Source organism: Anarhichas minor, unplaced genomic scaffold, assembly GCF_050575085.1.
Source record: "Anarhichas minor isolate MPS153535 unplaced genomic scaffold, ASM5057508v1 ptg000012l, whole genome shotgun sequence".
NCBI lineage: Eukaryota > Metazoa > Chordata > Actinopteri > Perciformes > Anarhichadidae > Anarhichas > Anarhichas minor.
This window is the reverse complement of record NW_027466458.1, coordinates 776,434-848,522: the sequence shown is the minus strand read 5'-3', so window position 1 is coordinate 848,522 and position 72,089 is coordinate 776,434. Positions and strand designations below refer to the sequence as shown.

At 44.2% G+C, this 72,089-nt stretch overlaps 2 protein-coding genes across 2 annotated transcripts; one reads left to right on the top strand and one right to left on the bottom strand.

Moving 5' to 3' along the window:
* The first annotated feature begins 16,799 nt into the window (after nt 1-16,799).
* tyrp1b (tyrosinase-related protein 1b) lies at nt 16,800-22,938 on the top strand. Its single transcript, XM_076090078.1, has 8 exons — nt 16,800-17,158; nt 17,367-17,475; nt 18,218-18,431; nt 18,864-19,068; nt 21,509-21,676; nt 21,824-22,003; nt 22,081-22,227; nt 22,304-22,938. The coding sequence occupies exons 1-8, from the start codon at nt 16,801-16,803 to the stop codon at nt 22,507-22,509; spliced, it is 1,587 nt and encodes a 528-aa protein (XP_075946193.1). The 5' UTR covers nt 16,800; the 3' UTR covers nt 22,510-22,938.
* A 4,652-nt stretch (nt 22,939-27,590) lies between these two features.
* LOC142948211 (multiple PDZ domain protein) lies at nt 27,591-63,504 on the bottom strand. The gene is made up of 43 exons (XM_076090077.1): nt 63,492-63,504; nt 62,524-62,690; nt 60,026-60,244; nt 59,635-59,703; nt 59,354-59,476; nt 58,911-58,994; nt 58,074-58,181; nt 57,857-57,959; nt 57,620-57,711; nt 57,011-57,224; nt 56,715-56,789; nt 56,037-56,116; nt 55,726-55,872; nt 53,906-54,091; nt 53,574-53,735; nt 53,000-53,209; nt 52,136-52,297; nt 49,847-49,970; nt 47,718-47,916; nt 43,858-44,190; nt 41,809-41,994; nt 41,044-41,221; nt 39,921-40,031; nt 39,461-39,526; nt 39,005-39,073; nt 38,398-38,494; nt 37,436-37,644; nt 37,071-37,162; nt 36,855-36,978; nt 36,655-36,747; nt 35,718-35,792; nt 35,301-35,612; nt 34,961-35,044; nt 34,028-34,221; nt 32,295-32,442; nt 32,119-32,190; nt 31,816-31,939; nt 31,639-31,682; nt 31,157-31,279; nt 30,578-30,682; nt 29,974-30,077; nt 28,488-28,611; nt 27,591-27,737 (listed from the first exon to the last, which is right to left on the bottom strand). Exons 1-43 carry the CDS (start codon nt 63,502-63,504, stop codon nt 27,591-27,593), a joined length of 5,751 nt encoding a protein of 1,916 aa, XP_075946192.1.
* Between the last annotated feature and the right edge of the window lie 8,585 nt (nt 63,505-72,089).

The window sequence follows — 72,089 nt, the reverse complement described above, 5'->3', positions numbered from 1 at the left end:
AGAGAGACAGAGAGAGAGAAAGAAGGAGGACAGACAGAGAAAAGAGAGTAGAGGGAGAGATGATATGGAATGGAAGTTTATTGTGACTGACATATCATTTCAAACATCTCTCTGCTCTATCAAGCATGAACACAGTTCTCGTATGACTACGAAGAACTCTTATCTATTTTCAAGTGTTTAAGTTATATTTAAGATTATGGACATGCCGTCATTATCAATGCCCATTTAAAGCTGATAGCCCCACCTGCTGGCCTCTGGCAATGACAACCACAAGAGCCTCCCACCCTCAGCCGGTTCCAACAGTGGTTGAACAAGCCCTTCCTCTGGGAATCCCCACTGACCCTGCAGCGTCCAATGTAAAGTCAAAAGACAAATCTTACCCAGAATCCAACGTGAGCTTTTACCATTGCATTATTTTAGCATTGCACCACTGAGATCAAGTGAGAGAGGTATGAGTATACAAATTGCTTATTCATCTTACCAACCTGCAATGTTCATATTTCATAATTGATATTCTTCATTGTGAGGGCAAGTGTGCTCCACTTTAAAGTCATCGCTCCCCACTCTGAGAAAGGGCTCTGTATAGTGCTATGTGTAACCAACAGGAATGGAAAGACTACTAGGTTATCATACTCAATTCAAGCATTGCCTCACCCAGACAAGAGACAAAACTCAGACAAGTACACAAAAATGGGCGACAAAGTCAAAAAAATTAAGAAAAAGGACAGTGTGGCAGGTGCAATAAGCAATATTAAACTACATACATGTATTTAACTTGTGACTTCTTGTAGAATCAATAGCAAAATGAAACGTCACCAAGGCAAACAACATGGAGGTGAATAAAAAATATAAAATCCCCAGCCGCTGCAGCCACAAATGTATTAAAGCAAAAAGAGAGCTGCACACAGAACTACATTGCTAGGCAACGCTGTGATTGCTGACGTTCTCATCTGGAGAATGTGTTGTTGTTGTGCTCACCTGTTGAAACCTGTCTCGAGCACTGCAAAGTCCTCCTCAATTTGCTCTTGGCTCAACTTCTCTGCTCATTTATTCTCAAAGCACACTATGACCAGTCCGTTCGGCCCTCACATAGAAGTCCCTGCTGGAGGATCCACCATGAGCATTTTAGCATTAAGCACTTTTTCAGGCCCAGCAGTGCAACTGTTAGTGATGCAACATTGTGGGTGTTTGATTTGGGTCAGTTAGAGTGATTGCCGGGTGGTGCATTAAATCAGTGATTGACTAAGGTAGCTCCAACCTTTTTTTCTTTATGCAGAAGAACAACAATTGCAATCAGAGCCCACAATGGTGCAATCCTTAATTTGATTTCATCATTGTGCATTTTTGTACTGTTCACTACAGTTAATGGCCCTTGTGCGACAGTCGTCACCCAGGACGTGAATGTACGCATTCAACATGTATCTTTTCCACAGCAGCAGCTTCTTCTCTGCTGCAGCTCCTGATCTGGCTCCTCTCTTTTTTCTCACAGAGTTTATCATGACTTTTTTATGTAACTTTTGTTTGTTCTTACTAACAAATGCTAATTCAAAATGTTGCAAAGTACGACACAGATTTATAAAAAATACTTAAAGTAGACCAAAAACAACTTTGCAGGTGGCTCGTGTCAGAACTGCAGAGGCGAGAGCTTTCCTTGCCTGTAGATGGCGCACATTGGCATCTACATCTGCACATCATTACTGCTGATGCTGCTGTTAAATTGCTCAATGCTAAAAATGTTGCCATGGATAAAATGACAGATCCTCCTGTAGATGACAAACGCTTTTGAACTGCATCAGACAGCAATATGACAAATGGGGGCATAACGTTTACTAGGGGTGTAAGTAACAATACACGTATTTGTATTGAACCGTTCGGTACGAGGCTTACGGTTCGGTACGCATTACGACCCGAACAATACGTTTGAATAATACTATTGCATTTAAGCTAAAGCTTAAATTGTGGGAAATATAATGTTCTCTCGGTGGAGCCATTGCGCTCAACATGGCAACCCACTCAACGTAACAGACAACAACTGACCCTCCTTCCACGGAAGAACAACATTCTACACGCTATGCTAAACTAGCTTACCAGGAAAACCAACAGCAGCACCCACGCTACAAACTATCATTTAGGTAGCTATTCCCAATCGATTCAAACAGGGCTAAAGGTATATTTATAGCCGCGGATATGAGACGCTACTCTGGAGTTGAAAACGTAGGCTGTACTAACATGCTTAATGCTATTGAGCCCTGTGACACTACTCCTTCACGAGCCCATTTCACCAGAGCATAATTACTGCTTTGTAAAAGAAAACAAAAGCCCAAACAGAGAATCAAATGTCCAAAGCTTCCGCTGCTGCTCTGACAACAGACGTCACGGGCAAACCAAAGCTAGCTGACTAACGACACAAATAGGCCGATGTCATTAATCTAGCATCTCAGAAAGCAACGTCAAAGATCGCCTCCTCCAAAGATCAGAGAGATTGTGACCTTCTTTCACTGAAGCACCACAGCAGCCCACGTGTTAAAGACAAAACAGGAGTTGCTGCAGCTTCCTGTACACAAATTAATCCATCATTGTTCAAAGTAAAAAAAGAACATACTTTATGATGGCATTTCTGCTTTTTTGCTGTATTAAACCATGCCGAACCGAACTGAACCGTGGCACCACTGTATTGTATTGAACCAAACCGAGAATTTTGTGAACCGTTACACCCCTAACGTTTACATTTGCAAATTTTGAAGACAATAGTGTTCCACTGTCATATCATATTATGTCTTGTCCACTTGTTCCTCATAATAAATTGAAAGTCGATAGAACGAAAGAATCTTTTATGTCCAAATCACTAATGGAGCGTCCCCATAAACTGTGTGTAATGGATGTAAATAGTGTGTTCAAAAGCGACTAGATGTGCGATATTTTTCAGTAGTTAGTGTCAGTGAGTTTGGACCGTGGACCAGGCTGGGGTGGAGGTTAGTGTTGGTTACTCTCCCCCCCCCCCCCCCACCGCCCTCTTTTCATGGAGAGCACATCTGAAATACCAACAGTGAGATGTGAAATACAGACAGCAACTCCTATGGCCTCACAGCACAGCGCAGGGTCTTGCTCTTCCCCACCCTAAACATAGACCGGCTTCAGAAGCTACACAAACCATGCACCATGCTTTACCGTCGCCACTATTATTTTGGTTTATCAAATTACATGTTGCCCCAACACTTAGGGGGCTTTGGGGAAACCCATTACTTAGAGAGAGAGAGAGAGAGAGAGACAGAGAGAGAGAGAGAGAGTTGCGTTTAAGGGTCGCTGATGGTTTCTGTAGAGAAATATGCAATTTAACTTTTGAGTTTGTTCATACGTATTCCAAAAAAAGGGAAATCATGCAATTCAATACATTTGTTTTCCCCCATATTTGTTTCAAAGTTTACAAGCTAACACGCAATTTGGCCTCAGAAATATTTGTGTGAAACTCACTCTAATTCGGTTTTCCATTACTATACAGTTTTTATGCTAGTTAGTGTTTGTGTGTGATTGTACACAGTACATATGTGTATGTTTGTGTGTGTGTGTGTGCGTGTTTGAATGTGTTGAGATATTGAGGGTGAAGTGGCTGCAGGTACTATGTGTATGTAGACAATATACAGTATGCATCATTGTAATAATCCCCCTCTCCAGCCCAGTCACAAGCCAAGTAGTGCTTTGTGCTAACTGCCTGGTAGCACAAAGCACAATGTGAAGCTCATGTGACTGTATTAACCTTTCAGACCTAATCTCCTGCAGTCACGAATGAGAGAAAGCAAGAGAGAGAGAGAGAGAGAGAGATCAGAAAATATAAAAGTTAGAGCGATTTCCAGAGAAAACAACAATGTAAGCAGAGAAAAAAACAATTGGCATACGTTTTGTTGCTTCTCTGAAGCCCCCCAGACTCTGTTTCTATCTATGGTTTGTTTTGAGACAGAGACTCTTGATATACAGAAGCGCAGATTTGCCGCTGAATTGTCAAATAAATCGAATTGAAGCAGAGATCACTGTGCAACACCCCCCGTGGCTTCAAAAGCAACAAAGGTACCACAGAGAATAACACTGTCATGTTCTCATACCAACACTGAGAGCATAAAATGTCTCTATTATTTCCGTAGTTAGTTTTATAGCTCGGAGCAGACTGTCAGTTTTCCTGCTGAGGGGCCAGCCAGATAATAAGCTGGTGGGTCTGGAAATGTCATTGGCTCCGTGACACAGGTTTATAGCTTTGTCACGCTGGTCTTTTGGCATGAGAGTCAATGGAGCCTTAGGTCAGGATCAGCTGATTTCATTGAAAGGGAAGTTACATGTTAGCTTCTCAGAGGGGCGACTATTATTACGCATTATTAAGCCTCCATCATTGTTTCCCACTGACCTAGCAATCAATGAATAGAGCTGTCTGGGTAAAAAAGCTTGGGACAGTATCATTCCCATACAGTACAAATGCTGTTTAAATAATTTGCATACATTAACTAAGTCGTCTGCTTTCACAGTTGTGTCAAATGACACTAAACAAGACTTAACAGCCATGCTAGAAGCTCTGTGAGGCACAGTGATTCACAGTGCATTCAGTAATGTCAGCATGCTAACATGCTCACAATGACAATGCTAGCTTGCTGACGATTGACAGGTGCAATGCTTGCCATGTTCACCTTCTTAGTTAAGCGTTTTTTTGCTAACATGCTAACATTTGCTAAATTAGCGCTGACCACAAAGAGCAGCTGAGGCTCATGGGAATGTCAGTTTTGCCAGTATGTGGTCATAAACAAAAGTAAAATACAAATTAAGTTTTGAGCTGGTGATGAAAAGTTGAAGAGTTCACAAAGTGGTAACAATTCATCCTGAGGGTACATGGATTTGGGTACCAAATTGAATGGCAATCCATCCAGTATGAGTTGAGACCACACATGTCAATCTCACGGTTGCAATAAAGGACCAAAATCAGTGCAGTGACCAAAATCAATTTGGATTCATAGTCTTTCTTTCATAGAGTTTTACGGCAATCCATCCAAAAGTTGTTGAGATAGTTCAGTTGGGACCATTGTGGTGGACCAAGAGCCACAAAACTAGCGTGGCATAACACTAGGCCCTATATTACCTCCACTGTATTTAGCACTAAGTTTGTTTGGCCAATTCACCCCTTTATTACTGAACTCTCAGCTTACAGCATGGACCTGCGTGTTTGCTTGCATTCAAGCAAATATAAATTTCATAATTTTTTCCAATGGAGAAATTTGGGATTGCAAAAACACAGATGGTCAATCTCATACCTGGCTGCGTCCACAGAGACAATTTAAACATTTCAGTCCAAGTAATTTTTTGTGTACGCTTGGGATGTGTCAATGATGCCAACCTGGATATGAATATAAATAAACTGCCTGCACATAAACTCAGCTGGGGATTTCTCATTGCCTCCGGCAATACACTGTGGCTGCCACTGTACATTTACAGATAGATCCCAATTTATGTAACACCTACTTCCAATTTCCGTGAATCCCTACACTAACCTTGCTATCGTGAGACAAAACAGGCAGACGCTAGACATCCATATAAAATAAACATTCTTTGTATTACATAACATGATAGACATGGATGTCTTCATTAGATAACCTAACAGTTGGAAACCACGTGGCATCATCGGGCCATTCTAACCCTTACTCTGCACTGGTGGCGTAGAAGTGTGGTGTATAGTGTAGTAGAAAGAAAGGCCATATGAAGCGATTCATAAAAACACTTGTTAAACACGCACACATAAGGGACACCATTTCACTAACCCTTACTCAAAACAATGCTACTTTATTGTCAGGCGCATTGCGATATTATGAACTTTTGCATTTGCTCTACTTTCTCTAACTCTATGTCAAGCCCTAATGGTAGCATCAGTCATGCCCCAAACTCGCAGCTCATCTATAATTGCTCTTCTAGGGTTCACTATGTGTGTGACATGCCGCCCAAGCTTCACCACAGCCCTTGTAAGGGTCTCGGTAGCATTTAGCACTGAAGTGCTACTTTACCCCCTCCCCCTCCCAACTCCCATAGAGACACCTGGTGGCACGGAGACACCTCGGGGTGGCAACATTTAACATGGCGATGTTCGTTTTTTCACCCTCCCTCCTTTCAGCGTCACCCACTAACTTTGCCCTCCCTGCCCCGGGCCCAATTTACTCTACACACTCAGTGTACGGTCTTGTGGCGGTGTACATGCTCACACTTGACGTTTGAGCAAGATTGAAGGAATTGAAAGGAAGTAAAGAGTGTTCTCCTGGCAGAGACCGTGGATTGTTTTTGGAGTATCGTTTTTTTAATGTTTTCTCTGACAACATGGAGTACTGCTTTTTGACAGGATTCCTAGTGGTTTTGTTGATACAACACTGCACGTCTGAAGGTAGGGTGGCATTATACAAATAGTCTTGATTATCTATGTGATGATATGTAACGTGTTTTGTTGAAAAGAAATCCAAACCGCAAATTTACTTGATCATTTCCAATAGACTTGCGCCTACAAGTAGTGATGACTTTTAACTGACCCTTCTGTCTTCAGTGAATAATTGCATTATCAGCCAATGGTAAGGACACAGAATGTTAAATGAAGGGATTTGCAGTTGGTATGGTGCCACATATGGCATTATAATCAATAATATAATCGTAACTATAATCTTTGGTCCAGTTCCTTGAGTGGTCAACATTCCCTCATCATCGGTATCAATATAACACACACCCTTGATCACATATTCCAGGTTTGTCTGACGATTACAGCTGCTACAAAACACCATCAATTTTTGATACTATCTCCTCAGATCCGTCTACTTCCATCCAATCCTCCACAGCGGTCACCTTGCAAGATGGTCCAGCCATACCCCAGGAACCAGAGCTGCCCCCTGCTGAGGTGGTACCCGTGGTGGCCCCCCCTAGCCTGAAGGAGGTGCAGCAGGCCGTGCAGGAGGCCTCAGAGCAGGTGGAGAGCCGCGGGGCAGAGGAAGTGCTGAAGGAGCTGCTGGAGAGGGTGGTGGAGGCAGCTTGGGGGCAAGTGGAAGTAGGAGGTGAAGCAAAAGCAGATGAGGAAGCAGTGCAGGAGGCGGCTGAGGAGGATGCCCTTGAGGCTGATAAAGGAGAGGTGGAAACTGACACAAAGGCAGAGGTGTTGGAGCAGGCAGTGGAGGAGGCGGAGGGCAAAGATATGGGCGCCGAGGGGGGATATAATGGTGCGGAAGAAGAGCAGGAGGTAGCGGTGGTGGATGCATTAGAAGTTGTAGCTGAGGAGAGCAAAGGGGTTGTCGAGGGGGAAGGGGAGGCCAAGACTGGATCTGTGGAGGAGACCACAGCAGGCGTAGAGGCAGAGAGAGTGGAGGTTATCGACGAGTCTCTAGGCACCGAAGTCAGTCAGGGGATTGTAGAAGACACTGTGGCTGCGTTAGAAGAGACAGGAGGGTATTTGGAGGTCGGGGAGGCAGGGGCGGAGGACGGCGAGGAGCAAGCTGTATTGTCGGAAGAAAAAGTAGCAGCTGAAACAGAAACGCAGGAGGTAGAGGAGGTGGCAGTAGATGGAGAGCCAGAGACCGTGGTAGAGTCCGACCCCAGCCTGGCGGTGGCTGGCGTGGAGCAGATAGAGGACGTGTGGGTAAATGAAGGAACTCAGGTTGATAAAATGGAAGGCGACGCCATAGTCCCGCATATTGATAATTTGGAGATAGAGACCACACAGACGGTAGTAGGGGAGCCAGTAGAGGAGATAAACATAGTGAATAATGCCGAAGGACCGGAGGTAGAGGACGAACAAGGCCATTTAGTGGTGGGGGGAGGCGCTCCTGAAGACTTTGGGGCAGAAGGTACGGAAGTGGGGGAAGAGAGTGTAATCAAGGGAGAATCAGTGGCCCTGGCGAATGAGGGGGGTGACCAACAAGCGGGAGAAGAGAAGCAGATTGCTTTGGAGACCTCACATGGCAGTGAAAAAGAGGATCAAGGTGAGAAATTAGGTCTTGGTGAGGTGGTCTGAGGCTGGCACCATGCCCCGGCTGAATCCACAAATAACATCCGAAACCTCAAAACTCCCAACAAATCCAAATCTTCTCGTCGATATTTCTTCCCATTTTATTAATGAGCTCCATATTTCAGCTCACTTTACTTTCAGCAAATCCTTATCTAATGATAATATAACATCTGAAATGTTGAATATGTAAAAACCCGTTCATTATTTGGGTCACAAAAACCTAAAACTGCAATGGTATTTGTCTTTAAACATTCAGTTGCATTAGACTCAGCAGCTTTGGTTGAGCCTGCATTGTTTGCATATTAACCTACTTTAAGAGAGGAAAGCTCCTAAATGAAGATTATAAGCCCCTTTTATACACTTTACAATAATATTATTTACCAGCCCGTGTCCTGAAAAATCGAGGCAAAACATTCAACATTAGCTGCTCTGGTTGGATTGGGAAACGACTGAGGTTTTGACATGTTTTCAACAAGCTTTTGGTAGAAAGCGCTTGAGAAAATGTTTACTCAGAATATCCTGACACAAACATTAATCATTGATCAGTCGAAACTTCCAAAAAAAATCTCTGAAAGCCCAATGGTTGTTGTGACGCATGCAAAAAGACTGGTATTCTAAATACACATTCAGCACTGTGAAGACATTGCAATACTTTGAGTAAGCATACAAGTCATGAACCACCTTCCAATCTCGGCTGGAGCACATCTATGCATTATTCTACATTTCATAGGTCCACTCGACAAACCCTAAACCTTGACCTCTCGGCTTCATTTTCATCTGTGTGTCACATACCAAACCCTTCTTATAGAAGTGCCGGTGATCTCTGCCCCAGAGCCGGAGGACGGTGATGAGGCCTCCATGGAGCTGAGCCCCGAGAACCAGGCTCCCACCCCCAGACCATCCCTAGGTGGGGTGGAGCCTGGAGAAAATGCCCTTGGTGAGGAAACACCCAACAATGGCAATGAGATCATCGCCCCAACAGTTGACCTTTCGCCACATGACCCTGTTGAGGCCCAACCTACACTGGATCATTTTGTGAAGGATGTTTTAGCTGAACCCCCTCAGGCAGAAGGGGAGGAACCAGGGGAGGCCAATGAGCTGGTGGAAGATGCCGCCGGAAACAAAGGTAAAATGGAACATGAAAACATATATCACAGTTGACTCCCGTATTTACTCTTCATTCATTCATATATCATTATGTCTCAATAAAGGGGAGACTCTCCAGGTCCCCTATGGGGTGAATATTGGAACTATTATATATCACCATGAAACTTACTTACATTAAGATATGCAAATATAGAATGAGGCATTATCTTATGCTACCTTTTGTTGAATTCAGGAGAAATCTAGAGAAGCAAATAGACAAAGTAGTGAATTCAGCTCTTAAATGTGTATTTTGGATGTTTTCTTTCCACTAGTCAGAAGAAAGATGTGTTATGGAAGCAAAATAGCCTAAAATCTCAAAATTATTCAATTGATGTTTTTGCCTGCCGACGCTCATCTTAAGAAAAATTTGAGTGGAGTTAGTAAAAAACAATACACACTGTTCTCTAGTGCAGTTTCAGGACTTGCATATCTGGCTAAAATGGGTTTGGGTATATATTACAGCAGATTTTCTGCAGCTTAAAACTTGGGTAGAGTGGAGAAGATGAAAACAGATCATCATCGAGATTCTGCCAGCGCAATATGCAGATGGCCAAGTTGTTGTTTTTCCACTTCAATAAACAGTGGAGCAGGCTGACTACACACTGGCTGGTGGGGAAGACCAGAAAGTTGGGACACTCCCGTCACAATATGTGCTATTTTCTGCCTCACCGAAATGGACGAGAAGTATTTACTTCATACGGTTTCTATGCCCTCTATGCATCAAACAAATGCCCCTTTGAACTGATTTGAAAACAGCTCGTAAAATGACATGACAATAAAAAGCAGTTTTTTTTTCTTTTCTTTTTTCCTGGAAAACTTTAATGTGATAGTCTAAAACAGATGGAATGTCAGAGTACAGCCTCCTTTATCTGCAAAGTGTAGTGTGCATCAGATGTCAAGTTTCCTCCTCGTCTGCCCTCCCTTTTATTGCTCTCCCTTTCTCTCTCTCTCTGCCTTAATGCAGAGACAAGTGAGCAGGGCCTGGAGGCATGGAAGATTGGGGCTATTTCTGCTGCAGCCTTCCTTGTTTTGGAGACCGTTATCATCATTATCTATATCCTCAAATGTCGTAACAAAAACAGGTAGGCATCACCGGTTTCGGGGCATTCAATCTCAAGGAACACAGACTCAAAAAAGGGTTATTTCATAACCTATCATTTTTATTGCTCAACTTCTAGACAGTATTATTTCCTGTAGCTTTCCATCCATTGACATAATGAGCTACTTTATACATCCAAGTGCCTCGTAGAAAATTAGATTTTCATTACAACCCTAATCTTACCGTACTCGATAATGATTTTTTTGTTCTGGCTTAGTCTTTGTAAAACAGACTCTTTTTTTCTCTCTTTACTTTTTATGAATGGTTATCAAAATAATACTTAGTCTGCATTTCCACAACTACCGACCATATCCCAGAGCTTCTTCTCTAATGGCCGAAAATAAGCCATCTGATTGCTAGCTGTAGCACCAGCAGAGCTACAATCACAGATGGGACTTACAGCAGGGCTGGTACATGATTGCTTCTGATGTTGCACAAGCTGCAGCTAACATTTTCCACGCTGATAGATGGTGACATGAGGAGACTGTGTCCAGTACTGGTTCAGTATTTGTCTCGCAAAATAAAAAAAGGGAGAATGGCCTTCCAGTAATATGCTGTACTGGTTTTTTGATTATTTTTCCACATGGCCAAACACAGCATGCAGTTAATTTGTAGATGCGCAACAGTCAGCAACAGCAGTAATATCTGAGATTTTTGTTTGTTTGTTTGTGTATGTGTGTGCGTGCAGCACCCCGGCCTTTCAGCGTGCGTGTGAGGAAGGGTGTGTTGAACCGGAGGCAGCTACGGGAGGTGACTGCAGTGACGACACACTTCCTGCAGGCAATGGGGATGCTCAACAGTATGTTAACATCTAACATCTGTATTGGTTACATAGATAGAGACATACAGATGGATTATAGATCAAAAGTTCTATACGGCATTCAGAAACACTTACACAGAGAAAGACGCCACTGAAACACTTTTGTCCATGAAAGTTGTGAATGTAGCAAATACGAATCTCACTGGTCCGAATTCAACACAAAAATATCAACAAGCTTTTCATAACTTTTGATGATATAGATCCTATAATGATTCACAGCTAATTTGGTACCAATCAGACCCAGGGTCTAGGAGAAGTGAAGTTTTTTTTTTTTTTTACAAAATGAAAAACTGCGGACATTTTTTGTAGGCGGAGCTTAGGGTCCCAAAAGGATTTTTTGTAGATCTCATTCAGTTGCTCATGTCCGTAAAATGTTAAGTCATTTGAACATACAGGCTGTCGGGGCTTGTCTTTCCAACTTCTAGGGGGCGCTAGCGATCAATTTTGTCATACTCGAGCATGGGACCCATAAAATATCAAGTTCTCCCGCAGTCCTGATATGCTCGCCAAATATGGGGAGTTTTGGGATGTGATAAAGCCCTCAAAAAGGCGATTCATTTGAGAGAAAAAGAATAATAATAATTCCTACAGTTTCAATAGGGAGCTCGCGGCCCGACGTTGTCGGTGCTCGGGCCCTAATAAAAGTTCCTTAGTGGCTTTAATAAAGCAAAGAAAGGACTCATTGTTGGCCTTCACGAGTCTTGATCTAATAATCTCCAAACATTGCTCTGCTAGATTTATTGGGAGCTATAAGTACGCCATGCAGGTCTTTTGTCTGATTTAAGCTATTTCAAGGTTTCATTTCAAGGGCTACATGGTTTACATCTCACTGAGCTCAGAGAGTAGGCCCACGTATTTGCTTGATTCCCCCCTAGAGTCACATTTTCTGCGACCACCAAACTGACTTCTACAGGATCAGTAGTCACCAACACTAGCCGGATGTCAGGCCTGCCCGTTGCAATCCGACTGAATGCTGTGCACTGACCTGCAATCTTGTGGTTCATAGGAACCACCAGCTGTGTGCTTCTCAGCTGATTCCCTCCTGGCTAAGCTATGCGCTCAGAAGGCTGCTAGCTGGGTCACATGAGAGTGTGAGTCCTGTGAACTGGTTAATACCACTATTATTCCTAATAAGACTAGCAAGGCTCGGATCAATAATAAACTAAAGGTGTGCGTGCGTGAGGCGCGACCATGTGGAAGTATGAGGGCAAGGATGAAATCTAAAATCTGAAGAGAAATATTAAGTGTGCATAGCACAGGCGATAACAAAGCAACACTGAATTATTAAACAGTCAACAGGCTCATCTTGAAATGTGTCCTTGTTAAGAGTTTTTATAGTAGCAGTGACAATCCAGTTGCCATTGAAAGAGGGAATCACTGAAAACACTGCCAACAAACCACAAAAGTCACTTTTAGAAAACTATCCGTTACATATTCAGCAGCAGTCTCAAAAATGATGGCACAAAAGTGCAGCTCCTTGTGCACACCAGAAGCCAGGGTGCAGATCACGCAAATTCAGTGAGTGTAGATAAACTGTGGACGCCAGTTTTGTATATTGGCTTGATGTTTTTCTGACAATGTACAAGACGCATTTCGAAAAATGAGGGCGACCGTGGTTCGTATAGCAGAGAAATGCTTCAAATTGCAACCAAAGATATCAGTATTCACACTCTGTCAGATTGTATAGAAATCTATGAGAAAATGATTCTACTTCTCACTTGATTTATTACCTCATTAAATATTGTAAAGAGTTTTTGGTCTCAAATGCTAGTTTCAAGTGTTCTTCAATACAACATGATGTTCATTTAGTAAATTATGGTCCATTTAGAGTAAAATAGACGATAACGATAAAAATTATTTTGGATGAGCTACCTTGTGATTGACAGGTAGCTGCCACTACCAGAGTTGTATACGGCATCTCTACGTCACTCCTTCACAGTCCAAACATGGTCTGACGTAAAACGTGGAATTCGAGGCTTCAAAACGGCAGTCCACAAACCAACGGGTGACGTGACGAAAACTTCATCCACTTCTTATATACAGTCGATGGTTTGCACCATGCATCCAGCGACTAAGAAAACAGAATGGTAGGGATGAGGTATTTGAAATGGAAAATATTGCTTATCAAGCATGATTAATAATTTGAAATAAAGAAATGTGAGCTACACAACTTAATTGGATTAAAAAGTGTAAATCTCCTAAAATAACTTGTTGGTTGTATTCATCTATTAGAGTTATGCACAGGCCGAAAACTAAGACCCAAAACTGGTAGATCTTTTAGAGCAGACCTGTCTAAAACTGACTGAACAGACACTTTCAAATTCGATAGTCAATCCCGACCCAGGAACGGAAGCTACCGTTTGTTTTCTCCATTACTGACCATTAACTTACCAGGCTAACTTAGCCTAACTTTCCCTAACTTTGGGTGCATATGGGTAACATCATCATACTGGTTCAAAAGCAAAAAGCCATCGTGATTTGTTCATTGGATTTCGGATCTTTGCAGTAAATAAGCAAAAACACGATAGTTACACGTTTTGATCAGCAAGATTATCTTCACAAATGAATGCCACTTTTGTGATTTTTAACTGTGAATGCCATCAGCAGAAGTAAAAAGCTAACATTAGGCTAAAATAGAACTACACCACGGTTGCATGAGCGCGAGAAAACACAGTGAGGCTGAGAAGGCGGACTGATCGGCGTGATGGCGGTTTGGAGTTTCATTTAGCCACTTGTTTGCAACCACATTTTTAAAAGCGTTAAAATTCTTGAGGGGGTGTATTTACTGGCATATTTCATATCGTAGAACAAAACGTCAAAACCTCTTCAGCTTGTGTTAACCACAGACCGCAGAGTTGCAGGCAACTAACCAAAAACCCATTCAGGTCATTCCTGCAGCATTCTATTGTGCACCATGCCAGATTAGAGCAGAGGTAGTAATGAATGACCAAAATGCATTCTGGGTAAGATGCAGCCCTTCAGCATACATACTCTGTACATAAAGAATGATACTTAATATGGCAGTTTGGGTACCCTTGAGGGTAAATCCACTGGGGCATTTTTAAAACACATGCAGCACATTTAGAACTTCTCGTGTCCAGGACGCTGTCACCTGCAATTAGTCAATAATGTCAACTGATCTATTTATATCTGGGTGTGTCATTACCTCCCAGCGTATCTCCTTCCACCACAGTTTGCAAGCTTCTCCATCTGGTGCGTCATTAAATAAACAGACCCTGCGGTTACAATATTAGCATTTGCTTGCAACATGTTCAACAGCAGTTCGATGGCCATTACATAAACACCAAATTAAGTTGTGCTTGTATTTTACTGGTACCCTAAGTACACCATCAGAACGAGCCTGTCTTTGTTCTCGTGTAAAAGCGAAACAGATGTTGTCCTCATTTGCATCAAGTCGCTTCTATTGCGTGCACTGCGTCGGTGATTATTCCTGCTATCAAACAGAACTCTCTGCAGTTCACCCAACTGTTAAATGGCTGACATCTGCCCTTCTGTCCTCTCCTCCAGGATAGCAGCACTTGACACATCTGACGCTGCTTCAACCCGGGCCCGAAACAAAGAGCAGAACGAAGAGGAGCGGGCTATAGCCATGTCCAACCTCCCGCCCAGCTCAGCAGAGGAGTCGGCCAGCATTGGACCGGGACCGGACTCCTCGCAAGACCTCAGGACTTCCATTCTCTAGGGGATCCAACCGTTCTATCTGTTCCTACTGTATCTAAATATACAAAATAAAAAAGCCACTCCGCTAACCCTGCACCCAATCCACCCAATGAATCACCCTGAATTCTCAAACTGTAACCAACCCAACACAGACGGCCTTAGACTCTAACTGTGATAGCGACTGTATATGTAACACATTTGCATTTGGTGTTCATGACTGCGTGTCTGCCTGTGCGAGTGTAAATTGAAAGAAAGAGATACTGTCACACATTTGGCAAGTGTGATCGAGCGTAAGTAGGAGTGCGCATTAAGCGGGTGAGCACGCCTGTGGGAATGAGTGAACAGTAAGAGCATGTTTAAAATACTCCGTGTGCATGCATGTGTGTGTGTGTGTGTGCGTGTGTGTAAATGGGATCAAAAGTGTTATGACTTTATTTTGATTTGAATAAAATTGTTAGGAAATGCTTTTCATACTGACCACATCAGTCAAGCTGTTCAAAAGCTGTTGGAAATGATGTAAAAAGGGGGCAGAGGGTATGAGCAATTTCCCTGATTGATCAGTAATTCACAAAGTGCATTGGCGGTAGCATAGCGTGCTGTATCCGCACGGTCTCATTAAAACACCAGCCAACAAGAAAAAAAGAAAAGAAAATGTCATTATTGACACGATAATTAAAACTTGATGTTTATTCTTCACAACTCCTGAACTTTGTATCACCGTTTGTGATTTGAACAGTACCAAATAAAAAAATGAGAATGTTGAATGTGTGCGTGGCTTTTTCTGTAATGTCGGTAAATCAAGCACACTAATTGTGTTATCAGAGGGAACAAGTGACTGATTTGTGTGCGCAAATGATCAAGATCCCCCCCCCCCCCCCCCCCCCCCCCCCCCCCCCCAGACACCTAACTGCCTCCACAGATAACAAACCATCATGTTGTTGTTGAAAGGGACTCGTTAAAAAGTATGACGGCAGTCTCACAGTCGATTCTTTTATTGCACTAGCGTCATTCGGGTTGTGATCATAAGGCCTATGAAAGAATGTTCGAAAAAGCAAGCGAAGCCTCAAGTGTGTTCACGTGTACTATGTGTGTGTGCTTTATTTGTGTGTGTGTGTATGGGAGTTCTTACACAAGCTCCAGAGAGGTCTGGTCATGCGCTCAGTAGCTATTTAAGCCAAGAGGGGGGAATGGGCCGACTCTTGGGGGGGCAACAGTTCTGCAGAAAGAGAGGAGCAGCATGCACAGTCAGAGGTAGGGGAAGCACACGACACTGATGCTTTTGTTTATATGTAGAATGCAATACGTTTTAAAACCTAACAGTGTGAACGATTGCTTCTGCAACATTTACAAACTGGAAGTAAATATGAGACTAATTTACAATTAAGCTGGTGGCAAAGGTTTTAAGGATCTCTGCAAAAGAGCAACATGTAAAACACTTTTTTTAATTGGTAACTTAACTTCAGTCGTTGTTCTCACTGTTTTGTTGAGAAAAAAAATCATTGCACCCGCCAAAGCTACTACTCCCTCCATTCATTCATTCCTCATCAACAAGCTTCAAAAGACAAGCAAATCTAACTGCAAAAAAAAAAAAAAAGGTTGAAGCAAATTGTCGCTTGCCGTCTGTTGTTGAAAGCATTTCTGAACTTGTAAGAGTTGAAAGCTAATGGCTTTGTGAATTATGAATAATGACTCGAACTGCCTGCAGGGGCGTGTAAGAAGTGAAGTTTCGGAATAATGTTAAGACAATTGGCTTTAACAAGAGAACACAGAGCAGGCGCGTTGTTCTTGAGCTTAATTGAAGTGCATGTCTGCAGTGGATTGACTTTTTCTGTGTGATGGGATAGGCTCCGGCCCCCTTACAACCCTAGATAAGTGGTTTAGAAAAAGATGGATGGATGTAAAACAACAATTCTCAACATGTAAAAAAGTGGCTACTCCATCTTTGTGTTTCTGAAATTCCTAACCTACTTTATCTTTACTTCATTCTCCCTATCTAACTTACCTCGTGCACCTAAAATACATCCTCCTTTCCTCTGTATTTTGGGCAGCATGTGGAGAGCGGTTCTCCTGCTGGCGACCCTGTGCTTCACCCTAACGCTGGCCCAGTTCCCCCGGGAGTGCGTCACCCCCGCGGGGCTGCAGAGCGGCCAGTGCTGCCCGTCCCCCTCGGGGGCGGCGGGGGACGAGTGTGGCTCCAGCACCGGGAGAGGGCAGTGTGTGGCCATCGCGGCAGACAACCGGCGCCACGGGCCCCAGTACCCTTACGCTGGGCGCGATGACCGAGAGAGGTGGCCCCTGAGATTTTTCAACCGCACCTGCCAGTGCAACGGGAATTTCAGTGGCTACAACTGCGGGCAGTGTCGACATGGGTTGACTGGACCAAACTGTGATCAGAGGATCTCTGTGGGTAAGAGAATGCATGTCTGGGCCTTTACATATAGGGAAATACGGTCAAGAGAACGTGGGCAGCATTTATTGTTATAAGAAAAGCAGTGTGTTTATTTTTAATAACAATTTTCTCTCCTCCTCTCTTCCCTCGTTCCTCCCACACCTCGACAACCCCTTATTCTCTCTTTCTCTCTTCCTGCCCTCCTGTCTCCCTCCACCCCCTCCAGTCAGGAGGAATATCATGCAGATGAGCACAGCCGAGAAGCAGGCCTTTGTGAACGCTTTGGACAGAGCTAAGAGGACGGTCCATCCTGACCTGGTCATCTGCACACGGCGGTACAACACAGAAGCATATATATATATATATATATATTGCGTTATTACAATCATTCTGTGTGGACTTGGGAGTATTTTCAAATAGTTTTTATGGTAATTGAAAGGGATATTGATCGCTATTCAGCCAGTCTTTGTATCACCACTGTGGAACAGACAGCCGAGCTTCGCCCAAAGACCTGCAGGCTCAGTGTAGCTGAGTTTGGCAGTTGAAAGCCCCAGTAATACAGCTATGGGTGACCCCATGCTGTGTTTTTGAAAGTTATCAGTGAAATCATGAAATTTCTTGTGGCGGCTTTCTGCCCAAGCAGCAGGTGGAAGTGCAAATAATCAGTTTAGGCTGGACTAAAGGGGTTTAGTAGCAGTGCATAATTCTGTGAATGACCTCCTTCCAAGTCAGTTGAGGATTATAGTAGATACATTTTTTTAAGCAATTCTCAGCTGCAGGTAAAATAACCCTTTTAACCTCCTAATAAAAAAGATTACATTTTTCCTGTATTAACGGGCACGTCCAGTATCTCAGCCTCCCCCTCAAGGTGGCTACACAGACATAAAATGTACATGCAATGTCTACTAATTTTTATAGTTCAACTAAAAGCATATATTCTTACACACCAACTTAACAAACATGAGTTTGGAGACTTTTTCTGCTGTGAAAAACAAGAAGATAAACAGGCTATTTTAAAGCAGTGTGTCGTGAAAAAACACAAGGTTACATCTTTCCTGCTGCTCCTCTCATCTGTAGGTACCAGGAGGTGTTTGGACCCGATGGCAACACCCCGCAGTTTGAGAACATCACCATTTACAACTACTTTGTTTGGAGTCACTACTACTCTGTCAGTAAAACCTACCTGGGGCCGGGCCAGAGCAGCTTCGGAGGCGTAGACTTCTCCCACGAGGGCCCGGGTTTTGTCACCTGGCACCGATTTCATCTGATGCAACTGGAGAGAGACATGCAGGTGAGAAGAGGGAAGGGAGGGGAAGGAGATAAAGGGGGGAGGGTGAAAAAGAAAAGGAGTAAAGAGAGGTGGCTTTTGGGCTGATGGAGTGATGAAGGAAGTGAGGATGGGAGAAAGGATGGTGAGGGGAGGAAGGAAAGAGTGTGGGGATTTGAAGAGCTGGAGACGGAGCGGAAAGCTATCCTGGAGGAGAAAGGGGGAGAAGGCCAGATAGAGGTAAAAGAGATGTTTATCAACGGTGGAAAATGGTAAGAAAATGAGGGAAGTGGTGGAAAATAATGCAGGATTGAAAGAACGTCAGTGGAATACAAGAAAGGAAGGAGGACATTAAACAGCATTGCTTAATTTAACAATAATTTGGAGAAAAAGCTTTCTCTACCACATTTATCTATTGATCCCTCCATGAACACTTCTTTCATTCCATCTATGCAGGACATGCTGGGCGACCCAACATTTGCCCTGCCCTACTGGAACTTTGCCATTGGAGGCAGCGATTGCGACATCTGCACAGACGAACTGCTCGGAGCTCGGAGCTCCTTTGACATGAGCTCCATCAGCTCCAACTCCGTGTTCTCCCAGTGGAGGGTCATCTGTGAGAGCGTGGAAGACTACGACACTTTGGGCACCGTCTGCAATGGTAAGGACAGCTGCAGTAACGCACACTATACCCAACACGTTCTCATCCCTCGACTTGTCACATACTGACAATTTGTCAGATGTAAACTAAGTAAAATGTAAACTAAGTAAAACGTAAATCAAGTAAAGTGTAAACTAAGTAGGTAAAATAAGTAAAACGTAAACTCATTAAAGCGTAAACTAAGTAAAACATAACTTAAGCAAAATGTAAACGATGTAAACAAAGTAAAATGTAAACTAAGTATGTAAACAAGTAAAACGTAAACTCATTACAGCGTAAACTAAGTAAAACGTAACTTAAGTAAAATGTAAACGATGTAAACAAAGTAAAATGTAAACTAACTATGTAAACAAGTAAAACGTAAACTCATTACAGCGTAAACTAAGTAAAACATAAATTAAGTACGTAAACTAAGTAAAACGTAAACTAAGTACGTATATGTAAAATGTAAACTAACGCCGTAAACTAAGTACTTAAACTAAATATGTAAACTGAGTAAACCGTAAACTAAGTAAAACCAGTAACCTGGTTAAAAGTTCTTTGTTTGTTTTGCCCATCCACTTCCTCCTGCCCTGTGGCGTTTTTCAGTCTTTACACTACGTCATCACACTCTCGGACGCAGATGGGTTTACAATGTATTTCCATGAAAGCCGATTGCATCTCCTATGGACGCTCAAGGGTGCCTTGTGTGTCGGTATCAGACAGCCAGGGCTGTGACAAAGTGTCGTTATTCGGCGCCCTGGGCTTCTGTACCACACTGTGCAGGAGAGCGGTGTTGATATACAACATAGTCACAGCTGCATCAGAAAAGAGGGCAACGAGCTCATAAAGAGAGCATGTAGAACACAAGCTGCTATAAATAATACCTCACTGCTGTTGTGCCACATTCTATATGCTCTCTACTACTACGGTGTGTCTGAAACTACTCGATTTGTTAAACAACTTCTTCTGAGTTGCTGTGTGCATCCATAGCACTGCATTTTAAGACACTTGGACTTTGAGCCATTTCTTCACTGGGCCTAATTTCTCTATTGCAGATATCACAGCGTGCAGTTTTTCCAAGTGTTAATTCCCAATGGGTCGAGCGGTTTAGACTAGAATAAGGCAACCCTGTGTAACACTGTAAGCTAGACTTTACGTGATCAGATTTGCGGGGATTGGATCTCATTCCACACTGGCACCAAAATCACTAAATCACTACTTTTCGCACACCTAATCCATACAATATTTCTTTTTCTTGTGGTGTTGAGAAATAATGGAAGAATGTCAATCCTCTTTTAGCGAAGAGCTCTACTACAAACACATTGAGGGGGGTTCCTTTTGAACAAATGCATATGTATCAGAAGGGAATTTGGTAACAGGTAGAACATGTGAGTGGCCAACGTGTGAGCGATCTGTCTCATTAATCCCCTTAGAGAGTCATGACAGGCCTGGTATTTCCTGCGTCAACAAGCAACATCTCCCTAAATGGGTTAAGGGGTTGGGGGGTTGCCTCATTTGTGCATGTGCTTGTTGAAGACAGGAATCTAGCAGTCTACTGGTTCCTTTGATCTGAGGGAATAATCTTCAAACAGACAGACAGTCTCAGTTATGTAGCCTTCTGTTTATGTGCTTGTGTGTGTGTGTGTGTGTGTGTGTGTGTGTGTGTGTGTGTGTGTGTGTATGTGTGGGAAAGAAAGTACAACAAAAAAAAAAAGGAAGAAAGAGATCATGCATGCGAGAAAGAAAAAAGAAATTTGTTCTGTTCAGTCACAGGACTCCCACTCTCTACTGTTGACTTTGAGTGAATAATTTAAGCAAGAAAACTGCCGTCCTGTCATGTTTAGGACTGATCAAACTAGTCTAGTCTAGAATTAGAGAGCAGTTAAAAAATACAACATTTCTAATCATCTTTTCTTTCCATATCTGTTGGGACCAATGGCCCGAATCTTAACTACAATGCTCCACAAACCACCATCGCCTCACGGTTGTATCCCTCCACCAGTCGTGTTGCAGTTTACATCCGCGTTTCATCATTTTGTCCTATTAGACAACATATGTTTTGTGAGGTCACAGTGGCCTTTGACCAACAAACCCTAATCTGATCCAACTTGAGTGCAAGTGGAAGTTTTTGCCAAATTTGGAGAAATTCCCTTCAGGCATCCCTGAGATATGGCGAAAATGGGATGGATGTGAGGTCACAGTGACCTTTGACTACCAAAATCTAATCAGGTCATCCTTGAGTCCAGGTAGACGTTTGTGCCAGATTTGAAGTAATTCCCTCTAGGCGTCCATGAGATATCGAGTTCACAAGAACGGCCCGAACGGATGACCTGAAAACATAAAAAAGACCATAACTGTCATTGTCCAAATTATCTTTAGTCTGAGTGTGGAGGTAACTCTCCTGCACTAGAGTGAGATAACATTACCTCTGACCTTGGATTCTGTCCTCATCCACCAGGCACAGAGACCAGCCCCATCAGGAGGAACCCAGCGGGCAACGTGGCACGTCCCATGGTGCAGCGGCTGCCGGAGCCCCAGGACGTGTTGGACTGTCTGGAGCTCAACGCCTTCGACACGCCGCCATACTATTCCACCTCCTCCGAGAGCTTCAGGAACACCATTGAAGGTGCACAGTTACGCATCGGGTTACGGATTAGAACATCCTCCCATTAACCTGTGGAGGATAATCAGGCACACACTTGACCTTAAAATCGCATGCACATACTTTGTTTTCGAAGTTTGGTAAATCGGGCGTGAATTTGTTTTTTTCTAGGCTACAGCGCCCCCCAGGGGACGTACGACCCGGTGATCCGCAGCCTCCACAACTTGGCCCACCTCTTCCTCAACGGGACGGGCGGACAGACTCACCTCTCGCCCAACGATCCCATCTTCGTCCTGCTGCACACGTTCACCGATGCGATCTTCGACGAGTGGCTCGGCAGGCACCAACCAGGTACGCTCAGACTGAGCTGGATGCGGGAACAAACTCAGAAGAATATATAGATGAGCCCATTTGTTCTATTCCTGCAGGTGAAGTGGTGTACCCCGAGGAGAACGCTCCTATCGGGCACAACCGCAGATTCAACATGGTTCCATTTTGGCCCCCCGTCACCAACGCTGAGATGTTTGTCTCTGCCCCGCAAAACCTGGGATACTCCTATGAGGTCCAGTGGCCAGGTGAGTAACGGCACATTGGTGCACAAATCCCAATGACCCCTCATGACCCCCCTCCTCTCCTCTCCTCACCCCGCAGTTCGTGCTTACACCCTGTCTGAGATCATCACCATAGCCATCGTTGCGGCCGTGCTGGTGGTGGCGGTGGTGGGCGGCGTCATCGCCTGCGCCGTGCGCGCCCGCTCCTACCGCTCGGCCGAGGCCCTAGAGCCGCTGCTGGGAGAGACGTTCCGGCGCTACTCGGAGGACGACCGGAGGCTGGACAAATCGCAGTCTGTCGTCTAAATCCACGCCTTTTCCAGAGAGGCCTTAACATTTTCACGCGTTCTTTTTTGTTTTTTTTTTCTTACTTCTTCTAATAAAGTCGAGCTGGTTTTGAACCCAGAGTCTGTGTGTCTGTGTCATTGTATTTGGTATAAATTGTTGGCAGAGTCTGCTGTTGGTAAATACACACTATATGGGACTATTTCTCCCCTAGTGTCCATTTATCAGCTCCCAATTACGTGTATTCATGCAGACAACGTTCATCTATCTGTAAAATGAATGGCAACAGTCCTAATGGGTTTGATGTTCCATTCATTGTGCATTTAATCTGGGCCCATTGCGTGTGAATAATATGCCCTGGTGTACGATATGAACAGACTACAGACGGGTCTTAATATAGAGGCCTTTACTGCAGGCGCAAATGTGCTTGTCTGAGGCCTGGAGGCTCACCAGCAAACCACTTGGATGTAATGTTGCGTCTCAGCGATGAGTCAGATCAATGTCCTCATGTCTTCATAGGAGCACACACACCGCCCTCATGTGGATGTAACACATTACTGCCGCAGTATGAGTCATGTGCTTGTAACCCTCTAAAAACCCAAGCATTGATTTTATTGATGCAGAATTTTTTTTGACTTTAGCACATATAAGTACCACCACTTTCATCTTAATAAAGTCCATATATTTTTTAGGCATGTGTGTAAAAATGTTAAAGACATGAAACTGTGGGATGCAACACAATTAAAAACAAATACAAATGTAATCGAAGCCAATCAGTTATTTCTTAAATACTTAAACCAGCCCGGCACTTCAATGAGCACCACGTTCAAAGTCACCTCCATCGCCTTTCTTCAGCCATTCTGACGCTTGTCTGCCAATGCTATACAGTATCTAGGGTTAACCGTTGACCTTAACCCTATAGCGCACTTATGAATCTACTGTATTTAAACACTGTTGCCGTAGATGGCTCAATAGATGAATTCAGTGTTCCGTGAGAGATCGTCAGGTGTGCCGTAGGAAATGTCCAATTTCACTTAATCGGTCCAAAGAAATATTATTTAGTTGCTGCAAATAATTTGCGCGTCTGAACCTGCAAGAGAGTGGCTGGCTAAGTAATTAAATACTCTTCCATGCCAGTGGGTGGCAGTAGGTAGCGCAATAATGACCTTAATTTAAGACAGTAGAATTAAATGATGTGCGGGAGAGGTTGCGGTGACAAGACGAACAGCGATGGAGAAATATGTAGAATCTGAACTGGGCCCTGGACAAAAGTCTAACCCAGATGAAAAGCCGAGTATGAGTGGTGGTCAAAAGAAAGAAAAAACTGTGAGCTCGAGGCAATACAGCGAAAGTTATCTTTCATTTGGATTTACTTTCACCGGGGATCCGACTGCACCGACTCCGTTATGCTTGGTGCAGTCCATCAGTGCCATGGTCCCCAAGCAAGCTTAAACGTCATCTCCAAACGAAACACCCGTCACTTCAAAAACAAGAACACGGACTATTTGTCATTTGGTAACTTTTTTGGTTGTCGGTGTGCCGCTGGATCTTTTTAATGTAAAAAATGTACCGCGGCTCAGAAAAGGTTGAAACACACTGTCTTAGTGTATGGTTATTATCCCGCCCAAAAATGCTGCGATGACAGCTGGTCTGGGGGTGTTGGGATATGTAGTGTTTGTCTACATTCAGATAGGGACAGGTACTACTGGACAGTTTTAAATAGATGCTGCAGATGGTTTTAAGGGCTGTAGGCTGCAGCTACCATTGATCATTTAGGGGGCTGAGGTTTACCTTTCACTATCTAAAGTTGCACTCTCAGTTTTGAAATGGGAGATTTTTTAAATCAGTATCTTAAATTTGACCAGTAAAAAAACAACAATGACTTACATTAACAAATAGAACAATTTAACAGCAGGCTAGTGAACAATCTTAGAAAACAGCGTTTAGATGCGGAGAATAGTTTGTGACAAACAACTGAATTAAGAATTATTGAATCAAACTGAATGAATAGCAGTTTTAAAGCTCGTAACCCGATGATGCGGCATCTCATGTCGTGCTTCTCTGCTATAAGTGCAGGACGGCGTCTCATTATCTCTTGCTTCGGGCTACGCCGCTGAATAAAACGGCGTGACACAAGCGCCGCGTGCTTCTCTGCACCAAATCTCCCACCAGTGCAGCTCATTTGCTTGTGACATCTCTAGACTTATATTGGGAAATGACGTGGAACCGGTGGCACCTTCTAACTGCAATGTACTGTAAGTACTGTAGACCTGCAGTAAGTACAGTGCCGACTGTAAGATTAGTTTTTTTGAGACTCAGCACTGGGATGAACTGCTTAGGAATGGCATTTTTTTGCAGTGCATGCTGGTATCTTGAAATAGAATCTCATCGGAATGGATGGGAAAAGAAGAAGAGACTTTCTTTTTTTGTTGTTGTTGGGGGAGATCCACCATCAGTTGGCTATCCTCTCTGCACCAGCAGGTTACACTGACAAAAAAGACAATGCTGTGGATTTATCAATATGGGGAGATATGACAGTCACACACACGGAACAATCATTTGGCCGCTGCTACCCTCCCGAGAAGGAGAGAGAGAGAAAGGATCATTAGCGCCTTTCATGACAAGTGTGCTCTCTCGTGGAAGTCCTCTCATTGTCAGCTGCAGGAAGAAAAACATGCATTACAGCTTTGCAGCTTCAGTGGAGAGGCCCAGTGGAGGGTTTTATACACGATGGAGAAGAGAGTGAGAAGGGGCCAAGCGGTGGGGTAAAAAGAAGGTCCCGTTGCCAGTGGCCTGCTGGCATACTCCTCATAGACGTTTGAGGAAAAGGGAAATTTGTAAAACAAACAAACAGCAGATCAGTTTTCACAAAAGAAGAAACCATAATATTGTTGCCAACATTCTGGTTAAATGCACCAAAAAGCATTTCTCCATCTTAAAAACCTCTTCCCACCAGCCTTCGGGCGACGCAATTGTTCATCTGGAGGAGGATAAACCAGACTGCGGTGGCTGGGTTTCAATAAAGCTTGCAATGTGAACAGATGGCTTTGATTAATGCGCAGGCTCCAGACAGGAGCTCCCTAGATGCCTCCTATCTCCTAAATGAGACATTTGTGTGCAAATGTATTATTTGTCAGGTTGTCGACAGTAAGTCCGGTAGTTAAAGTGGAAGGTCTGTGCATTTATAAAGAAATGGAACAGGTCTCCATTGGTGTAACTCAGGTCTGGAAGGTCTGCGTCCTAACTTTAGTCTCAAACTAACTCTCCTCAGCGGTGGAAATTAACTCACATTTACTCAAATACTGTGCTTTAGTGCAATTTTGAGGTACTTGTACTTTACTTAAATATTACCATTTCCTGCTGGTTTCTTCAGAGGCAAATATTGGATGATTTCTTCCCCCACTGCATTTATTTTTGATACCTTTAGTAGTTTTGCAGATTGAGATTAATGACACAAAATATAATCAACAATTAGATTATGATGAATTCACAAGCTACCCAGCAGTATGTATAGAGTCAGTACAATCAGCCCCACCTGTATCAGCTGCAATAATACAGTGATGAACACATTAATGCATCAATAACTATAGTCCAATCATGTAAAATACAGTATTCTGAAATTCTTCATGAGTACTTTAGGTATATTCTGTGTTGTTTCTACTGTCACACATCTAACTGCCTCTCCTGTTGTCACCCACTTTGTGATTTAGTGCTGCCCTGTCACTCCATGATGTACTGCGTGACACACTTTTCACTAAACCTGAGTGATCGTGAAAATGCGCTCATGTTTGAAAAAGACAGAGAGAGAGAGAGAGAGAGAAAAAAAAAAGCACAACCACGACAATAAAACACACCCCATGGCAAAAAATCAGCTCGCCTGTTTAGAAATAAAAAAATATGCAAAAAGGATTCCTGCATCTCTCCCTAAAGAAACGTAACCGCGGGCACAGACGTCGTCATTAGACAGTTCAGGAATCTCAGATTATCGGGTGACTTCTTCTGTGGGATTTGGAAGTCAAACAACGTGTGATATCCACGAGCTTATCTTACTCAGTGTTATTCCAGAGAGGCGTCGCAAAGCACCATGGAGCTGCTTGTGTCACTGCAACATCAGTGAGCCGATCAACAGAAATCCTGAGCTATAAATAAAGTTCTGCGTACCAAACTCTAAACAAACGACCATTTAATAAGATCACTCGCAGTACATTCAGGTAACACAACGTGACACAATCCCAAACCCTGCCCCCCGCCCACACATAAATATCACAGTACAAATTAAGTCATATAAAACAGGGGCGAAGCTTTCTAAATCGAGATCGCACATTGCGCTAAAACTCCCTAAAAGATGCCCGAGCACGGATTACGGATTATGAAAACGGTAATAAATCTGTGAATAAAATCCCACGGATATCTTGAGCATTAAAGACGTGGAAAGAACATTGATTATTCAAGCAATCGTGACACACCTTGAACGATCAGAAGATGAAGCATGAAGGAAATTAAAAGTGAAACGGTCTTCCCGGAGCAAACGTGACAGCTTATTGCCATGCAAAAAGTTTGGCAGAAGCACTTGGCATGTAACGAACAGAAGTATAGCAAATACGCGTCACACTGTGTCTCGATGCACAGGTCAGCAGAGTCAGAGGTTTTCGGGGGATGGTTATTTTTTCGCGAGCGTGTTTACGTGGGCAATGATGCTTATATTATAGAGACCTTGAACTGGGACAACTAGGACACAATATATAAACCAGCAGTTGGCTTATTTAATAGTTGCCTCTGGTGTTTTTAGCATTCTATGGTTACTATAAATACATCCTGCTTGTATTAATACAGAGATATATTCATGATTGGGATATGAGATCCATATAACATAAACACATTAGTTCTAAATAACACCTTCACGGTGCTTGTTAACACACCCAGTTAGAGGTAGCGTCCCCTCCCCAGCTAAATTCAGATGAACACTATCTACTCTTCTCATGATTTTGCAAACTATCACTTCATCACCGGTTCGTGACAGCGGCAGTGACATTATTTCTCCGAGGCTACTTCGCAGGAAACGTGGTTGTCGAGCGGACGCGCAAACAGGGGCCCTGTTCTCTTCAAGAGAGCACCGTCAGCACCACGGTCCCCCTGGTCTTCTTGAGGATGTCCACGGCCTCGGCGTGAGTCACGCCCTCCAGGCAGTGTCCGTTCACGGCGATGATCTGGTCCCCGCGCTTCAGCGTGCCGTCCTCCACGGCCGCCCCCTGCCGGGCACACAAAGAACCAGTCCGTCAGCGAGCGCAAAGATCAGACATCAGAAGCTGTTTCCTCCGTTACATACACACGAAAGACAAAAAAACCGACTGTACATACTGAGAGGAAACACAACAACTGAGATAAAATGTCTCTCCAAATCTAATTCTGTTAAATATATCACATATAAACTAGATATTTAAAATGGATGATTGCTGGATGATTTAATAACAACAGCATTAATTTCTCTTACCTTTTATTTCATTTATCGATCTAGCTTGTTTCGGTGTGAGTGGCTGAAGAGATGTCGGCCTTCTCTACAGTATAATGGGACTATATGGCACCCGGCTTGTGGTGCTCCAAGCGCCAAGAAAATTAATTTGGATAACTCAACGGCAACTTTTTAGAAATCATTACCAGGTTACTCAAAAAGAATCCACAGACTGTTTTTGTGAGCAGTTTCATGTAGGAACTATTTTCTTTCAACCATAGATGAGTGCCATGCTGTCCCGTTATATTGGAGAGAAGGCAGATAACTCCAAAACTAGTAAACTGATAGATAGCACTACAGGTAAGAGGAAAAATATGTATTTGTCCCTTTAAGCCTTATGCTGTTTAGAATTGTGGATTCCAATTGTCTCTTACTGCACACGAACACGGACGCTTCTCCAGTATAACTGAACGCCACGCTGTGCCGAGATTAGATTTCCGTACCAGGAACCCCCATGAAAAGATTTCACCCACGGAGGACGTCCTCTCACCTTGTTGAAGACCGTTTTGATGTAGATCGGCAGGTCTCCGTGAGGGCTGCTGAACCCTCCCACGATGCTGAAGCCCAGGCCCGAGGAGCCTCTCTCCAGAGTGACGGTCTTATACATGCGAGCACTGCGGGGAATTGAAAGGATTGAAACAATGGAGGTGTGTGAAGCGCTGAGCTGGCTGTGCAGTGAAATACACTGTGTGTAAAAGTAGGAGTATCTAATCTCACCAGGACAGACAATAGGTGAGCAAAGAGAGGCAGATTTCTAATGTACTGTTTGGAAAAATGTGATGAATCCCTGAATTATTACATTTAAAAATGGAAGTGTAATATTCAATAACACAGTTGCTAAACTTCCTTAAAAACTAAATGAATTAGGGTCATAAATAATTACATTTGGGTCACTTACTAATATTTTCCCGATTAAAATGTCAGTTACCAGGTTGTGAAGTATAAATAGATTATCTGGTTTGCTGCCAAAAACAAACCCAGAAGCAAGAATTTGTTTCTTTTATGTGAAACTTCTTATGTTGTTTTTAACCTTTTGTCGTTTGTTTTAAGTCTGTTTTTTTGTGCTTTTATGAGGAACTTTTATGCTGCCTGTTTGGCCAGGACTTCCAGGCAAAAGAGATTTTAAATATCAATGGAAACACCCTGGAAAAAGAGTAACAAATAATAAATTAAACTAAAGCTGCAAGAAGCAATGGACAGGCCCTCGCGTCTCCACGCACGTTCGGGGGTACTGGCGGGCTGCATTTATGTGAGCGTCAGACACTGCACGCATGAGTGCTGGTTGCTGGAAATTAGATACTGAAACATTTGTACAACCTCGTGTCTCGAATGTCTGGTGCTTGAGAACACACAATAATTATATGACAAAGTTACAACAGCTTACTGCGTAGTGGCGAAACATGCAAATTGTCCGCCTCAACACCGTTCCATGAGAAAAACAACAACACAAAAGCTTTGAAATTTGGCATTGTGAAGATCTTGAGATTCTTCTCACCAAATGTGAGATGGATCTGTTGGATCCTCTAGCAGGACTTTCAAAGAGGTCCACTCTGTCACGTGACCAATGACGGAACGCTGTTTGAGGTGTCGACTATTCTTTCACATTTTCGCGTCACATTAGTCGGAGGGACATACCAACCAAATTTGAAACAAATCCGACCAACCCTCTCGGAGGAGTTTGAAGAAGTATGTTTAAAATACAGGAGAAACACACACAATGACCGCCTTCCGGTTGGGCGGAGCTTATGAAAGCCAATGTCAAGCATGTCTGAAACGATGAGTGCAAAGTTCGTCAATATCTGAGCAACTAAGGCTGGAAATGACTCAATGCAAATTTTGTACCACTTCATGTTTCAAGGTGATGTTGCTGTAATTCATGTCCAGATCACACCAAGACCCACGTCAGATGCTAAGTTTGGCGACCTGTGATGCATGTGCAAAGTTTCATTTCAGGCTGTCAGGAGACTGACTCTCACCAGAGGTTGTTGTGAAAGCGGGGCAGGCTGCTGGGTTGGCCTGACCGCGGCGCGTGTACATCGTTGTGGTCTTCTGTGCTGCACCCACCGGAACCGGCAGCCACCTAGACACACACACACATACACACACACACACACACACAGTCTGACACTATCACTATCTGATATCTGAGGCCTGTCCTAATGTTAATAAAATGGAGTAAAAAATAAATAAAAACCCCTTTGATGTTTTATTTTTACACACAATGTACTTGTCAAAAACAGCTGAAATCCAGCTCCTTACCAACACCTCTTATTCTCTCTTGCAACAAAAATCTTCCCCGAGGCTCATTAACATGAAAATAAAATCAGTGTCAGGTTTACAGACGACTGTATTGTGCTCACATGCAAAACACTGATAATGAGTGGACGACTGAAACCATTTTCATTGCTGTTTCCATGCAGGTATAATTGTGTCTGAGTGAGTTTTATAAAAAGTAATAATGACCTAGAGGGAGCACGACATGGTTCACTGAGGGGAAAAAACACTCGCTGACATTATGGCGGCGTAGTGCCTCGCACTGGCTTTGTAGATCTACTACCGTACGTCCCGGCGTGACGTTACCTGCAGACGGATGGTTCCGGTGGCGTTCTGCAGCAGGACTCCAGCTTGGATGCGAGTCATTCCCTCCATGGACACATCATTGATACAGAGGAGCCTGTCTCCTGCCTGACTGACACACACACACACTCACTCACTTGTACTTCTACCTTATATTTACGAGGATATTGCCGAAGACAACCTTAAGTTGTTAAGGTTGTCTCTGGCAATATCCTCGTAAATATAAGGTGTGTTTTTATGATTTAATAAAGCCCTATTTTCTGTCTGTCTCTATTGGTATAGTCTGTACCACACATTTTGTGTTAGTACAGTATGTTTTGGAAGTACTTCAACCCCTACATACTGTATAAGCTATGGTATGCAATTTTCAAATCCTTACAGAGACACCGTTAGTGAAACACTGGTCTTTATCCTCATCAACCTTGATCTGTAAATAAGATAATAGATATGCCGTAACAGTCACGATTCAAATCCTTACCCTCAAATCAAGTCGTTACGCTTTAAACGAATTGTTTACCCAACAGTGAGGACGGACTTTTTTTTGTCCACACAGGCACACACACACACGTCGCCACTCCCCACCTGTAATTGCTGTGTTTTGGCAGCCAGTCCATCGGTATCCATGGTAGCAATAAAAAGAGGCACGTTGTCATGGGGACTGCCCGCTCCTCCTGCTACACTGATGCCCAGGGAGTCACATGCACCCTGTGGTGATATCACACACACACACACACGCACACACGCACACACACAGACAGATGGACAGTAGACCCTGTTAGACAATACCGGTGAATCACATGTCAGAGTCTGCACAAGAGATAAACACCCAATGTTATGCAAGTCTGGGGTCCAGCCAGGTTTGTGTGTATATATACACACAAATATATATATATATACAGTATATATATACATACAGTACACACATATATATATATATATAGATAGATATACATATATACTCAAAATGAAATACAGATATAGGAAGATATACATACAAATATTGAAGTAATAAATACTATATCAAAATAAATAACAAGTGAACACATTACTTTTTCATGCCTTACCTTTTGTATTATTACTTGTTTGGCGTCAGGGTACTCTTGAAATGCTGTGGGAGGAGAACGAGATATAGATTTGAGTAATTAGCTTGAAGATGTTATCAGCATTATTTCCACATCAATATATATATATATACAGTATGTGTTCATTGTATTTGCATTGAGGACAGGAGGGCGACTCACAGTAGCTCCCCGTCTTGTTATCTGTCTCCCTCTGGTGGCCGAGCGAAGCGTCGCAGCCGCTTGAGTGGGTCAGGGTGGAGCAGTCGGAGTCTTCGCTCTGGATAAAACACAACTTAAAGTAGTCCTAGATTCACAAAGTGCCGTTGTTAAAATCGTGCAAAGGAGTAATAGTTGACAACAATGAGTTTACTGAGCTGGACTCTTAATTCAAATCATAGCGTGATAAAAAAAAAAACATAAATTCACCACACATCTTTCCATTTTCTTTGATGGCCTGTGATGGATGAGACACAGACAGCTTACCTGGCTCTGGTGTGAGTACTGCAGCCCAGCTTTAAAACGAGCCACCTCCAGGTGGACCGCTCCACTGCAGCGCTGAGAGCAAAGTCACAGATTAGATCTCACATAAGACGATGAATCTGATAAAAAAAAACTCGTTTATGGTCTTGGGTTTTGTGTGAGCGTGACAGCCGTCTGACCTGCAGAAGCTCGTGCACGTGTTCCTGCGAGGCCGCGCGGACATCCTCCCCGTTGATTGACAGAATCTGGTCGCCAAGCAACAACCTGCCATCCAAATCCGCTACGCCTCCTCTGATGAGATCTGACACAAAGATGCCCGTGTCATTACTGTTGAGAGAAAACTGAGGTCAAAAACCGTGTCTGTTCCACCCCCGCGGACCGAATTACGTGACCTGTGCGCCTGCTGTTCTGCATAACGTCACACTTGATTGTGCAAATTATGTGTCCTTCACCTTATTTTATTTATTTTCACAATAACGTAAGAGTCCCACGACCTCTAACTGGGTAAAGGCCTCAGAAGTCTCCTCATCTGAAACGCAACTTCAGACCCTAGGACCTTCAACGTGAGAAAACACTTGACAAGACTCTAATTTATGGTTGATAATTATTTTTCAATTATACCATGTCAATTAATAAAAGAGTAAACATCGCTGTTTCAAAAAAGACATTGAAAAGAGTAAATAATATCATCCGATACGACAGCAAAATGAAAAATAAATTGCAAATATGAATTTTGGTATGTAGAAATGAAGAACTCTCTCTCTTCATTCTCCTGTCTGTGAGAATGATGTTCTTCCTGATTGTTTGTGTCGCTTGTCCTCTCGTCCTCTGTCCTCCAGGTTACTTGGTGTAGAGGAGGTTGTGTGGCTCAGATCCAGTTTCTTCATATATGTCAACATTCTATGTATCATTTCTGTCATATGGATTATCCATACAGTTTATAGTAATTCTATTATTATAATAATATATATTATTCTTTCACTGTTTGTGCACGCATTGTAAAGGGTCAATATTGTATAACCTTGTAAATTTAATCTTATATTCTGTTTTTAGGTTTACTTTGTAACATCTGCCTCTCGGGACTAGATGAAAAATAGCCTCTTGGCTAACTCTGGCATATTTACACCAATAAATAAATGATGCTGGTTACACACGACATCTATTGCACATCTGTCTGTCCTCCTCAGTTGGTGTCCCTGAGGTTTCTTCCATTTTATTTTTGTGAGGGGCAAAAACAAACGACGGAGGGTGTTGTATGTGATATAGATTGAAAAGCTCCTAGAGGCAAATTTGTGATATTGGGCTATATGAATAAAATAGACTTGACATAAATTACTTTTACATTAGGAAGATAATGCATTAAACTCACATATACAGCCTGCAAAAATGTGGTTAGCTTTAAAGCAAGTGTTCTTTTTCACTGACACATCAATATGAACCCTTCCTGTTTAAGTCTAACTGTTTAGAGTTTGCTGACTATTCAAAATGCATTGCAACATTCTAGCAATACAACTAAGGGACCAACTAACTTAACCTAACTTGAAAGTGGATTCTGGTTCAATTTGAGGTGAGAAAAAAAGCCATTCATGTGATTAATCACTTCCTTTTTTTAATATAGTGGCATAATTCTGCAACTGCGTGGCCTACTTTATTTCTCACCTATTACTCATTTTCACAAGGTGCAAGATTACACTGCTTGTAGATGTCGTCATCAACCCCCTTTCATTGGTTTGGCTTACGGTTGCCAGGCAAATTCTCTGGGACTGCTTTCGTCTGGCTTTAGGAGGCTACGTCTAGAATCAAATCCACAATTTGACCTACAGTACCAGTCAAATTTGGTCCGACGTACGTACCTGAAGATACAAAATAATTGTACTCTTCCTCACTTGTCACAACAACATTCTGAAAATACCTCTTCCCCACAGTGGCAAACCCTAGCCCCTCTCCAGGACGAGGCCTCAGCTCCAGGCTGAAGACGTCCCACAGGTCCTCCTCCCTGTAGGCCTCCTGGTGCCTGAAGACGCACAGGCGGACGCGCTGGGTGGTGAGCCGCAGCACGCCGATGGCCTCGTCGTGAGTGGCCTGCCGCAGGTCTATGCCGTTGACCTGGGAGGAGGTGAAAGAGACGCAAGCCGTCGTTGAACGGAGGAGGTCGGGAGAAACTGTATTAGTGTAGCGCAACCAGCGGCTGGATCTTAGGGACGACGAATGACAAGGAGTGCGTTATTGTGCATCTTGCTTTTTTTGGAACCAGAAGTGAGCTAAGTACAACGAAACACTGATTTAGACATTTTTAGGTCAACCAAAATGTTACAATCAACTTTCATGAACTAACAACAGACTGTGAACGGGTTAAAAAGTTCTAAGACGAAAACACGGAGAACTCCCAGACCGGACGATGCCGATCATAATGACCTGTCAATCACAAGGTAGCCCCATTGTTGCTTTAGTCGTCCCCTCAGCATCACATTGTCTCATGTCTGGATTTCTTAACTCGACTCTTCAATGGCATCAATTAGAACATCTTGCAAAAGTACCGTAGTTTTCAATTCGACGACTGGCTAACACTGGCACATTTACAGAAATGTTAACGAATGTGTCCTGACAAATAATTAAATAATAAATGATATAATAGCGTCAGAAATTGGAAAGACATGGCATTCACTGGACAGTGATGGAAGGAAAGACACAATACTTGACTTTCATTTTGAACACTAAAATTAAATAATCAAATTTGACCAACATTTTATTGTGCCGCATTATGTTTTATGATATAACTCTAGTGGAATGCAGTCTAATCACAGCATATTTAGATGAATAGATAATGGTAGGTTTTGTGTGTTACCTCTAATATGTGGTCTCCAGCCTGCAGCCTCCCATCTCTCTGTGCTGCTCCTCCATCGTTTACTTCATGGATTATTACTGCCCCCTAGTGGGGGGGAAACAGAAGACACCTATTCTTGCAGGTAATCCAATCCAACTAAATTAAATCAGCATTGAACTGCTTAGTATATTCACAATACGGCATCATCACTTTCACTGACAATGCCTGTGCAGATGCATTGTACTGTGATGAAAACATACACAGACCCTTTTGGCCTCATCATTTAGGATAATCAAGTTGTTAGAATATTCTGACTGATTGTGCGTTAAATGAAATGTTGATAGAAATCAGCCTCCCTCACCAGCAGAGTGTCACATCCTCCGACGATGCTGAGGCCCAGGCCTACATTTCCTTTGCAAAACTCTATGGTGGTTTCCCCGCCAGCCACAACTGGGCAAAGCAGGGGGTCGGACGTCGTGGGAGCCGATCCCAGCCAATCAGAACACCCGACGGGAGAGGTCCGCGCAGCATTGAACGGCGGGGGAGGGGAGGGCACCGGGAGGGAGGTGGGAGTGAGAGAGCGGGGACGGGAAAGAGGTGGAGAAGAGGAGGAGGAGGAGGGACTGTTGGAGAGGTCGACGGTGACCCGCTGCTCCAGAGTCAAACTGGACACCTGGATGCAGAGAAGACAGGCGAGTCATACATCATTATATCAGCTTGACATTGTGTGTGTGTGTGTGTGTGTGTGTGTGTGTGTTTGTGTGTGTGTGGATTGTACCTTGGCCATCGACAGGCCTGTCACAGGTTCATCACCCTCTGCTATGATTCTGTCTCCAACCTGTCTCCTGCCATCCTGCACCCGGACAGAAACAATGAAAGGTAAGCAAAAAAAACAACGTATAAAAGTAGGTGCAACAGAAGAATGGAGAGGAAGCGAGATTAAAAATCAAACACACCCTCTGGATAAATATCTGAATAACTGCTGCCCGGGGGCCCCGACATGAAAGCTTATTAGCAGATGACGACGTCACGTTAAAACACGGCAACCATTACCTCTCGGATACTATGGTTTCAGTTTCACCCAGAAATACCAAGAGACCAGAGGAATGTACAGCTGCGTGTTAATGTGCTGCACATTGATGGCTTGTTTTCCTGAACGATTATTGATTGTTGAAAAAGCTACAGTCAGGCCATTGAGGCTTGATAGATGAAGAAAATATTTCGGAAATATATTTTGGACTCTTTTTTGAGGTTACGATAAAAATGCAGTGGTGAAATGTAACAAAGCACATTTACTCAACTACTTGTACTTTGCTGTAGTACTTTTTACTTCAACTCAGCGACAGCTGAGACGCAAATATTGTACTTTTCACTCCGTTACCTTCTTTGACAGATATAATATTTTGGACACACAACATATGACCGGCTTATTAAATAGGATGCACTGATGCAGATTAAACTACACAACAAATCGATAAAGTTGTTTCAAATTGTCTTTACATGGTTAAATGGCTAAACCATGTAAAGCTGCATCAGTTATACTAATAATCCGATAATATAACATAGAGCTCTGACAGGGGCCACTCTATTGCATATTCATAATGAATGGCATTGAATTGGTTGAGATACAGTCATAGTATGTAGGCCACATGAAAATAAAAAGGTTATCAATGAGGATGTCGAAGGTTGTGATGATGCCGCTGGCGATGTCACACCTTACTGGCAGTGCCGTGCTGGGTCAGGGACCGGACCACCGCTCCGTCCTTGGACTCCCCCTCTGCCAGGCAGGGGCCGGGACCTGTGTGATCCTGGAGGTAAAAAAAGAAATAAAAAAGCAGACAAAAATCTCTAACTTTGAAATCATATTTACAACAATATGGCAGGTCATTGTTATTTACTGCAGAAGGTATTGCACCTGAGGTAGGATGACGTGCTGGACGTCTCTGGTTAACCCCCCGCGCTCTGCTGCGTCCGTCCGGGAGTCGACCGTGTCCTCGCTCGCCGCCGTGGATCCCGTCTGACCCAGAGCTGCTTTATTCCTATTGAAAAAAAAACAAAAAAAACTGTTTCGTTAAAGTTTGGTGGAGAAATGCAAACGAAAAAATAAAATAAAATCACTCTGCGCGTTTACCTGATGAGGATTATCTTGACTTTAGACGGAGCGTTGTTGATGATGGTGGAGGCGTTTTGGTGACTCCGGCCGTACAAGATCTGACCGTTGATCTAGAAGAAGAATCACACCTTGATTTTCCTCATCAACTCTAATACGTGGCTGCTCATCAAGAGAATCCACCCCAGCACCCACCAATCCTTCAAATGGTAATTCGTCTGATAAATCTACAGCACAGGCACTCAACGCTCTCTACTGACCCGTGCCTCCCACCCACAACCCAGTGCTCTCTTTCTGCTGCTCTCAATTGTGACTCCAACCCTTCTTGACCTCTGTTAATCTCAACCCCTCCCCTTCCTGTCCCTTCTTTCACTTCCTCTCCGTACCTCCAGCAGCTCGTCCCCGACACGTATCCTCCCGTCCAAACCGGCGGTTCCCCGGGGGTCTACGTCCGCCACGTGGACGCTCATGCGGGCCCTGGAGCCGTCCTTGTTGCCCGAGAGGCCGATCCCCAGGCCGCGAGCCGCGGGGCCCTTCTCCAGCTCGATCATGTGGAGCTTCCCGGACAGGCTGCCGTAACGCTGGAGCATCTTTTCTAAAAAAAGAGAGACGAGAGTTAACAAGGAGAAAAATGTTTAAAAAAAAGCATTGTCACATAGACTGCCTCAAACGTATACCTGTGGAGCTTTTGACCACTATGGACCTGTATCGTATGAGCATGTTTCACATTCCTGCCAGCAGTTTTCATACCACTTCATTGATTTGTAAAGATTCAGCGACATTGCCGACAATAGCAGCGCAGAAGGTGATGTGGACACAGCTGCTCTTAGAATGTTCTACGAGGGAAGGAGCGTACGCGACACATTTGGTAAGAACCTTGAGGATACGCGCAACGCATTGCGATGAGCAAAACCGAATGTTTGTTTCCAAGAAAACTCCACAGTGCACACATTTTAATGCTACAGGTGTATAAAGCAAAGCCAAGGCGGAGGGCATTGTGGCGGAGCTGTGAATAGCAAGAGGAAGCGCCTTGCTGGAACGACCCTCACTCTCTCCAGCATTGAATGAAAACCTCTTTCAAATGACGGACCTTGAAAACGCGTTCACGAATTGTGATCATTCAATGAGTGATTTCTGAATGTGTGTTAGACTCCTGATAGTTTTATTTATTTTCTTTTGTAATGTAAGTATGTAGTTTCTCTGAGTGCATCACACGGCCTTCACTGCGTAAAAGTGGCCCCGACACTAAAATCGCCAAGCTACAACTTTTCCTGTGGGGAGGAGCGAGGGGGGCTTTAAAGGAACCCTGTGTTGAGTGTGAGAGAAGTCTTTTATGATGCAGACTTACTCCTGCCGATGTCGCCCTCGCTCTCCGACATCGTGACTGGTGCCGCAACGGTCGCGGGGTTTCTCCGATCCGTTCCGTCGGATGTCGGCGAAGGCACCTTAGGAGAAGCTTTGCATTATTGAACAAGGCAGAGTTGGAGATGCCTGAACGAGCCTCGGGGGTAGTCCAACTCGTGCCTGGAGGGACCCCCCCCCCCCGAGGCTCGTTCAGTGTATCTTCGGTGAAGAAAAAAAAAGAAAAGCCGGAACAGGATGAATTAATGAACACAGTTGTTAATGTTGGCTAAAAATAACATGAAAGATGACCGGAATCATGCATTATTTTGTAACCGATTTACAAGCGCATGGGAACAAAACTTCAAAAGAAAGCGCCGTCTATTTGGAGAGTTACGCATCTCCACCAAAGGAGGAAAACAAAAGGGTTTAAGCAAACAAGGTAGCTGCGAGGGACTTTGAACTGCAAGCATTCTATCTACAAGTATGCACGTTAATTACTTTTTTTGGAAGTTGGCTTGGCAAAAAATGCTAATAGAAAGGCTGCTTTTAAGATGTTGCACACACGCAAAACACACACACACACACACACACACACACAGTAATGTACCAACCTTAAAGGGGGCAGGAGTGAAGGGGTTTGTAGGGGAGAGGGTGAGGAACAGACTGAGAGGCTCTGCCTTCTACGATCAGGAAGGGAGACAGATATAGTTCCATACGCATCACCAACAAAACAGCATTCTACCCCTCAAAAGAAAACATCATTCTTTTTGGAATACCATGTAGGTGTTAATGACTCATCATATATATATATAATAGTGTATACATAACATTCTCTCTCTACACGACAGCCATACAAAGCCAAACATCAGTAACAGTGTGGGAACAGAAACTGAGGGGAAATGATTTCACAGCTTGTCATCTGTTCCAGTGAAATCTAAAGTCACGACATTCAAAACTGATTTCTTTTTTTTTAGACTTTGTAGGGCGGACAAACAGCATATCCTTTTTTTTTTACACAATACCATGTATTTATACTACATTTATACGTGTGAAGATCAAAGTATTACCTTGCCGCTGTGCGAGTTCGACTGTGGCGTCGGAGTTAGTCTCCCGTGGTTGGCGAGCATAGGGGACTGTGGGCGGGGAAAAAAAACAGGAGACGCGGAGAGGGAAGGTGAACGTCTGTACGACTGTGGAACACACTGCAGATGCTTCAAATGGCGCGTCCGATATTGCGATGTGTACGCCGTGTGCTAAATATGTTTTCAGTCGGAGCATATGCTTTGTGTCCGGAGGACTTCATACTGTAATGCAACAAAACTCCTACGCAAAACACCGCTGAAACTTCTGTTCTCCCTCACCTCTGTGAGTGTTGAGACTCGGACGCAAGGTAATGTATGCATACCTGAATATACACTGCAAAGTGATTTTCTAAGACAGTAGAAATGTGCTATGTTGTTGTTGTTGTTGTTTTGTTATTTCTTTTTTTTGGGGGGGGGAGGGGGGGGGGGGTCTGAGATGCAATACCTGAGGTCTGTGTTGTCCCGACTGGACCAAGAAGACCACGGAGTCTCCAGCCCTGCGGATGGCCTCCACCGCCTGCTCATGGCTGGCATCTCTCAGGTCCACGCCGCATACCTTGGACGGGTCAACACACACACACAGCAAATACTGAACAAAAAGACGATATGTGTAATTACCTGAGAAATAAAGAAGTCGCGATGATGATAGTCCTGTAAATCCCATTTGGCCTTAACCCTTAGAGACCCACATAGACCTGTATTTGTCCTTTTTAGGGGGAGTCAGACGATCGTTAGCAGGTCAATGGTAGACACCACATAGAAGAGGTGAAAAATGGGATCCATCAGATGCAACTCCGCAGCGTGCGTCAAGTTGTTCTAGTTATAAATCGGCAAAGAAAATGTTAAAAATGAATTAATTCAAATGAAGTGTGAAAGTGTAAAAGGGCTTAGAACATTTTGATGGGAGTATATGATCGCTCCCATCGTTACTTTACCATTTACCAGTTGTTACACCGATTTGGTGCTAAATTGAAAAAAACATTTTTACCACTGAAGAATTGATAAAAAAAAACTATCAAAAACATCTCCAAAACACTACATTAAACCACCAAGACCTTGAGGAACATCATAGAAAAAGTCGTGCTGTTATGTGGTTTCAAAAGCTTTTGACATTTGGAGATTTCTGCAAGAATTGCATTGGAAGGAGAGTGCTTCTGCTTCTGCTCTGAATAGTATTCAGCCCTCTGTGTGTGTGTGTGTGTGTGTGTGTGTGGCATGGAGGGGCATATTTGCATTATATTGTGCAAGCCCTGTACTGTACAATAACAATAAAGCTGAACCTTGGCCCGACATAGATGGAGGGTTGGAGTGAATAGAAGGTTTTCTGGTTATACCAGGTTATTGCACGAGCAGCCACAAAACATGCAGACAATCTCTTTGTCATCATTTTTCAGTCTCTTAACCACTCACAGACTCTCTCGCTCTCTCTCTCTCTCTCTCTCTCTCTCTATATATATATATATATATATATATATATATATATATATATATATATATATATATATATATATATATATATATATATAAGGCATAAACACACACACACACACACACACACACACACACACCTCTAGTATCCTGTCTCCGTTCCGGAGGGTGCCATTATGTGCTGCCGGGCTGTCGGGGCTGATGTGCTTGACGAAGACTCCCCTCATCATCTCTCCGGTGCTCAGTCTCCGGCCCATGCCTCTGCCTCCCATTATGCTGATGCCCAGGGACTGGCCGGGAGCTCGAGTCAGCCGCACGCTGGAACACAGACCGGGGTATTGCGGAGCTGAAAATCCATCTCACAGTACGGGTAAAGGTGGTGATGAATGCACGTCCTCGTGTATGTCTGATGTGGACCTACTTGGTTTGAAACATTACTGCAAAAATGCACAAGAAGGAGGATTAATCCAGTGGGTGTGCTTTTTTTTCCTTCTTCTTTTATTGCTTCTTTCAGGCTCTATCCGCTGCTTAGGGCCGCGGATAGACTTTCAAAGATTAAGTCAAAACAATAGAATATTATACCTGCCGGGGAGAGGCACACAAAAGCTGGTCTTTGCATGCAGCGTGGCTTATGGGATTTATCCGAGCGGGACGGGGCCGTAAAATGTGATAAATACGGGTTGTGAGAGTAGTCGGTTTCTCTGGGCCTTAAGAAATATGAGCGTGTTGAGTCTGCGCTGTGCTGCCCTGCCCCTGCTGTGAAACATAACCTGAGCGCGCTGAGATTCTGCTCAGCCTTCTCTGGCAGAGAGAGGATAAAAGGGCATCATGGAATAGAGAAAAAAAAGGGAGAAAATGGAAAAATCTGAATAAAATCTAATGGAGGTTGTTAGTGATTCACTAACCTTCTAGGTTGATCCCAAGAAACTGCGGTGTGAGAGCGAAGCTCCTCCTCTCCGTCCACCTTCACCTCCACCTCCAGCTGCGGTGCTTTCAAGTCTGCACCGGTCGTCTTCTTTTTCTCTCTATCCACAACCTCTCCCTCCTCCTTCTCCTTTTTCTTGGGAGGGAAAGATTTCGGAATCTGCCAACTGATGGTGGAAAAAAACAACAACAAGCAAACAGAAATAAAATGTGTGATGATTTTGCACACCGTTGTGTCTGCTCAAAATGTCAGAGATTTATTCAGATACGCATTCAATTAATCGATTAATCTACAAGTCAATTGATAGAAAATGCACATTTTGGTATTTGATTCATGCTTTTCTCTGTTTTCTGTGAGTTTGAACTGAAATATGTTTTCCAATAATCCTTAGTGAAAATAATCTGGCAGCCTTCTTTGGTAAGCATTCGACTAGATGATATTATCAGAACTGCTGTTGACAACTGGGTATCTTGGTGTACTATGTTATCTTTTTTTGACACACTCAGATGCAACAATTAATCGATTAATCAATTAGTTGTCAACTATCGAATTAATCGGCAACTAGTTCAATAATCGATTAATCGATTTGAAAAAGATTTAAGAACAAATTTACACATTTCCAGCATCTTAAAGTGAGAATATTATGCGGTTTCTTTACTCATCTGTGACGGTAAACTGAATAACTTTGAGTTGTGGACAAAAAGAGACATTTGAGGACGTCATCTTGGGATTTGGGAAACACAGATTTTTCACAATTTCTCCCATTTTATAGACCAAAGACTGATCGACTAATCAACTAATCGACGGATCACTCGACAATGATATTAATCGTTAGCTGCAGCCCTAGACACACTGCAACACACGGCAAATAGTGATTTATATATCGGCAGGCCTTGAGATGATACACCGCTTTAGTTGCAAATAGACCTGAAAATACACATTTTCTGCCAACGAGGTCACAGTAAGGTAGTGTCTTTACAGTGTGTGTGTATGTGTGTGTGTATATATAAATAAATAAATGTGTATGACTATCTCTCTATATATACACACTGTATATATGTAAGTGTGTGTGTGTGTGTGTGTGTGTGTGTGTGTGTGTGTGTGTGTGTGTGTGTGAAAGAAGGAGGTAGAGAAGGAGAGCATTTTTCATGAATATATTTAACGGTGGAGGGCTGTAATAAGCCCACGGAGGTGAGTGATAGTGGTGCTATCTGCGCAGCGGGAGCCTATAGCCAGTTAAGTTACAGAAGAGGGCAGAACAAATGGTTCCACCAGGGCTGAAAAAGAGAGCGGCCAGGAGAGGGGGATAGTAACAAGGCAGGGGAGGAGAGGGAAAATGAGGTGAAGAGAAAAATAGACCAGAGATGAGAGACGGATGTAGACACAAAGAGTCGAGGCAGAAGTGTAGCAGAGAGAGAGAAGAAGACGACGTATTGCGAGATGAGGGGCTGAAAAAAAAAAAGGCTGCGGAGAGAAATGGGAGAGAGCGAGGAGGGAGAAAGGCAGAGGCAAGAAGACGGAGAGAAAGCGGCAACAGACAGAAGCGAAACAATTCATTTTAGCTGACAGTCAGCACGGAGATCCATAAGCGAACGGCTAAATATAACTCAGAGATTCAACATTCAGAGGAGGATTTCGCCTTCACCACAGAGGAGAATGGAGACGGGAAAAATACGGACTGGAAGAGGCTCCCGCTGAGCCGGCTGCACACGTAAACACATTGTTTCCTTCATGGATACGGCTAATTAATGTGTCAGATAATAACTCAGATCATTAGTGTCAATTAGGCTGCTGGGTTACGAAAATGTGTGAAAAAAAACCCTGGCTGCGATAGAAATCAAAAGCCCAAGGTTAAGACATAGAACCCACAACAGTATGTATAGAATGTAGTTAATAGTCTGAATTGTCTGCAGCAAACATATCAACATGTAATAAAGCTGGAGCCCTGAGACGGGTTTACCTTGCACTCCGGGGCCCTGAGTAGGGATTAGGTGACCATAAATAGTCGTCTGAGACCTCTGGATCTTACCTTGAGTCTTGGGCCGGGGTGATGGTAGGGACTGCGGCTGGGCCTTTGAATGGAGCTTTGGATGAAGCGGTGGCTCTGACTGCTGCAGGATCTGGAGCTGCGGCTTTGAATTTGACCGAGGCGACGGGTTTGAGGGCGGACGGAGCCGGAGTCGCAGTCGGAGCCGCGGCTCTGACCGGACCAGGAGACCTGGCCGGGGCCGAGGCAGGCTCCGGAGAAGGGGTTGGCGGGGTGGGTGAGGATGAGGCGCTGTCTGCTGCGATGGAGTCCAGAGGGGGTAAACACAGACGGGTACGGTACTGATCCACCTGATGGGCTGGGACATAGGTTATGCTGAGGGTGGGGGGATATGGGAAAAGAAGTGTGGGGGGCGGGGTGAAAACATTTCAAATATTAATATGACTAACTCTGTTTTCACATTTGCACATATATTTAACTTCCAGCACCAAACAATGACTAATAGGATGACAAGGAACGAGGTAAATTACATGGCACTTAATAGACAGATGGATTATTATTATTTTCTCCGCCAGGAGGATCATGCAATTGGTCGCGTGCGTGCTCCTCTGTGTCTGTCCACTGCTAATTTTGCATTGTGCTGCAGCAAACTGCATAATATTTTGGGTGGCCAGTTATGGCTGCATGCTCAAGGACGTCTCATGGTTGCGGTGACCCACACTTTCTCAAAACACCTATTATTGCATGTTTTATACTGCCATTGACTGTCTGCTGGCTCCTCACTCACTACTCTTAACCAGCCCCCGGCCGGTAGGGGGCTGTTTGTGATAACACAGCTGAGTGCGCTCACTTTTAGTGTTTTGGACGGTGTCTTTAGCTATCAGCTAATAGCTAACGGGCTTACCGGTAAACACCCTGCTGAGTACCCCTCGGCCGCTGCTCTGCGCCCAGAGGCACAACGGGGGAAGACAGTGTGCTCACTTATATATTGTCTAAATAGCTAACAGCGAACAGCTCAACAAATTTGTATGAAATGTCTTATACAACGACTTTGAGACGATTGCCTGCATACATCACCGCTTGTTTTTGAGTTTGAATGAAGTGTGATTTACGATCCCTTATAGCCTCCTGGTGTCTAGACGTTGGGTTAGCCAATTGTGGGTTGTATTATTACAATCATACAATACAGCAATGGTCGTCGCACACCTTGCAGACATCTGCACTCTACTGAGTGCACCTTTCTATTTACCTCTGTCACTGCAGGAGGAAAGAATTAAACGTTTCTGCTTAAAGGAATAGTCTGATATTTTAGAAGATTATTTGATTCCCTTTCTTATCAAGAGTTAAATGAGAAGATTGACAGCGCTCTGATGTTTGTACTTTAAATATGAAGCTACAACCAGCAGCCGGCTAGCTTAGCTTAGCATAAACACTGGACACAAGGGGAAACAATCTGGATTCCCGATTCACATAAATACATACTTTATTTATAACAACTATACACCACTAAATAAGAGAAGAGAAAGCTGGAAGTACCTGAAGCTGTATAATAAATAATGCAAAATAATTCGAAGCATCATTAGTAATCAATTAGCCATTAGTAACGCACTTTTTATATTGCAGACCTGAAAAACAATCACTAACTTTAAGGCTGCTGTCTTACATGTCAAATGTTTTTAGGTGCTCTAAAATGACAGATGTGCCCCACTCTATTCACATTGGTTGTGCTGCAGTTCGTACAAGACGATTTCTTTTTTTTTGACTAAACGTATACTAAAAGATGCATTTCTGATTCAAGACGGTTCCAAGATTTTCCTAACACACAACACTCATAATAAGTAAAAACATGCTTTGCATAAACCCAGATCTACCTAAGCTATGGCTCAAACAACATCATATAAGTAAAGCGTCAAGGACATCATTAAAGCCCCATACCCCTCCTCCAGCTTCCATTGTTGTGTGACGCTACCCCTAGACATGCAGTTTGATTCAGCTGAAAGAGACAATTCCTCTCATGGTGGCAGATTGAATATGGAGGTCCTCCGCGCTAAGCTGTTGTGACTGAGCCATGTGGACAGCCTGTCGTGTCTCAACAGAGGCAGTTTGATAGTGACAAGCCCTCACCCATCTATGTCGGTCTTATTCTGAGGCTGCCAAAGCAACTCATCTGCCTCCACTCCGCTAGTTTGTCTGCAGTGCTTGTCAGCAGGAGGAGGCAGCGAGAGCGTGTGCGTGAGGGTGATAGAGGAAGACAGAATGTGGTTGTCTGTGTATGTGTGTGTGTGTGTGTTTGTGTATTGTGGCGTGCATCTATGAGAGGCTCTTTAAAACACTCTTTTATTCAGAAGCACACTGTTCAAGGTGAGATGAGGGATGAATTATTCAGAGATATTTCCCATAGCAGGAAAAAGGTGTTTTTGGAGGTTAGACCATTGAAGGGTTGTGTATGTGTGTGCATAAGTGTATGTGTGTGCCTGTAAAAGCAAGAGGGAGAGAGAGAGAGAGAGAGAGAGAGAGAGGGGGACAGAGAGAGAGAGAGAGAGAGAGATAGTGTGGGTGTTTAGCAGGGCAGCACGGTGGTGGAGGTGGGGCGCATCTCCAATCAGCCAAACAAGCATTGTCGATGTGGAGCTGTAACTGCTGATGTTATACAGCAAGTTATAATTGACCCAATTTCCCCCTCGGGCAATCTTTAAAATTTCATCATCATCATTTAACATGTCTGCAGTGCCTCACTCAACTGCGACCGCAGTGTCAAAAAAAAACAAGGTGGTGATGGAGATCCAAAAGTGCAACAAGAACGTTTATCCACGATGATGCGGTGACAGTCCTGTTTGTGACTGCGCAGAGCGCATATTCATATTTATGAAGTACCATATACTCACTCATTCGAGGCGCACACACTGTCAATATGTAGAAAATGTGAGCAGTATTCAATTACTTTGTTTTTGTTCAGTGGATGATTGTTCTCTGCATACCCAAAGGACTTTTCAAAATTCGCAAAATTCACTCTAAACTAAGAGCTTACTCGTTTATTTAAGCAAGGACGTGTTTAAACTATGGCATGAGGGAACAAGCAAATGCAAGTAATATAAATAACTGTGATAAATAACTGGCTGGAAACAGTTTGGGTTTTTAATGTGCCATAAAAGTGCCCCATATTTTGATGCTCTTGCTGTAATGTTGATTTGTGTCGTGATCTACAAAGTTCTTAGAAACAGCCAGGATACCATGTTACCTGTTACATGTTAGCCACACACTAAATATTACCTCCGTGTTTGTGAGGTAGCAACTAATGAGTTCAACCTTGAGTGCAGGTGGACGTTTGTGCCAAAATTGTCGAAATTCGCTCAAGGATGAGATATCGCGAGAAAGGGACATGCGTGAGGTCACAGTGACCTTGACCTATGACCTCCACATTCTAATCAGTTCATCCTTGAGTCCAGGTTGAGGTTTGTGCCAAAGAAAAGAAAAAATTCCCTCAAGAACGGACAGATGGACGACACAAAAACATAACGCCTCCGGACACCGCTGAAGCGGTGGCATCGAAATACAATGTCAACATATCAGTATCTAGTGATCCCGTGTACATTTTGTGCCAGGGGGTTGCAGCACGCCTGTGACACAGTTAGAAATGCATCGGATTCGGAGGGTCATCATCAATGGGTTTGTAGGGGGATGGGAATCATTGAATCTGTTCTTCCTATTGCTCTTAAAAGCAGCTCACTTCCTGTGACGGCTTATTGATAGTTTCCTCATATTAAGCCTGGCTTCTCCAAAGAGGAAACTGATTCTGCAGAGCTTTCACAGAGTTGTGTGAGCTGCACCTGTTCTGTTTGTTTTTTTTCAGCCCAGAACAAATACTATTGTCACTGCCGTTGGGACAGCGACTGGCTCCTCACCTTATCTCCGGCCCGATGACGGAGTGTCTGCGGAGCACGGCTCTGGCCCTGGCGTTGGTCAGATTGGAGGTAGGCTCTCCGTTCATGGCCAAGATGGCGTCCCCCACCCCCAGCCTGCCATCCTGGCTGACAGAGCACCCCTGGACCACGCTGCGCACCAGCATGCCTGAGCCGTCCTTGATAGCGCTCACCGACATCCCTGCCAACACGCACACACACACACACACACACACGCACACACAGACACAGACATGGGCACAGGTGAGTGGAGGTTCTGGCTAAGGCTATACTGAATGCATGCCAAACAGACAAGACAGTCACCCAAACAACACACCTGACAGCGGGAATAATCAGCATAATCAAGACAGACACTAAGGCAGATTAGCACGCAAACATGGCTACGCATGTTTGACATTTACACGCCATCATCCGTCACAGAGGCGCGCAATCGTGGACACCCACAGAGGGCGCAGGTGAATCCAGGGGAAGCAGATGCCAGTAGCACAAACACCTGACTTTGGTTTGATCCAATCAGACGCTAGGCGGATTACACAAACACTTCATTAATGCAAACAGGCAGAAGCAGACACACACGCACACACGCACACACACACACACACACACACACACACTCTGCAGACAGGAAGGGCTACAACCGACGAATTAGGTAATCTAGTCTGCGGCGCCTGCATTACTACTTTGCCATCTACTGGAGGACTACGCACATCCACAACACTATGGTCGTACATAATTTGAAGTTGGTCAAAGAAATGACTTTGTGCTTATTTTTTTTGATCAAATAAATCGTTTATTGATTGTTTTGGATTTTTTTTGGTATTACATTCAAATTACAATACAATCATAGTGCCTGGAATACACGGCTACGGATGCTGACAAGACGAACAGAAGTCACACATTTCATGAGAGGAAGACTGAGGTGAGATAATAATGAATGTCTCAAACTTCCCAGGGTGCTATAATTTACTTTAACACAGCATCAAAAATACATCGTTTTTTTTTTTCTATAACAAAATGCTGCGTGAACTTTTAACAATAACTCCCACATGAAAATCTATTTGCTTTGACCTCAACGAAAACTATTTATGGTACCACAAACGTACAGTAAGTGCAATAGGTTCACACCATTCGAGAACAAACAAAAACTTCTAAACAGGCTGCATGTATTCATGTTTTGAGACGAGCAAGGCAAGAAAAAAAACAAAGACCTCATTATGATCCGTTAAAGCTTCTCCGTTAACAGCCTGTTCTGAAAGCCATACAGTCCTTGCAGTACAAACCAACCATACGCTCTACGTACTGTACATAATAGCATCTCCAAATATGGGCATTTAGTCATAGTTGCACATTGGATAGAATTGGACATGGCACCTAATAATAGGAAGAATATAAAGTAGTGCAAATAGTACTACAATAATATTGCTCGTGAAAAAAATCCCCAGTTATTCGGGCCTTACAGATACTTGCTTGGAAGTTCAAATATATTTAAATGAACATAAAACACAGAACATCTGTAAACCCTCCACATTTGGATATCCAGAACACCATGCTGCATTAAATACCTCAGCAAGCAGACCTACAACTATTTAAACAGATGAAAACCAAAGAACGCACTGACACACAGACTGCAGGTTATGACCTTGATTGTTTTTTCTACCTATGAACATTTACATAATCTTAACACACATACACACACACACACACACACACACACACACAAAGTAGTGTGATGAGTTTGTTTCCTTGTGCTTTACACAGTGCCCTTAGATTAAAGTGCAGGAGCGCCTTATACTCTGTTGTTTTCCATCCTGTCATGTTTGAATAACCAATAAACTCTCAGCACTGGAGTATAAACATAAATGTATCGAGAGATTAATATATACTTATTGGTTTTAATGGATTGCTGCTCATGCACCCCCATGCTAGCCTCTCAGACAAACACACACACACACGCACACACACAGTAATCATCTCCTCCTCATAGGTATGAGGAGCACACCACTACTCTTCGGGGCAGTCGTCATCACCACCGCCTATTAGCGCCATTATCGCCGTGCCGGCGACGTATACACACCAAGACACCATCACCATGAGAAAGACGTAGAACATACCAAGGCTACGGTTGCCCCGGACAACAGTGATTGTCCTCTCAAAACTGGTGCGGTGGGGCAGAGGCGGCGCCCGCTGCCTGTAGTCGTCCTCCATGAGGTGGAAACGATGCCGCAGCCGGTTTTCCTGCAAGAGGTATAACAGAGGGCACAAATGAGTGGGAGGAACTATTGGAAGGATTGTCATGGAACTTTCTTCAGGTAGTCATGGTCCCCAGAGGATAGCTGACTGTGGTGATCCTCTGACTTTTCCTCTAGCTCAACAGCCTCAGCTGTTAGCATGCTAAAATGCGAAGGTAAGATGCAGGCGACAACCTCCGGTTCTGCCGAGTAAAGCCGATGTCGAAGTATCTTAAAACGTGCATCTTCTCTACTGACCAGCAGGGGGCGACTCCTCTGGTTGCAAAAATAAGTCTGATTGTATGGAAGTCTATGAGAAAATGAATCTACTTCGCACTTGATTTATTACCTCAGTAAACATTGTAAACATGAGTTTATGGTCTCAATCTCTAGTTTCAAGTCTTCTTCAATACAGCATGATGTTCATTTAGTACATTATAGTCCATTTAGATTAAAATAGACCATAAAGCAGGGTATGCTTTAGGGCGGGCTTACTGTGATTGACAGGTCACTGCCGCTACCAGAGCCGTATCTGGCTATCTATGTCACTTCTCACATTCCAAATATGGTAACTTCCGTTCATTGGTTGCAAAAGAGCCAAGATGGTGATGGCCGTAATCCAAGACGCTGAACTCGAGGCTTCAAAAAGGCACTCCACAAACCAATGGGTGACGTCATGATGACTAAGTCCACTTCTTATATACAATATGATTACATACAGTATGATAAGATGACAAACATAGTTTATGTTATACCTGCTAAACCATTCCATTCAACTGTTTAGCGAATTTTAAGCAAACCTTTGGACACCTCACAAAGCTGCTAGCACGGCTTTAGACTCTTGTTTTATCAGGATGTTTGACTCCTGAACCAAAAATATCAACCTCAGAGAGGCGTTGAGATACATTTCATTTGTTAAAATATTTCAGTCTGGATCAAAATCGTGGACCGACCAACCGACCGACCGACAAGCCGTCCCGAGGGCCCTGCTGCCGTTGCAGATTTGCTACAACATAAGCTCTTGCGCGCATTATTGTACACGGAGCAGATCTAACTTCTAGAAAAATACACCATTATGCACCAATGTCCTAACCTACTATCATCACGACCAATCAGATTTCTGATGTGATAAAAAAAAAAGATTTCAAACAACTATCAACTCTCCGGGGAGAAAGCCTTCGGAGTAATTCTGAGATGTAAAACATGCAGAGAGGAAGATTCTTTGGTCCCCCTGGGGCACTTCACAAAGAAAAAAAGGGGCAACCAGGAGATCGACTTTGAACCTTCACAGAAAGTGCAAGCAGCCCTGAAGTTCTGAAGTTACCTTTGCAACAAGCCGGTCTTTGATGAGAACACACTGACTCTTGCTGCTCTGGGTCTGTGTGTGTGTGTGTGTGTGTGTGTGTGTGTGTGTGTGTGAGATACATTAAGGTGCCCTTGTGCTGGACCAGGCGCCAATGTCGTGCAAGCAGTAAGCACTTTTCATTGAGAGGCAATTGTTGGTAATTAAGCAAAAGTGAGAACAAAAGGGCTGCCTCAATAGGATTGAGTTGAGACCACAATGGAGAAACAAAGTCGTTGACACGGAGCACTTTCTCTCTACCTGGCCTAGTGATATTGATACAGCCAGCTCTAAGCTCGCTGCTGTAGGACGTGAAGGGAGAGGACAAACGCCGTCATGGTAATCTCCTTCGGGGCAGCTCAAAATGGCGACCCACAGTTTACATGGTAATGAGCAACGCTTCCTGTGTGATGGACCACAAGATTCAGACACATGCGGCGTTAGTGTAACAGCAAAGATGCTTCCTGCTGAGTCCAAAGCGTCAAGCAAATGCTGGTTTACGAGAATCAGTTTGGTGGCTGTGCATGATTTTTATGAACAAAATAACAGATTTGGAACTTTCAAATTTAGAAGACTGACAATTCTATTTATTTCAGATCTATGTTCGGCAGAGAGTATACACAGAACTGGTGCTTGAAAATAATAATTCTGCAGTATAGCACCTAACTATTTGTCAAGGCAACTGCAAGAGACAACCTGCCCTTTACTCTCATGTGGACCAAAGTTCTACTGGTTTTGTAAACCACAAAAAAGTCAGCAGAAAATATGTAAAAATAACTTTCCGGCAATATCAATAAACCGTAAATCCTTTTTTTTGCTGTTTGACATACCGTTGAAATGTAACACGGCTGAATGATGCTGTTGTCCTCGGAGTTGGTGTTAGCCTCTGTCGCCTCGGCTAGCAGGCTGTTCTGAGAGTGGCTGTCGGTGTCATCATAGGAAACCCTCAGGCTCCTCTCTGAGATGGGCGTCAAGCCGCCGCACAGTTCCAGCTGAGAAAGCAAAATTTCCAAAAGTTGAAATCAAGACGTTTAAAAGAAAAAAAAGGTCTATTTGCTTCAAAAGTGAGGCTAAAGAAGGTGACTGTAAATTAGACACCTCCTTCTCCTCTCCCCCTCTCTCTCCACCTGTAGTCTGGTCGAGCATTGTGTTCGTCTCTCAGCTGCATTAAAAATTCAGACGTCCTGTAACTGGATTCTCGTGTTGCTTGTTACTAAGCCACAAGTCCACAACAGTAAGGGGAAGAAATGCTGTGCTCTCCAGAAAAAAAACCCCACACAATTAGGTAATTGTCTTGCATATCTATATTAGTTTATGAATATAAAAGTAAACTATCCTGAATAAAAAGTCCACTTTTGAATTTATGGGTACAGATGCTGCAGCCAATTATATGATGATATACAGTAGATTGTATGACAATATATAACGTGTCTACAGTCAGACACATAACATAATAGTAATGTATTACTGTATTAATGTATTAGAACATTCAATGAGCAGGAATTCCTTGAAACAGTAGTGAATTTATACATGTTTTTCTATTTTGCAATATTGTGGCGAAGCAACTTAATTTGGTTTATTCAATTTGCTGGATTAGCCAAAAACAGATTCACTTTCTATTTGGATTTTTAAGTACTTTGCAACATGAAGTAGTGTATATGGTATAACCCCCCCACCCCCATCTCTTTACATACCGGCAGTGGTTTGGCAACTCCAATGCGGACAGGGCCGTAGCCGGTGGACTTCAGGACGTACACGGCGTAATCCAGGCTGGAGCCCTCCAAGTCACTCTCGTTGACGAACATGAGTCGGTCACCAGGCAGCAGGCGACCGTCTTGATCTGCTACACCTCCGGGCACCAAGGACCGGATTACCAAAACTGTTTTGGTGACATCTTCTGGATCCTAGAGTTAGACACAAGGATGGCAGATACACAAGGACTTTGAGATTAATTAGATGCATCGTGTGATAGATGAATGCAAGTAAACAACAGAATAAAAAGGCACCGGTATAAAAGTCTATGGATTGTGTGGTTTCACAGAGCGGCAACCAGCTGTAGTAAAGCTCTTATTTTCTTACATGGCAGTAAAGCCTTAATGCTGAAATATGCTAAAATTACCCTAAAACAACGACTTTCCAGTCTCCACATGCTTCTCCACATGCTTCTCTATTGTCTTCGCCCTATCCAACCTGACACTGCTATTCTTAGACCGCAGCCTATTCCAGTCTGTTCTATCTGCAGAAGGGCTCGGGGGGCATGTCTCTGACCTGGTAGTCCAGGATGCTGAAGCCCAGTCCCGACTCGCCTTTCTCCAGCTCGACCAGCTGAGCATCTCTCTCCCACATGGCCAGAGGAGGAGACATGGGGGGCACGCCGCGCTTGGTGATGTCCTCAGCCGTGGGACAGGGAATGACACAACCCTGGTCCAACTGGGACAAGCAGAGGGGACAGAGGGAAGGAGATTGATTCACGATGTCGGGGGCATTTTCTGAGTGGCATGTCAAATGCAGAGGATGTGTAACAATTCCAATGTGGTCTTTACTGTTTTACACTAATGCCTGACCCCTCCATTCCCCCTTTCACCAATGTGTGCCTTCACCTTGTCGTTGAACTCGGCCAGCAGCTCTTTCAGGGTGAGATGGAGGTCATCGTCCTCTTCCTCATCGCTGTCTGGAATCGCCGGGGGTACAATGTGCGAGCACACCAGGCAGACATGCTTCGGCAGCTCCTTCAGAATATTGACCACCTCTTTATGTGTCTCTCCAATGAGAGGGATCCCATTCACCTGCCAGGAGGATACTTAATATACATGTGTATATTTCTAATATTGCAGTAATAGTAATAGTGTTTTTCTAAAATAGATATTCCTATGGTCAGTTAGTCATGCTTCAAGCTTTTCAAAAATGACCTGAGAAAACACAACTGTGCTGATTATCAGAGGTTAACGTTGAATTTGACAGAGTATTTCTTCCTGTGATTGTGATGATGAGTGAAATCTTCCCTAAAATTCGATATTTTTCATGATATTTCAGTTTTGGGGTGTCGAGCAATTAGCGGCCACAGCACACCAAGTCACAGCAGGAACAATTAAAGCTTCAAGCGTAAACTAAACCGAGCGAGGCTCATTTAAAAACAGAGCTGAACAGCAGCGTCGCCATGCAGATGTCGTCTGGGGGAGATGAAAGTGGTTGAGCTGCGACACAGTTGTCTGCTTGCATGCTCAAAAGAGACATGTAGGACACCAGACAGTTTTGCAGTGTTTTCTAGACAGCAAGCAAAAAGCTACTGTGCGTGAGTTCATCTGAGTGCTCGTCATGATGAACGATACGCGTGGGTGCGTGAACTGGCCCAGCGGAGGGGGAGGAGGGCAAGCTCAAATGTGCAGAGGCACACGTACTCACACCCACCTTCTTATGTTGCATGCTGTACTTGAAATTGTGTGGTGGATAACTGGTGTTGTTTCAGATATATGTCTTTAAAATGCAATATGCCCATAGACTGTATGCAAGAAGTGGACGTAGTCACCATGACGTCATCTATTGGTTTGTCGACTACGGCTTTGAAGCCTAGCAATCGGCATTTCGGATGCCGCCATCTTAGTTTTTTGCAACCAGAAGTGACACGACAGGGTACAAACCTGAGTACAAACAAATGCTGAAAAAAGACATTTTTCTGGACCAGAAAGTTTCAATTAACTTTCATGAACTGAAAACACACTGTGAAAGGGTTAAAATGTGAAGAGGTAAAAATCACAAACAACTCCTTGACCGGACAACGCCGAGGGTCGCGACCTGTCAATCAGATGGTAGCCCCGTCATAAAGCATACCCTGCTTTATGGTCTATTTTACTCTAAATGGGACCATAGTTTACAAAATAAACATCATGCTGTATTGAAGAAGACTTGAAGCTAGATTGAGACCGTAAACTCAGGTTCACAATGTTTACTGAGGTCATAAATCAAGTGAGGTCCTTTTCTCATAGGCTTCTGTACAATTAGAGTTTCTTTTTGCAACCATTTCAGCTCACTTCTGTAACCAGCGTAGCATTGAAGCTAACTAGCCTTGCTAATTCCAACATGCTATAATGCTACGCTGGTTACAGAAAATGAGCCAAACAAAGTTGTCACTCATCTGGGATCACAGCATTGGGCTTTGCTACGCCGTGACAAGAGTGCGGATGAAGTATTAAATTGTTACATTTTAACAATCGTTACTGCAAAACCTCTCTGTGCGTTTGCGACTTGTCAGCTAGGTTTATACGGAGGTCAGCCCGCTACAACGCGATGACAACGGTACATGTTAAAATGTCCACCGCTACGACCATCCTGCTACATTCGGATGGTGATGTCCGTGCTACTCCGTTTCTATTTCTATGATCTCGTATCTTGAGCTGAGTTGAGTTGCAGACGAGTCGGTTACCTCCAATATCTGGTCTCCAGTAAAGATCTTGCCGCTTTGGCCAATGGGGCCCTCGGGTAAAACGGAGCACAGGTAGTGATGTCCCGCCCGGGCCTCCAGACTGATGCCGAGACCGCTTGTCTCACTGAAACGCTCCAGCTGACACACCTAAAAGAGTGGTGTGAAGTTCAGCGGTGAAGAGGGAGGGTTTTTCTTCTTTGAATTGGAAATTACATGTAAAATAAAATAATAAAGCATTCACATACGTACAATACTAATAGTTTTTCTATGCATGTCATAGTAAATTATTATTTTTAACTACAGAGACGTACAATGACTTCATATCGCTGTCCGACTGCATGCTGCCACCTCTTCCTCAGGTCCTCCTCCTCAGCCGGCGTCAGTTTCACACCTGTAAAATGTGCACACATACAAAGACAATCACCCTCACCTCACTTATACACACACATTCCCATTCCTGTAGTTCCTGGCCCTGGATGATCAATAAAGAATAGGACCCTATATGAAAACATCACTTTGGCTGTTTTATAGCGAAAAAACAACATAATTCTTCTCGTGGCAAAGCAGCATGTCAACCACAACCACTCAGACAGCCCCCCCCCCCCCCCCCCACACACACACACACACACACCACAGGCACACAGATTCACACACACCATCTTGTGATTTCTTGGCAAACTAACGTTTTCTCGTTCTTCTATTAAAACCTCGCAGCAATCAGGGCTTATTTGGCTGTGTTCTCTAATCAAGCCCAAAAGAAATGCCTGTCTAAATGAAGCCGCACATGCAAGCGGAGCACGGGACAAATCCTCCGGAATGAGCAGAATTAGTAGGATAAACACACGACCAAACAACGCTATAAACAGACACCCATCTAAGAGCATGCCTCGCTGCCACATCGCCGTTCCCCGAGTCCAATCAGCATATCAGACTCCGAGTTCCCTGATGCGGTTCCAGACCGCGGTGCAGCACGGGAAGCAGGAGCTTACCGTTTCTGGAACTGTGTCGGGGACGTCCGTTGGCGTATGCCGCTCGCCGGGAGATTTCACGCAGGGAGCAGATTCCTGGGGGGGGGGGGGGCGGCGCATTTTGAGCACACACATGCAGGGATCCAAACACACAAGAATGTGTACAAATTGCCAGCAAGCGTTGTTCTATTTTGAGCAGGTATCAGAAAGTTATTTCAATCATGATTTAACTGACTGGGCAGGTAACAGCTGTGGATCATTACTAAATTTGTTCCCCATATGCTACTTTAAAAACCCCTCTCTCAGCACAAAGCAACCTGTCTCTTGAATCCTGTTGAGGCCCAGTCTGTAGGGATTGCCCTCGTGGAAGCTGTGTGAGTGTCGGAGGGGCTGCAGCGGAGGGACCGGGGGCAGGATATGACTCAGGCGGACAGCCTTCCTCAGCAACCTCAGTCGGACCAGGGGGCCCGTCCTCCTCAGCATCTCCATGGCGCGCTGCTCGCTGCAGCCCTGCAGGCTCGCCCCGTCCACCTGAGGGAGAGGGGGACAATGTATCAGTGGGGAGTAGGGGAAGAGAGCCAGGATGAAAGCACAGGTATGATGGGGACAGAGGCAACATTCTTTTGTAGATGAGACACACGGAAAGTAAAAAAGAAATCAATAGTAATTATAAAATAAAAGATGGAAAGCCTAGGAGAAAACAAGAGATGATGAAGAGATGGATGGGAGTAAAAGCAAAACCACAAGAATTCCCCTTCATCGGCTTAAAAAGACCCTAATTGGTTTATATGAAACCACTCAAAGATGCAAACTGTGCAGATTTCCAGAACCGGTAACATTCAGCAGAGAAATTATTTCAGAGAACAAGGTATTTGTCTTTAGAGGGCACAATAACAAATAAAATAAAGCTTTTCGCAGGAACTCACAGATAGGATGATGTCTCCGACGTAGATGCGTCCATCTTGATCCACCGTGCTGCCTTTCACTATGCTCTTCACTATCACACCGGCGCTGTAGACTGAGCAGACCAAGATAAATTAAGAGGAGAAGGTAGCATTGATTTTGTGCCTCGGATTTAGCAGGTATCATTCATCATTTTGTTCCCAGTTTGTTCCCGTCAACCTAGCTTGGAATATTGATGATAACTCGGTAGATATGGTTACCTGAGTTTAGGTCACCTATGTAGCTGGAAATGGTGAATCCCAGGCCCTGACTGTTCTTAGTGAACTGCACGCTGAACTCATAGTCGTCATTCAAGTCGTTGAGCTGTGAAGAAGCACCAGCAGTGAAACAAACCATGTTATTATCGGGAATATTGCATTATACATTTAATGCCTCTGATAATCCTTTTTTGCATTTGACTTTTTTTCTATTTCACACCTTGCCGTCCAAGCTGTCCTGGCTGAGGACAGGAGAGGAAAGGTGGTTGTCCTTGGTAACATCCCTGGCGATGAGCAGTTTCACCTTGGTACCAGCATTTCGCAGCACCTGCGGTCAGGTGGTCAGTGTGTGACAATTGCATGTCATAAATAAATTTAATTTAATTTAAAAAATCTGTAAAGGCAGGGTTGGCAATCGTTCTCAAAAACATATCAATATCAATCTTTCTTGATATATTTTGTTGAAATCCTCATTATATCCCGACAGCAATCAAAGAATAAAATGCTCTGACAAAAAAAGTTGCTGAACTGTAATAAGGCCGTCCAATAATTTCATTCGGCACAAATGTACTGATTGCACGGGCCATCTGAGTCTTCCACAAGCTGCTAACAAGACAACTAGTCATATTTGTTGTTTACGTTCTTATTGATCATTTTTGGGGGAGTGGCTTTGGAGGAAGGCCTGTCAGTGTTGGCTGTCAGTGTTGTCGACTTGGAGACTTTCTTGCTTGATTAAGCAACTATTGGCGCTAGCGCTGCTAGTTACTTTCATTGGAAAAGATTTGGTAACACTGGTCTGGGATTTTTCGGTTGGATAATTATTCAAATCTAGCGTACTCTTGCTAGTTTCTCATGATTACCAACCCTGCCTTTAAGAGACAGCTGCCCTTTAAGAGTAACCTAGGCCCGTTTGTGTCTGTCGTCCTCCACTGTGTGTAGAATCAATCCCAGCTTTTCTATGGAACTTACTTTCTGGTGGTAAACAGCGGATACACAGAGCCTGGGTCAGACCTGGCTGTTATTTAAACACATGTTATCATTACAGACAAAGACTCACCTGTGCCACCTGCTCGCTGTTCATGCCCGCCAGATCCGTATCTCCGATGCGCAGGATTTGATCACTGCTACGCAGGCGCTTATCCTAGTGAGCCCCGTTACAACACAAACATTGTACTGTTGTACTGTGTTGTACTGTGTGAACTGTTAGAATCTTTAAATACGTTTTGCAGACTTTACCAAACACACTTCAGTTAAATACAACATCTGAGTATATTGATGGTTGGTTCTAAGATTGCATTCATCAATAAGATTTTGGAAAGACACTTATTGTTGTTGAGAGTTAGGTGAGAACAATGATAGCACTCTCGGTAACAGTGGTGTCGATCTTCTCATCTAACTCTCTGCAAGAAAATAAAAGGGAATCACTCCCATAATGTTGATCTATTCCTTTAACTTGCTATATAAGGTCTGGCTACGCAGTTGATTGGCAGGTGGATTTACCCGTCCGGCAGCTCCGCCAGGAAGTATGGTCTTGACCATGACACCTGTGCTCCGCCCTCCTATGATGCCAAAACCAAGCCCTTTCCCATCATTAATCAGCTCTATCATCTCCACATGACGCCTCTAACGTGGCAGCGGTTAACAGAAGAGGGAGGGAGAAATAAATTAGAGTGGTATTAAGAAAAGTGAAACAAGTGCTAAACAAGTGTGATTTTCATTGTTAATCTACATCCACTTTTTACCAGCTCTACAGTAACACCTCACATGTAAGCCGACTGTACCTCATGAGCAATGGCAGACAGGTTTCTCCCCATCGACATGGTGCGGGAGATTCGAGGTGGGGTGCAGTACTAAAAATAAAAAAATGTCAAGCGTAAAACACGAGCAAACCTGAAATGACATGGAGTTGCCTCTTACGATCAGCTGAAGCCTTCAGACGATGTAATATCCAACTGTGCTTGAGTTTTACAATGTAATGTGATATTATAAAATGTGACATTTGGAATGGTGATGAGCTACATTTTACAATTGAAAGAACAAATATATATGTATAATATATATATATATATATATATATATATATACATATATATTGGTTTGGTTCAAGGACTTTAAAAATAAATTGCTTCCTTTTACCAAACTACCTCTCATTTACGATGATTTTTTACGTACTTGCGATTCAGTGGGAACGCAGTTGTCTGGGTAGATATCTGAGAAAGACAGATCCAGCGAGTCCAAGGAGGAGATGCTGCCGTCCCTGTGGATGGATCTGCCGGGCCCTCGGTTCTCCATGGCCCATGTGTAGGAGTCACTGTGGCTCAGCGTCTTCAGGTCCAGCGCCACGCCCTGGCAGGGGCCACAGTTCATGGACGCGGATTTGGAAATCTTCCCCTGGTAGGATTGAGAGAGCAATACGTGATGGATAAATGAGGGCTCGAGGGAGAAAGAGGATAAAAGTGTAAAAATGGAGTGGATGCAAGTAAAAGGAGGTGGGTTGGGTGCGATAGAGAGAGTAGATGAACGAGAGCTTGACGGATTTGACGGATGTGAGGTAAGGGAGAAAGATAGATTGGGAAGAAAAGGAATGAGGGAGATAAAGAGATGAGGAAGGGGGATTAATAGAGAGGTTGAGGCATTAATTGGAAAAGAAGATATGGAGAGAGAGAGAGAGAGAGAGAGAGAGAGAGAGAGAGAGAGGAATAGGCCGAGACAGTGATGGAGGGAAATAGAAAGGATTAACAAATTGAGAAAGGAGGGCATTGTGATACAATGAAGAAAGATGTGGGAGGGAGGGCGAACGTGTGCGAGCCAAAAGAAGAAATTGAAAGTACAGAAAGATAGGTTTAAAATGGAGCAGAGAGGGAAAAGTTAGAAGAGCAGGACCACAAGGATCTTAGATAAGGTCTTCTGTTCAATACCACAAAAGCACAAACGCTTCTCTTTTGTCTTTTCGGTGTTCTGCTTCAAAGTTTAAAAGGAATCTTTGCTAGATGCTTATATCTGATCTGCATGCTATTTCATTCTAACAACTTTGACACCTGTTGGAATATAGTAGAATAAAAGATAGCACTATCACAACACTAATAAGACTAAGCTTTATATAAAACCTGGGATTTTTGAAAGATACAAGACCCTGAACAAACATTGTGTCAGTGTCTGTCCTGATAAAAATCTAGAAACCACTGACATGATCCAGTGCCATGTTTCCTGGAATGCAGAGATGCTAAATGGCTATAGGCTCCCACAGAGCACACAACGCTAATGTAATAATCCTTGTGTGTGTGTGTGTGTGTGTGTGTAGACCGTGGTGCTTTAGGGTTATCTTGTTACAGTACACTACAACAGACATGAGCATTACTGTTGACAACAGTGGTGGATGGAAGAAGTACTCAAAGATTAAAAAGTGTGCTATTTAAAAGCTGTGCCATGAATCAATTAATTTCCCTTAATTTCCTGAATCAGCTAACGCTATTCGTTCCAAGCCAGTCGACACTTGATTCCCCGGATCCAATCAATTTGAACAAGTCCGACAGCATCCAGACAAGTTGCAGGAGAGAACCGTGAGAAAATAACGTGAGCGCCAGTTGGCTAAAAAATTATAAAAGAAAAGATAATTTAGTGTGCGTACCTAAAAATATGCAGTGGTCAACAAAAGAAATTGCAGTATACAAAACATGCGGTTTCAAAATTACAGAAGCAGGCGCAAAATGACATTGCATTTATGGAAAAGTGCACTGTAACTTGTTTAGGACTCAAAACTCAAGGTTTAGGACTGAGGACTTGTCTGTCTTGACTTGGGGCTTGATGTTGGACTTCCCTTAATTGACTTGGGACTTGACTTGGGACTTAATTCGGTACTTGCTGTCTTTACTTGCCTATCTTGACATGGAATTTGCCTTACTTGACTTGGGACTTGCCTGTCTTGACTTGGGACTTGATTCGGGACTTGTCTGTCTTTACTTGCCTGTCTTGACTCAGAACTTGCCCGTCTTGACTTGGGACTTTACTCAGGACTTACCTGTCTTGACTTAGGACTGGACTCGTGAGTTGCCTGTCTCGACTCGGGAATTGACTCCAGACTTGCCTGTCCTGACTCGGGACTTGACTCAGAGCTTGTCTGTCTTGACTCGGGACTTGCCTCTCTTGACTAAGGACTTGAGTGCAAAGACTTGAGACTTACTTGTGACTTGCAAAACAATGACTTGGTCCCACCTCTGGTAGTTATTAGCTTAAGTTATAAAATAAGTGTAGAGGAGTAAAAAGTACAATATTTGCCTCTGAATTATAGTGGAGTAGAAGTATAAATTACAGAAAATGAAAATATTCAAGTAAAAAGTATACTCTGCATGAGAAAATGTACTTATTTACTTTCCACCGCTGGCTATGTATATATATGTACAGTATGTATCTGTATGTGTACACACACACATATAGGCTGAAAAAGTCTAACAGATGACTTTTGCAAACTCCTCAGCATATTATATAGCCACTTCCTCCTTCCCTCTCTCTCTCTCTGTCTCTCTGTCTCTCAGGGCTTTAGTGGTAAGCTTAGGTAAGCTGATTATTCATCCAGTTTGGTTCGCCCATTCAGTATTTTGGGAACGATTCCGACTGCTTCCCCACCATTCTATATACACCAAAACACCCACGCAGACATGCTTGCGCTGTACCTTCGCCGGGGGCTTCCGCTGAGCTTGCTGTAAGCTGAGTATATGATGGAACAGGGGGCTCTGCAGGACAGTCTTCAGCAGGGAGAGTTTCTCCTGCGTGGGGGCCTCTCCTCGCTCCTTCAGTTTGGCTTGCAGTCTCTCCACAGCCTCCAAGGCAAGCTGAGCATCTGCAGAGAAAGTGTATATCATTTTGTGTCATTCAGAAGCAGGATTTCTCCACATGCTGTAGCTGCTGCTGCTGCTGCTGCTGCTGCTGCGGGACCCTGACACAGACCCGGACCTTTGATAATAAGCTGTGAAATGCCAGGGCTTAATTGGGAGCGACGGGGAAATATATTCTCAAGTCTTTCAACATGACTTTGCTAAAAAGTCTGTCTTTAGAATCCAAGATGACGTCCCATGTCAGCACTGTGATACGTATTGAAAAACAATCGTGTTTTTGTAGGCTGCTGGAGTGCGATTTCAAATGTCACATTCCTCTCCCCTCAGTTCTCCTGGCAAAGTTACGAAAGTTTCGATCTGCAATTGCCGGGTCATTTGCAATGGGGCTTAACAAGAACTTTTACCAAGACACGTTGAGATCGTACTAGAGCAGGACTTCTGCAACATTAAGAAAAGCAAAGGCAAATGGCTGAGGTGCTGCGTCAGGTCATATCACCCTTGTTTATTTGGTGGAGCGGGAGCTAATGAGCACAAGCCACGCTTGCAGTAATTGTACCTGGCAGAAGGTTAAGACCCTGTAAACTCTTCACCGCCAAAGTTTTGACTACAAACCAGACTGCGAGTCCTGTGCCACCTGCGCGTGTGAACATCCCCCCCCCCCCCCCCCGTCTGGCTACAGCAAACCACGCCTGACACCTTAAATCGTAAGCCTCTGATGATGATGATGGTGGTGGCGGGGGGCACCGAAGTTTACTGGAAGGTGTTGGGCTTTAAACTGCATCTGCAGGGTCACCGAATGCACATACCCATGATGTCCATCGCGGCCTTGGTGGATTGTTGTGGGGAGGGGGGGGGGGGGTTGAATCGTGTCTTCGTGACTTTCCTGTTTCAGTTACATTCTTCTCTGCTTGGCGCCTGCAACATGAACAACAACACACACACAAAAACAACGTATTTAATTAATAGTGCCAAGGTGATTCTCATTATTACAATTATAGCAGGAAAAAAAAAAAGTCTCCCCACTTATGTGCAGAGGAATATTTTATATTTTTACATCTGTATCATTTCACCTCTACATCCTCTCTACCGAGGCCTGCTTGTTTGTGAGTGCCTTGCTTGTCAACTAATGCTCTTTGGCCGGATTTAAATCTTCTCCAAAGGGCTTTATCAGCCAGTGACGGTAATTAACAGCGACACACATCCCCCTCCCGACCATTCTGACTCGAGGGTGTGTGTGTGTGTGTGTAGGGGGGGGGGGGGGGGGGGGGGGTAGCCTGTATAGCATTAAAGCATGATACCATTGACATGATTTGATTTGCTGAAGAAAAAAAACGATGGGCTGGAAATGACAACGTCTCATCTGAAATCAAATTAGGGGTTGGCATTGATAGGCAGTGAGGGTATGGCAGCACTTATATGCCCTTCACGGCGGCCTAATTAAATATATCTCTAAATACCTGTTGATGTTAATAAAGCGATGGCGTCAGAATGATACAAATAAAAAAAGCAATACAAATGAATGATTTACAGTAATTGGGCCCATTAGGCACTAATTTGATATGTAATCAACAAGGTGGTCTGTTAATTTCTTTAAAAATGACCCGGGCGCATTAGAGCTATCACCGTGACGAACAGACGGACAGTTCAGAAGCGCCCTATTGCAGAAAGCCTCCTCTCACCTCCATTGCAGCGCCGGTGGGCTCTATATCAACAGGTCCGCTCCCCGAGCGCAGCGCGTCCAGCACCTCCTCCGCCGGTCCGCGGGGTGTAAATTTACCTGCGGCGTGTACCGAGGAGGACGCTTCGCCGATGGTACAGGTCATAACAGCTTATTGGGAGACAGTAAGACATCGAGAAGCACGCTGCGTGCTTTGTTTTTTCACCCCCAGCATTTGTGCGTCCTGCGGCTTGGGAGAGCGCTCCGCGCAGTGCGCATGTCACCCCTGTGATCTTCAGGCATCGTGGCTCATTCCCACTATAGCCCGCAGTAATCCTGCTAAGGCATTTCAGTGGGGCACTCTGCAATTAGAACTTGTTCAAATACTTTGGGAATATTATTAAATAGTGATATATTATGTATATCATTTTTTTGTATAATATTGTATATTTTTACCATTATAGGTGGAGGCTTCAAATAAACCCAGTGTCTTTTCTGAATTTTTACCGGGATATCATTTATCTCCGTTATGTTTGTGTATTTTAGAATTCTGCAAATAAACTTAACTAAAATATGAATATTATGAGGACTCCAAACTCATAAAGGCCTACACAGGCCCTGTCCCACACCTCCATATATCAACTTTCCAAAGAATGAAGTCAAAACGTTGTAATGCGCATGCCAATACCCGGAGCTACACGGTTGCTATGGAAGCATATTACGCACATTGATTTAATGTTACATGTAATTGATTCATTATGATTTACGTGTATGCCCTGGATGGATTACACACATTGTTTTCTTGATTTTACCTCTAATTTCTGGCTTTTTTTAACCCTATACTAAGACCTGCAGAATGAGTTGCAGGATGTCACCAATTTGACTTCTGTTCCTCTGTATTTTGAAGAGAATGTGACAATGATTGGAACTATTGCCGTTGTCACCAGACAGGCACAATTACGCAATCACACACCAAGGCGGGTCTCCTTGAGTCAATGTCATATCCGGTGGTGGGTCTAAATGAATACAATATATTTAAACAAATGTTAAACCGTGAAAAGTTTGGGAACCCCTGTGCGCTTTCACACTGCAGGTGGAGCCCTTGCTCCAGAGATTTAAGGAGCCAGATCCAGTTCCATGTTTTCCAGCACACACCCCCAATTCGTCTCTCGCCCCCCCCCCCCCCCCCCCCCCGCCTCCTCCTCCTCGGCTCCCCGCCCGCCTGCAACGCAACGCTCCTTTCGCCGGGCTGCGCTCGATCAACCGAGCATCCACCGCGCCTCCAAATTGGTTTGTTATTTCTGACCCCTCTCTCTCTCCCTCACTGTGTGTGTGCGTGTAAGTGCATGTGTGTGAGTGTGTATGTGTGTGTGTGTGTGTGTGTGTGTGTGTGTGTGTGTGTGTGTGTGTGTGTGTGTTGACCACGGTCCTCTGCTCCGCGCCTGTGGACTTCAGCTGAAGTCAGTAAGGACATAAAGGCAGCCGCGGAAGATAAAGAGAGAAAGAAAGGGGAGGGAGGGAGTACGGGACACAGACAGACGGAGAGAGAGAGAGACAGAGAGTGTGAGTGAGAGAGAGAGAGAGAGAGAGAGAGAGAGAGAGAGAGGGAGAAAGAGAGATACGCCTCTGTCCTCTTCCAGCACTCCACTGGACTTAGTGCATTTGTACGGACGCGTTCGCCTATACCTCCTCCCGTGCGCGCGCTGATCGGGATACTAAGCACGCAGCCGCCGGTTCATGACATCCTCAGCTTCATCTCCATCCTTTCTTTCGGTAAGATTTACCCACGGTCGTTGTTAGTTTTTTTTGTTTTTTTTAATTGCGGCACAAACACACAGAGCCAAGGAGTCGAGGCGGCCAATCGGTGAAATTATTTAATCGACTGGGAAATACATATTTCCATCCGAGATCCGGAGGACTGTATGAAAAAAAGAGCGCAGAAAAAGGGGGTTTATTCCTGACTGCTCCGTGCGCTGGATGTGTATGTATGCGCCTATACCGCTGCGACTGATGACACGGTAAGCATCCTCTCTCTATTCCTGCACATATTGTGATTTTCTTTTAAATTTATTTGCAGACATCGCTGGTGAACGTCGGCAAACCGCTGCGTGCATCGCATCTGAAAGCTATATATACAGCAGGCTGACTTTTGGTTCTCACGGATGCCCATGGGAATGTGGCCTTGTACTTAAGGGGAGCGGAAAGTGGCCCTTACTGGACGAGGATGTTGGTGGTGGTGTGGGGGGTGATAATGTAATATAGTTAGCCGTATTCGCACACATGATGCTCCGGCGACTTGTTGGCTAGATGGGGCGTTGCTCGGATGCGAGCATGTCGCTGTGAGGCGAGGTGACGGGCTCATGACACCCATTACCCTCCCGATAATCAACGCGATCATATTAACGGCGGGTTTGTATACGCGATTGTCATTATGTGGCTGCGTGCGTCTGCGTCGCTGGGGGGGGGCGCAAAGTGACAAACCTTTGGCCGCGATGGTTCGGCGGATAGAAAGCCGTTCACCTGCCGCTGCCGGGTTTTTTTTGGGAAGGGGGGGGGGGGGGGGTGAGGGTGTATTGGAATGCAGTTAGCTCATTTTGTGCGGGCTGCCGTGCCGAGCCGCAGTCCGGAATCCGGAGAGCCATACTCTGGAAGACAAAAAAAAAAGGGCCAGTGCACCTCCAGGATACGTCAATCATGCGCATTCACGGGGTAAAAAAGAAGAAGCAACGGCTCTTACAGAGGAGGCGTCCAGGGTTGTGGGTTGTGGAGGGGAGGGGGGGCTGTGTGTGCAGATGACCTTGATGTGTAACTGAGATCTGCTGAAGGTTGCACAGTTCTTCGATCTTGACCTGAACTGAGAGGAGCACCTTGCCTCAGATCAGTGCCCCCCGCAAAAAAACAAACACATATCTATGTTATTGTGCCCCCACGCTGATGATGAACGACATGATTTATCCTTTTAAGTGGGCTGCACATAAATGCACATATCTTGCAATCGAAGCAGCTCTCAGTGGCAGTCTGCTGTGTCTGCTTGGGTGGCTGCCCCCCCCCCCCCCCCCCCCCCACACTTTTTTTCTTGAATCCCTGCCATCCAAAGCAGAGAACATTGCAAACTCCACGTTCAGCGCAACACGGGTGGTTTGTTGGCGCTTTAGATTGGCTGGACAGCATGTCTGCTCATCTGTCAGGGCTGCAGGTGAGAGAAGCGGCTCCCCTGTGCAGGCGATTGGGGGGGGGGGGGGGGGGGGGGCTTTGACATGGATTTGCTACGCTGCCATTTCGGTGCCGTTCCGTTCAAAGCGCCGACCCGTCTCCAAGGAGATTATCGTGTTAGTGGGTGAGATGGATATCACTAAATCATCGGCTCAGCAGGCCATCTGCTTGTGTCTTAAGTGATGTTCTTTGTTTTAAACGGTTGAGAAACAAAAAAAAAACTTCTGTTTTGCTTTTTGTTTTTATTCCGTTGTCCGATGTCACACCTGCTCCGGTGGATGTTTAACCGCTGGGGGTGGCCTCTAAAGGGTGTCAGTCTGAAATCACAGCGCGAACGTGTCAAAGAGCACCTCGGGTCATGTTGAGTAAAGACGCACAGGCGCGCAGAACTTTAAAAAAATAAAAAAGCACCTGAAGCTGTGCGACGTGCAACGGCAGCAATCAAAGCATTCTGCTGACAGCAGGTCTGTGTGTCCTCACTTTAATCAGGTCACCGATTCATTCCACTTGTGATGATGCACGAGGAAGAGGAAAGCCCCTTGTTGGAGATGGAAAGGGGGGGAAGGACGATGGTTGTGCTAATTTGGATTGTTTCGCTTCATTGACCGAGCGGGGCTGACTGTCTTTGTTCGGAGCTGTTGATGGAACACAATATTTGGTTTTGGATTTACACGGCTCCCAAGAACAATATCTGACTGACCCTGTAATGGAAGCGGCGTGCGATTTGAATAAGTGGATCAAAGATTAAACATCCAGACCTCCAGATAATGAAAACACACCTCGGCAAACACACACTTGTTTAAGACAAAGTGTCTCCATTTCCGTCGTCAGGGGTTATCACAGAGTCCAACTTCCACGCTTTGTGCAATTAATTCTGTTTTAGCGGGGTCCACGGAACCTAAGGGCCCGCCTTCCCCCTGAACTGCCACTCTAACAAGCGTCATTTCCTCAAGAATTTGCAGTTCCACTCCTCTGTTTAGTTCATTTATGCGCAGCGAAGTAAAAGGTCTGCGTGTCAGAGAGCCTTGTAGATCAACAGACGGCGGTGTTTATTGTGCTCACGGAGACAACCGAGGCCTTCCTGCATAAACACGTTTGTCAATCTCGCGGCTTAAGCTGCAAGGAAAAAGTCTTAAAACGCTGCAATAATAATATAAAGTTCCAGCGAAAGCGGAGCTGCCGAATTTGATGACGGTCCTCGCCTCGACCCCCCCGCGTTGTGTGCCGGGTTTTACCCCAATTAAAAAAAAGGCCTTTCTCTCGCCGGATGGTAGCTCTCTCTCACCGTTATCGAAATAGCGAGGCCGGATCCTCGGCCCGTCTTGCTCGTCCACCTAAAGCTCTCGGTCATGTGTTAACGCACCCTCGGCCGTTCTGATCACCTCTCTGTAAAGTTGTGGAGCCTGCCTCCAATATCATTCCCCGTGCCATTGCTTTGCTACCTGATTAGAATTTAGAAAGGGGGGGGGGGGGGGGACCAGCAGCCACACGACTGGCTGTCAGATCTCTGGCCATTCACCGACTCATTGCTCCTATGGCCTCGACTACTACGGCCCTCCAGCGAGACATGTCTTACTCCTGCCTAGATATGGAACGGTTGGAGGCCTTTCTGCTCGAATCATAACGGCCTATTATCTGTCTGGGATTTGGGGCCGATTGGAGGGGGGGGGGGGGGGGGGGGGGGGGGGGTATACTTGCAGCCTGACTGCTCGGGCCGTTTGCAGGCGAAGCACATTGTAGTCCAGCTCGATGATTATTGCATTGTTTGGCAGGAAACTGATGCTAAATCAGCCATGGTTTCCAAATCAATGTTTCCAAAGTGCAGGTCAAAGAAGAAAGATGTTTCAGAGAGTGTTCGCTGTAACCCGCTGGCACGGGATTAAATGATAATAAACGGTTTTGTGGAATGACAGATTCTATTTGAAAGGTTCCATATTGTATAAAGTGAGATTTTCATTTCTTTATTATTAAACAGGTCTGGGTGCTGTATAAATACTACGAAAGTAGCAAAAAGCCCAATCCACACTCACAGCCCGTATTCAGACACTGTGCCTTTTAAACGAGCCTTCTGGATTTTACGTATACGGTTGTGATCTCACGATGTTTGACGTGAGCCAGATTGGCGCAGATCCCCGTACAGTGCATTAGATGTGTGTACCGACTTTTATCCCGACTTGCTCTGACGTCATGCGCACGTGGGCAACGATAACCACACGAGATCGAGGGGGCCGCAGTTGGTCTCCACTGACTGCTAGACCCAGGGCATGATGGGAAACGCCTCTGCTGTCGCCTGATCAAAGAGCCGATTGGCTGTCAGTTTTGTAGAAAATCCAAATCTTCCATGTAATTGTAATATTTACCACTAGATTGGAGGCTATTAGTGTCACGTTGTGCAATGAAGGTTTAATATAAAAGCATATCTTGTGTGATTGATACTAATAATTATAATAATGGTTATTTAGCACTTATCAAAACAAGCAGCAGTCACAAAGCACTTCACATGGCAGACATTAAAAAAAATAAAGGATGGAATACAACGCCATTAAAGAAATATATATTCTTTGAAGACTGCGAGAAACTGTGCGACTTGGATCAGCTGACAGGAAGTCAACGTGGATCCTGGCCGTTGCCGAGCAATGCATGTCTGTTGAATCGTGCGAAAACGGAGCGTTTCAGACAGAGGGTGAATACAGGTATATTCAGACAGACAGTACGAGAAAAATAAAGAGTTTTTTGGATATCGAAACATGTAAACATGTTCTAGTAGAAACCCAAAATACAAGTATGAACTTGGAAATGAGCACGATATGTTTCCTTTAAGTTTTTTTTTATTTTTACATTACCTAGCCCCAGCTTCTGAATCCTGAAAATATTGTTGGGATCCTTTGATTTGGAGTGTTGTTTGGACAACACAAGCCCTTTGACAGGCGTCACCTTGAGCTTTAGGAAACCGTCACAGTCATTTTCCCACACATTTCTGATAATAATAATAATAATTATGATAACAATAACAATTCTAATAATAAAAAAATAACACATTTTCTTGTGTAACTGCAACAAGTAGCAAAAGCAGAGCTGTTGAACAGGTCGGAAAGCCGTCAAAGGTTTGATTGCATCTTGTTTTTCATCAGCGTTCTGTAACAGCCAAATTAAAGAAAGCCTAAGGACCTCAGGTTGTGATCCACCTCACATAAAAATGATTGAGAAATCAATCAGTGTAAATTAATTCCCAAAACCACCAGCCATTTATTAGCACATCTAAATTGTGCCGATGTGATGATGTCTTTGGCTCGTCCCCACTTTGTACTTCCTGCTACTTTCCTTCCATAAAACAGGAAGAGATATTGGATGTAATGAATTGGCCACTGTAAAGAGAACAAACACACGCTGATGGCTCGTACTTCACGATCCCGTTGCCTTTCCTTCGGAGTGATCAATCAGAGAGGCTTAGGTGTTGAAAAATCAATGTCACATCTCACAATAATAAAAGACGGACTTTGATTTGTTTTGCTTTGACCGGTCGACCCGTTGTTTCTTCCGCGGCCCCTGAATATTTTTAGTCCAGTCATCGTCTTTTGTTTATCGTGGCTTTGTTGGCTGTGAAACACCTTGTAACACTCTTGAAGCGGGCCCTATCAAGTGAAGATGATGGCTGTTGCTGAGCCATTGTGAAGTGCCAGTGCCTCCTGGAGTGAGGATGCGGTGAAAAGGGTCCGGTTGTATCGTTTTGTTTTCATACGATTATTCTCGAGAACACACCTGAGAAAGATGGCTGCATGCAATGCTATTGATTTTCTAAACCGCTCCTCTTAGCCCGCCAAATCTAATTTCTCCTCAAGCGACACTGTGCACCGATTACAATAACTATGTAAACGTTGCGGCTGAAGTCGTAAAATACAATGTTTTCTTTTATTCCGCACTCGATTTGTCTCTGAACTACATGTTCAAGCAGCTGCTCGCTACGTTAGCTACTGTATCCACACCGCCCATTATTCTTGGAAAACCTCACTCACTCCCTAGTTCACAAAGAAAGAAAAAAACAAAAACAAACACTTGTTCTTGCAGTCAACACATCTCCTGTCCACGCTCCTCCTCTGTGCCCTTCACCTCCCCGCGTCCCACTCCAAGCTGTCAACACTCGATAGAAGACACACACACGCACGGGCTCGCGCCAATACATTTCTTCCCAGAGATGCTCTAAACACACATCATTGCGACACACATCAATTTCCACCAGTCTCGCTCTCTCTCTCACACACACACACACACACTTATAAGCTCGCGCACCCGGAGAGAGCCACGCACCGACGCAGCCGGCAGCTGTATATTTAGTGACACACACATAGTGCCATTAGGGAGCTGAATGGAGAATCAGTGTACAAGGCCAGAGTGATTGGAAGTAAGCTCACTCCAAGGCCCGCCGATTATTTTGGTCTCCGCAGGAAATCATTTACAATAGTGCAGCACCCCCCTCCTCCTCCCCTCGTCCCAAGATTCAGTTCATTTGAAACAGCGCATTGCTGCTTGTGTGAGC

Excerpts from the sequence above, each read along its gene's own strand:
- tyrp1b (XM_076090078.1), top strand. The coding sequence starts at position 16,801 with ATGTGGAGAGCGGTTCTCCTGCTGGCGACCCTGTGCTTCACCCTAACG. Across the intron at positions 17,476-18,217 it reads CTGGTCATCTGCACACGGCG|GTACCAGGAGGTGTTTGGAC; the intron begins GTACAACACAGA and ends TCTCATCTGTAG. Across the intron at positions 18,432-18,863 it reads AACTGGAGAGAGACATGCAG|GACATGCTGGGCGACCCAAC; the intron begins GTGAGAAGAGGG and ends CCATCTATGCAG.
- LOC142948211 (XM_076090077.1), bottom strand. Across the intron at positions 44,191-47,717 it reads GTCATCGGGCCGGAGATAAG|CATAACCTATGTCCCAGCCC; the intron begins GTGAGGAGCCAG and ends CCCCACCCTCAG. Across the intron at positions 31,683-31,815 it reads TAACAAGACGGGGAGCTACT|CATTTCAAGAGTACCCTGAC; the intron begins GTGAGTCGCCCT and ends CTCCTCCCACAG.